The sequence below is a fragment of the Vitis riparia genome, chromosome 11 (genome assembly GCF_004353265.1).
Source record: "Vitis riparia cultivar Riparia Gloire de Montpellier isolate 1030 chromosome 11, EGFV_Vit.rip_1.0, whole genome shotgun sequence".
Taxonomy (NCBI): domain Eukaryota; kingdom Viridiplantae; phylum Streptophyta; class Magnoliopsida; order Vitales; family Vitaceae; genus Vitis; species Vitis riparia.
The window spans coordinates 1,239,175-1,309,848 of NC_048441.1; the positions used below are offsets into that span (position 1 = coordinate 1,239,175).

Here is a 70,674-nt window from a genome sequence, read left to right on the forward strand (position 1 = left end):
ATAATGTATTTGGCAATATTATATATATATAAATAATTTTTTAAATTTGTTAAAAGTAAAATTAAACCAGGTGGTACAAGTTGACATTAGGAAATTCTTACACATCCTTCACATTTCATGGGGGAAGAAATTATAAAAATGATAAACCCTATCAACTGAAGTCACAAATTCCACCCTAAGAACCAACCATATTTCAACTAGGCCTTAATAATATCAATTGTACTTGAATTATTAAATAATCATAGTAGGTAATAATATCACCACTCTCATGATTATCATAGAACTTTACATAAGATTTTGACTTCTACCATTCTTAAAGGGTATGTTAGTATTATTAATTTTTATGGATGTAGTTGTAGGATAAATAGTCAAAATTTGATGGAATATCACAAATTAAACCATTCAAATTTTGTCGAGAAATTCTTATATTGGGCCCACCTTGTCTCCAATAATTTTTTTTTTCAGGGAATGGAAATAAATTTAAATAATCTAGAATGGGTTAGGAAGAAGCGACTTTTTCCAAACCCGACCCATTGTCATCCTCATCGAGGCATAAGAATCAAGCTCTTAGGACTTTAATTAACATCAGGCTAACATCCATGGGAAAAAAGTTGAATACATAACCAGGGTAAACTCACAATGTACCGCCAATTCAACAAACAAAAAGTTCCAAAAGAAAACCCCAGAAGAGGGGACAAACAAATACTTAAAACCCAGTTCACAGCAGATGTGAAAGGTGGGGGAAACCATTATGCCCAGTTCCTCACGTAAACCAGACACATCTCAGAATTCCATTGTGCATATTGCACCCCACTGTTTGGTTTTACGTGAATGTGAATTCGTACTATGACACAGAGGGAGAGAGAGAGAGAGAGAGAGAGAAATATCATAGTAGGATTGTCTTCTATTGTGTTGTTGTTCTAAATCTAAACTGTGTTGTTGTGGGGTTACCTTTACTTACGGACTGAGCTTTACTTGCAAGTTGAGTAGTTTTGAGGGGCATGCAGACCATGATATGATGCGAAGTGCGAAGTGGGTCAGAGAGAGATAGACACAAACCCAAAAAGGATTCTCTCCAAAGATCAATTGTTTTTTTATTTTTTTATTTTTTTGTTTGCCAAGAGAGAAAAAGAAAGAAAAATATTTAGCGAAGATGGTGTTTTTTTTTTCCTTTGGGGAATGAGCCACGGGACGCAAGAAAACAAAACAAAATGGATGAGAGAATAGAGGTTGATTCTTATCACTTGTCAACACTATCTCTCTCCCTTTCTCTTTCTCCTTTCTCCTTTCTTTTGTTTTCTTTCCCTATTTTCCACGTCCTCCTCTCTCCGATGGACTGCTTCTTCCACTCTCTCTATTCCCACGCGCCTTGCACCACATTTTTTTTTTCAATTTTTTTTCTTTCTTTGGCCATGTTTTGATTTTTTGTTTTTTTTTTTAAGTTAATGTAAGGTTCGTTTGGTAGGTGAGAATCAAATGGAAATAGAAATGAAAATGAAATCAATTATTCATGTATAATATGACATACATGAGAAAAATCAAAATTTTTTAAATTAAAAATAGGTTTTCATTTAGAGGAGAAGGACTTCTCAATTGGGAAATTAAATAAAATTTTCATTCTTTTTTCATATTTGAGGATTCCAATTTAAAGTTTTTTTACTTTTTTTTTGGAAAAAAAAGTTATATTTTCCAAAAAAAAAAATCGTTTAAATAAGATATAATTTTTCTAAAGTGTTACCTTCTTTTAGATATTATTTTAAATATAAAAATATTGAACTACTATTTTTTAAAAAAATAAATAAATTTGAAGAATTTGGACTCAATATCCATATTGTACTCTTTAACATTCTTAACACCCTTTGACATGTATGACCTTATATCTGTACATAAAGAAATATTTTATAGGAGCAATATCAAAAAAATTTGATCAAATCAAATTCTGATATCATATTAAAATATCAATTTTTCTAAAAGTTTTAAGTTTATAAGATTTAAACTTTAACATGATATATGCAAAATACTTTTAGGAAAACTAAAACCAATAAAAATTGGATAACTTTACTTAAAAATAATTTTTAACAATAGAAATTACTTTTTTAAAAAACAAAATTATTGAATCATTTCTCGTTTAGGCTCCAACTTCTAGAACAAAAAAATTATTCCAACTTTACTTTAAATTAATTTTATTTTATATTTCACCTTTAGAAGATAAAGATGTTGCACGTGACCCACGTCTCAACTTCTTTTTTCTTACTCCCAATTTAGTTAAAAAAAAGTAATATATATTTCAAATAAACAACTAAAAAAGTGGAACATGGACCACCATGCTTCATTGCTAGTATCAAATATAATTTAATTTTTTATTTTATTTTTGAAGCCCCATGCCTAGTTTTTAATTTTTTTTTTCTTTTTTTTAATAATGAATAGACCATAATGGATTATGAAAGTTATTCTACTTTAAAATTTCTTATTGTGGTCAAAATTAGGTAGAATGTACATTTGGCTTGCTTGGACACAAGCTAAGTGGGTCCTCCTTATTCCAATTTTTTTTTTTTTTTTTCCTTTCGTATATTTTATTATTTACATATCTCATCTCTTGCCATGCTTCCAAATGGATCCACCTGCAAAATCCATTTGAAATAATGGGAATATAGGTAATGCATGAGTAGACGACCGGCTTTAGCTTCCATGCAACTTTGATAACCATTTTTTAAAATAAGCCCACATCAAGTACACAAAGAAAATATTTTTAAATTTTCCCAATTTATTAATAAATTATAAATTTATAGATTGGTTTGAGGATTGGGTTTTTTTTTTTCAATCCAATTCAAAATTTAACACTTGGGATTACTTTGGTGGAAGGATATGCTTTAATATTTTCCTTTTTGGCTATGGAATTTAAAATATTTCTATGTCATATCTCGTGTAGTATGTAACTAGGGGAATTGGTTTTAAAAAGAGTTGCACTATTTCAACTTTTTTTAAAAAAAAATTAGTGTAAATCATTTATGACCTATAAATGAAAATAAGTATTTATGGTATGCTAAGAAAATGTGATAAAATATTAGGATTTTTTTGATAATTACTTTTTAAAACAATTTTTTATTTTATAGAATAAAAAAATAAGAAAATAAAAAATTAGGAGTCTGTTTAAGAACTGTTTTTTAAAACAGCTTTTTATTCTCTATAATAAAAATCATGTTTAATAAGCAAAAACTGTTTTTTATTTTCAAATAACATCTTTTAGTTATTTTTTATTATTTTTATTTATTTTTTAAGGATTAATTTAAAAAATAATTATACAAATATGTAGAATGATTAAAAATAAAATATTACATATAAAAATTATTTTTAAAAAATACTTACAAATATTTTAAAAACCTGTTAAAACATTTTAAGCTTTTAATTAGATTTTTGTTTTATAAAAATCAAAAACAATTTTTAAAAATTGTTTTCAAAAACTATTTTTAAAAATTATTTTCGAAAACTATTTTTCAAAATCATTTTCGAAAACGGTCATCGAATAAATCTTAAAATACTGTTTTCTAATTTCCATTATTAAAAATGAAAAAAAATAAACCCTAAAAGATTATTTTCTATTTTTTATTCTTAAAAATAATAAATAGTATATTTTTAGATAATATTAGAAGAAGAAGAAGGTGAATGAGATTTTTGTTTATTTTTTAATTTTGAATTTTGAAGAATTAATTGGAGGCCATTGGAGAAGAAGTGGGCGTAGCAGCTCAATTAAAACTACTGTAGTAGTTGCAACGGTTTAATGGTAATCATAAATACCCACCCACTTAAAAAATAATGGGATTTTATTTAGTGGTTTAATTTAATATAAAAAGGGAAAAAATGAATCATAAAAAAAAAATGTAATTAAAGGGTCTGTCTGAGACGATTCAGACACGCAAAGAAGACAGGCGTTTCTGCACAGAGCCCATCATAACAAACCTATATTGATGGGGTTTGTACATGTAAATGAATAAAGGGTCAGCCCCATTATCCCATTAGGAGTAAGACACCTGGTTGTGGGGCTTAACACCCCTAGTTTTCAGCCTCTAAAATCTGCCCTAAATCCAAGAAATGTAGAGCTGAATCATCACCAAATCTTCCCTTATACTGCCCCATAAATCCCCATTTCAAATCTTCCCTTCTCTTCTCTTCTCTTACTCTCCTCCACTAAATATTTTCTATGCATTATTATTGGGTTTTTGTATAAAATGATAAATTCGGGGGTTGGGGCAATATTTAGAGGTCAGTACCCAGCAGTAAAAACCCTACTATCTTATTCCTTGTCCCTTTCCAAGATCTTGAAATATCATCACTCTCATTTCACAATCTCAGTCCTTCATGGCAGCCAGCAATCTTGTTCAAATCTTCCATAATAGTGTACAGACCCTTTTTTTTTTTTTTCATTTAAAAATAAAGAAAGGCAAAAACCCCCTGTAAATCACCAAGTCCAAAGTCCCCATCTCTTAAAACGCAAATAAAAGGGCCCCATATCTGATCTCTTCCCAACTCAAAACTCCAAAACCCTTTTTGTTTTTTCCCCACCCTTCCGTTCTTGGTTTTTCTTCTACTTATAAGTTATATCCCCACACCCCAATCAACCCACCACCCAAGCCTCCCATTCCCATCTCTCCCCATTTTCCATTTTTCTTTTGGGCTTTTTTGGCTTTGAATTCCTTTATTTTTCCCACTTCCCACAAGCTCTCCCTCTCTCTCTCCCACTGCTTTCTCTATTTTTTCTATCAAACAATCCAAGCCCATCTCCCTTGGATTGAAAGAGATGTGCTTGTTTCTTCATCTTTGGTGTTAATCTTTTTGCTTTTGTTGGAACTTTTTGTTTTTGAGGAAGGGAGAGAATGAAGGAGTTTTGGTCGTCTCTTGCGTCCCTTCTGGGGGTGCTGGCCTTCTGCCAGAGCATCCTCCACGCCGTGTTCCCGCCGGAGCTCCGGTTTGCAGCGCTGAAGCTCTTCAAACGCCTCTTCAACTGCTCCTCCTACTGTTACTTCGATATCACTGAAATCGATGGCGTCAACACCAACGAGCTCTACAACGCTGTCCAGCTCTACCTGAGCTCCTCCGCCTCCATCACCGGCAGCAGGCTGAGCCTCACCCGGGCCTTGAATTCCTCGTCCACCACCTTCGGCCTCTCCAACAACGACTCCCTAGTGGACACCTTCAACGGGGTCTCCGTCCTCTGGGAGCACGTCGTGACGCAGCGGCAGTCACAGACCTTCTCGTGGCGGCCGCTGCCGGAGGAGAAGCGGGGGTTCACTCTGCGAATCAAGAAGGGGGACAAGCACCTCATCCTCAACTCCTACCTCGACTACATCACTGAGAAGGCCAACGATATCAGGAGAAAAAACCAGGAGAGGTTCCTGTACACCAACTCCCGCGGCGGATCTCTGGATTCCAGGGGCCACCCGTGGGAGTCGGTGCCGTTCAAGCATCCGAGCACGTTCGACACCTTGGCTATGGATCCCACCACAAAAAAGGAGATCATGGACGATCTCAGAGACTTTTCAAACGGCCAGACATTCTACCAGAAGACCGGCCGCGCCTGGAAGAGAGGTTACCTCCTGTACGGACCTCCCGGCACCGGGAAATCCAGTATGATCGCCGCCATGGCCAATTTTCTCGGCTACGACGTGTACGATCTGGAATTGACGGAGGTGCACACCAATTCCGAGCTGCGGAAGCTCCTGATGAAAACCAGTTCCAAATCCATAATCGTGATCGAGGACATCGACTGCTCCATCAACCTCGGCAACAGGAAGAAGAGCAATTCGGGCGGGAGGCAGGGCTACGACGGCACCCCCCATGAAATGCGTGGTGGAGGCGGCGCCGGCACCGGCGAGGATGGTGTGAACTCGATCACGCTCTCCGGCCTCCTGAACTTCACTGATGGACTGTGGTCGTGCTGCGGGAGCGAGAGGATTTTCGTGTTCACCACCAACCACATTGAGAAGCTCGACCCGGCATTGCTCCGGAGCGGCCGGATGGACATGCACATATTCATGAGCTACTGCACCTTCCCGGCATTGAAGATTCTGCTCCAGAATTACCTGGGGTTCAGCGAACCCGACATGGGGTTGCAGATAATGGAGGAGATAGAAGCAGTAATAGACAAAGCCCAGATGACTCCGGCGGATATCAGTGAACTGCTGATAAAGAACCGGCGGCACAAAGACAAGGCCTTGAGCGAGCTGCTGGAGGCATTGAGGAACATGGCGGAGAGGCGGAAGAAGGAGAATTGGAGGAGTGCAAGGGAGAAGAATTCAACAGAAGTGGAAGAGGAAGAGCAGGAGAAGAGGGCTCTGGAGAATCCCAAACAAGGGTGTGATGAGGAGTTTGAGGAAAGCTGCAAGAAAGAAGAAGATGATGATGAAGAGAAGCTAAACTGATAATCTGATAATATCCATATCGATTGGTACTTAATTTTTTTTTCCTTTCTTTTTTTGGGTTTATGGGTCTTTGGTTTAATTTATTTTTGGTGAAGAGAGAGAGAGAGAGATAGAGATGAGAGAACACAGACAGGCATACTGCTGTTTGGAGTACCAAATCCCAAAGCTTTGCTGGTGAAAAAAATGAACTTTTTTTTTAAAGCGATACACTTTTCTCATTTCATTTTATTATGTGAGGGTATATGTATATGATATCTATGTTGGGTTTTGGTTCAATAATAAAATTAATACCATATGATGATATGAGAATGAGAGAGAGGTGAAATGCATGTGGGCTGTTTTGGCAATATGGGAGGGCCAATTTTTTTTCTTCCCCTTCAAATGGTATTTTTGGGGTCCAAAAATGAGGCATATAATGTTGGGTGTCACATGGTGGTGCCAAGAAGAGAGAGAGAGATCACCCGTATTAAAAGTAGTATGAATCCCTATGTAATTAAATGAAACCTGGTAACTGGATGGGGGAAGTGAGCAGTGGGAGCACCTGGGGTGCACATGCAGGAGTCCTTGTCTTGATGCGACTAATGGGAATTTACAACATAAGTTTGGGGCTTCCCCACTTTCCTGTTCAATGAAATGTTTAGTACATTGGGAAAACATGCCCATCCACCCTCCATTCTTTCATTCCTCTTTTCTCTTTGTTGGGAAAAAAATACCACCCCTTTTTGCCTTTCCTTTCGTAATGTTTTTTTTTAGGTTGAAATACTTGTTCCGTACACATTTTAAAAAGTACAAGTCAACATGAGATGTTATCTTAAATCAAATTTTATTATTTTTATATTTTAACCTTGTTATTTATTTTCTCACCTAACAATCTAAAATTTAGTGTACTTTCTATTGTCGGTATGAAAAGCTCCGTGGTTATTTTTTGTATTACAATTCATTTCTTGATTCTTCGTGATTTTAAAACACATTTATATGAGTAAGAGAAGTTTATATATGTATATTATCAAGAATTTGTTCACTTATTAGACGTTTTTTTCATTAGGTTCTATAAGATTGCGATGTTAAACAAACAAATAATTCTTGTCAGCCCAAATAAACTCTTCCACCGATGTCAACTGGTATTTCTAATACGGTTTTTGTAACTTGTTTTTAGTCATCTAGATATATGATAAAGTAGTAGACTTTTAGCTTGATTCTTCTAGGTGCAAACAACTTCATTAAGTAGATGCATTTTAAAATCATAATTATCCTTCGAATCTAAAGTGGATAACTTTTAAATCATGAGCATCTTTCGAATCTGAAGTGGACAATTGTTACACGATTGAGAATGGATTGATAATTTTAAATTTTTGCTAAAATGTTATTATATATCAAATAATAGGTCAATCTTTTCTTTGCCAATATCATCATCTAATTTCATTTGGGTATATGAGAAATAATAATACTTTCATTTGGGATTTTATTTTTATCACTTTTAACCTTAATTCTGACCCACATTCAGTCTTCTCTCATTCTTTTGGGTTTTAACAATCATTTATGTGATAAAATGGGCTAAAAAAAATTATGACATCAATGAACCTATCCAAAATACAAAATTTATTTTAATCAAGAATGGATTGCTTCTCTCTTGACATGTCATTTTCAGGCTACAAAATTCTTTGCAATGAATGATGGCCAACCTCAATCAAACTAGTGACCACATTTCTCTTTCCATTTTATTTTCCACTGAAAACAAACAGGGCCAAAAGTTTCTTGGGGGCATGTTACCATAGAAGGATGCGGTGGAAATTGAAAAAGAAAAAAACTTTCTCACTTTTTCTTGAGGGTGCCCAAGAAGTTCAAAAAACTTTTTGTAAGAAACTAAGGGCAGGGCTCAATGGATAGGGTTAAAGAGGCAATGGATAGAGAAAAGATACAATAAAGAAAAGGAAACAACTCAACAACCACACAGATTTTATGTTGGGAAAAGAAGGGATTGTGGGAAAAGCAAAGTTAGAATGTCTACTCTTATAATGAGAAAAAGTTGACATAATTTTTTGGTTGATTTTGGTCATGAGTTGTAAAGGCAAATTGCTATATAGACTTGGCCTACATGATGATAGCAACATCAACCATAAGAACAACTCCACCCTCTTAATTTTCTCATGGAAACCATGTGTTTGTGAGGAGCATGAAATTTTAGACCGACTTGGCTTGCTTGCATGAAACCAAATTTTTAAAATAGAAAATAGTGGGCTTTTAGGGATAAGGAATCAAGGTGAAAACTTTGACTATTCTTAACTATGTTTAAAGTCATGAATAGATAAGCCTACCAACCTTATGGTATCAAATTAGGTTGGTGAGAAAGTAATATTAGGGTCACTTTTGACTTATCACATTGAATGATTAGTTATTAGAAAATTTAAGAGAAAATGTGAGGGAAAAAAAGAAATAGAAAAAATAGAATGAAAGAAAAGTACAATAAAATAACAAACAAATTTAAAATTAATAAATTATATATTTTTTTCAGTGTAAAGATTAAACAATTTAAATATGTATAAATTTTAAATATATTTGATTTTATTTAATATTTTTCTCGATGAAACCAAATATGAGAAAATCATTTTCCTTCGTATTTTTTTTTCTTTTTTAAATATCTTCTAAGAACCAAACACTGTCTTTATGTTTAGGTTAGACTATAATACCAAAAAGAATTCTTTTTAATACTTATTGAAAAGACACTATCAATCCAATGATGTCACATATAATTTGGATTTCATTATGTTGTACCTTATATATGGTCTTATCATTTTATATCTTGATCTTATTTCTTTAGATCATATTCTCATTTTTTTTTATACTTTGATCGCATATATTTATACGTTCAGTTAATGATTCAGACTTTATCATTCATTTTGATTAATCCAAATTAAAAGTTTGGTACGTATCAACTCGCTATCTTAGATTTTTTTTTTATGTTTTAGTTATACATTAATTATGCATGATTAATTTAAACATAGTCCTGTTTCATGTCTCTAACAAAGTTTGTTATCTCTATTAAAATGAATGGTATATAAAAAAAATAACATTTCCTAAAATCGAAAATTTAGCACTTAATGATTTGATGTGACTTGATTGCATTTGGGTTTTGCTCAATTTGTTGTTTGAATTTTTCTACTTAATTTACTCCTTTAATTATTAAGGTGTTTGATAAAACTTGCCAAAATTTTTCAAAAGAAAAAGACAAGATTTTAGCAACATGGATAAAGATGAAATATTTGACTAATCTTTGGACATGGATATAAATATGTATGAATATGAATTTATGTGACCTTCTAGTATTAAATGAGGTTGATTAGAAGGTACTAAGAAAGTCTCTACTTGTGACATATTATGTCATATTTATCACATAGAATGATGATGTTGACACTTTATATGTTATATTTTTGCTCATACAATAGTACTATATTAATTATTATCTAGAACAATCTTTATGATGCAGCATAGAAAATAAAATATTCATGGAGTTTTGTGCATGATTAATTTAAGTATTATTGTGTTTCATAACTGATCTATTGCTATATTAAAAAAGTAAGGTTGATTAATTGGATACCAAAAAAGTGGGTTATAACTCACTAATTTGAAAAATTATAGAAAAAAAAAAAAAAAAAAAAAAAAAAAAAAAAGCTCCAATTTTATAAATAGGTTTTATTTTCAACAATTTTAGAATATTTTAAAATACATATATTTTTTCATAAGTCAAATAATTATCTCTTGAAATGACTCTTTTACTTATCATGTCATAAGTTAGATAATTAGTTCTGAGTTTTTTAACAATGAAACCTAATTTAGGATTTTTTTTTTCTTTCCAAAAACAAAGATCCTTAAGAATATTGAAAAATAATAAAATTGAAATTTTTAAAATTTAAAATACAATTAAAACTAAAATGCTTAAAAATTAAATATAACTGAAATATCTTTTTAAAAAATATTAAAAAATGACTCCCATTGTATTTCCTTTTTTTGATATCTATATTTTTAATTATAGTATTTAAAAGCAAAGTGAAAGTCAATATTTTATTTTTATATTTTCATATTTAAAATTTTTTAAAATTTCTTACTTTATTATTGATGTCAACCAATAAAATTTTTATTAAAAAAGATAAGAAATGAAGGGATTTATATAATATAAAATATAAAATTATTATTAACCAAACCATTAGAAAGGATTTTATTTATCACTTGATGATCCTCAAGAATTTTTCCATAATGATTTGTACCTTATATTATATAATAAAAATTTATAGAATTTTTTCACAATGATTTGTAACTTATATTATATAATAAAAATTCATATATACATATTTTAAAGATATTTTTATTAACTTAAAACAATAAATTAATTTTTTGATAATTTTATTTAATATTATCAAGTAAATGATCATTTTAGGAAATAATTATTCCAAAAAGTGCATATATTTAAAATATTGTTAAATTGATGAAGATAAAACTAATTTATAAAGTTTTGAGTTCTTTTTTCATATATATATATTTTCAAATTAGCAAGGCAAAATCTACTTTTTCCCATTTGGATATTACTCTTTGACTTAAAAAGCATTCTTTCACATTAGTAAATTGATTTAATAAAATTTACTTAAAATTTTTTAAAATTATTAAATTTAACCTATTTAAACTTGTTAATATTAATTAATACACTTATGACAAAGAAATTAATGAAAGCTAAAAGCTGATAATTGTAATAAAAAAATTTAGGAGAAGTTGAAGTAGAAAAAAACTAATAATTTTGAGAGAGGATTTATGAGAAAGTACCTTTGAGCAATGAAATCACTTATTATTTTCAATATGGATGTTTATTACTTTAAATTAATTTTATAAATATTAAAATTTGTGAAAATTATGAGGAAATCCAAAATGTACAACTATGTGGAGAGCTATGTTACAACTACAACTATGTTATAATGGTATCACAACGGTAATATAATTATATTTCAATTAATATAATTGTATTTTTTATTCTAATTTTATAAAAGATTTTTTCTCTTAAAATAAAAAATTAGATTTTTTTTAAGGCATACCATCTCAATCATACATATATATAAATATTAGTTTGAAAATAAGAGAAAAACATAGAAATTTTTTTTCTTAAATTTCTTCTATTTTGTTTTTCAAATATATTTATTATATTTGATAATTTAAATCAAATCATTAAGTTATTAAATCATGAAAAGCTATGAAGAATCAAAAAGTTCAAGAAAGGGAAAAAAAATTTTAAAAATTAAAAAATAAATTTAAATCTAATAATTTTATTGTACCACAAATTTTAAATTTTATTACTTTTTTATATTGACAAGGAAGAATTTAAAAATATACTCATTATGCACGGATAGTGGCCCAAGAAAAGGAAAATGTCCTCGTAAAACCCTTTGATGGGACCCAAATGGTTGGTAGCCGTTGATCGGAATCATCGACTGTCAAAAATAAGAATCTTATACTAAAATGGGAATCAACAAATGCTGGCCATTGATTCTGTGGACTTGTCAAGTGCAGCATCTTTGACCAATTTCACCTCATCGACCCATCAAATGTCATATTCTTGGTCTAATCAAATAAATAAGTAAAGGAAAAAGAAAATTCATTGCCCTTTTCTCTTTATTGCACAAACAGAAATTTGACTCTCATTCCACCATGCCGATGAATTTAATTTTGTATAATATTTTATTATTTTACATAGGGGTCGGAATTCACGTGGGTGTATGCCATACCTTACATATTTTACTATATAGCTGACTCTAAACCCGACACGAATAATAATTATATCAAAAATATAAATCTAAATATTATCTAATTATTAAATGGATAACCTATTTAATATATTTAATAATTAATTCCTTTTATTTAAGGGAGAATTATGTTTTAGGGGTAGATGGGCCCCCAAATTAACAAAAGGTCTGTGTAACTCTTCAAATTGAGCCCAAGACTCAATGAAAGTATGGAAATTGAGTTGAAGGATATTATCCTTCAGTATTTCCAAAAATGTCCTTTGTTGATTTTGAGAAAAAAATTAATATTTTTGAAAAATACTTTTATTTAATTTAATATTTTTTAAAAATATTTTTGATTTAATTTAATATTTTTAAAAAATACTTTTATGTAATTTAATATTTTTGAAAAATACTTTTATTTAATTTAATATTTTTTAAAAATATTTTTATTTAATTTAATATTTTAAAAAAATACTTTTATGTAATTTAATATTTTTAAAAAATACTTTTATTTAATTTAATATTTTTTAAAATAAATTTATTTAATTTAATATTTACAAAAATTATTTAATTTAATATTTTTTAAAATATTTTTATTTAATTTAATATTTTTGAAAAAAAAAAATTTAATTTAATATTTTTGAAAAAAAAATTTATTTTAATATTTTTGAAAACCACTTTTATTTAATTTAGTATTTTTGAAAAAAAAATTATTGAAAAAAATTATTTAACTTAATTTTATAAAATATTTTATATGTGTTCTTAAAGGGTATATTTGTCCGTTACTATTTCATATCCTTCAACTCAATTTGAAGAGTTATATGGACCTTTTGTTAATTTTTGGGCCCAGCTGGACCCAAAACACAATTCTCCCTTTATTTAATAATTAAATTGAATTAGACCTTATACATATTTATATGATTAATATTTTAACTCAGCATATTTATGACTTAATTAACCTATTTATTTAAAAATAACTTTAAAATGAGTTCAATATGGATTAGATAATTTAAAAATATAATTAAGTTAATAGTAAGATTATTAAATGGGTTCATTGGGTTAAGTTTGTATTATGCAGGTTACCAAAAATTACTTATTGATTAAATGAGTTATATAAGTTGACATAAATTTGACACAAATTCATTTATACTTATCTCAAACCGGTAAAAAGTATGTTGGGTTCATGTCGTATTTGCGAATGTATTAAACTTTGTTGCTCCTAATTTTACATAATATAGTTTTTGAAGTGTAAAAAATAATCTTTTTTTTAATTAGAAAAGACTTATAATATATTTGGTTATAATTAATGTGGCTTCAAATAAAAAATAGAAATAAAAATTGTATCATTAAAAGTTTTGAATTTTTTTTAATAAAAAAAAAAGTTAAAACTTAATAATTTGTACTATCCAAAACATTAAAAAATTAAAATTTAAAAATATATATTTATATAATTTTGATTATATTTTCTTTTAAAAAAAAAAAAAAAAACTTTCTTCACTAAATTAAATAAAAGAATTTGAAATTTATTAGAGTGAAATTACTAAAATAATCAAAATGAGATTCTTGGTATGATTATGTAAGAATGGGAGAAATTCAATGTGAAAATAGTGTTGCAATTCTCGCCGTAAATCTTGGACTTGGAGCATCTATGACCATTATTATTCCACCTCCAAGTTCAAAGATCTTTCAAAGAGTATATTTTCTTGCAAGAAAGTTTGGGAAAAAGAAAGTAAAAGACCAACTTTCCCACGAGAATCATAATACAACTTGTTTTGTTGGCCCAAAATAGTCACATTTTTAATGAATAATTTATATATATATATACTTTTTTTTTTTAAATGTCATTAAAAAATATTTTGTTGGCCCAAAATAAACTTTTTATTAAAAAAGATAAGAAATGAAGGGATTTATATAATATAAAATATAAAATTATTATTAACCAAACCATTAGAAAGGATTTTATTAATCACTTGATGATCCTATCGAATTTTTCTATAATGATTTGTACCTTATATTATATAATAAAAATTTATAGAATTTTTTCACAATGATTTGTAACTTATATTATATAATAAAAATTCATATATACATATTTTAAAGATATTTTTATTAACTTAAAACTATAAATTAATTTTTTGATAATTTTATTTAATATTATCAAGTAAATGATGATTTTAGGAAATAATTATTCCAAAAAGTGCATATATTAAAAATATTTTTAAATTGATGAAGATAAAACTAATTTATAAATATATATTTTCAAATTAGTGAGGCAAAATCTATTTTTTCCCATTTGAATATTATTCTTTGACTTAAAGAGCGTTCTTTTGTATTAGTAAACTGATTTAATAAAATTTACTTAAACTTTTTTAAAATTATTAAATTTAACCTATTTAAACTTGTTAATATTAATTAATACACTTATGACAAAGAAATTAATAAAAGCTAAAAAGCTTATAATTGTAATAAAAAAATTTAGGAGAAGTTGAAGTAGAAAAAAACTAATAATTTTGATAGAGGATTTATGAGAAGTACCTTTGTACAATGAAATCACTTGCTATTTTCAATATGAATATTTATTAATTTAAATTAATTTTATAAATATTAAAATTTGTGAAAATTATGAGGAAATCCGAAATGCACAACTATGTGGAGAGCTATGTTACAACTACAACTATGTTATAATATGGTATCACAACGGTAATATAATTATATTTCAATTAATCTAATTGTATTTTTTTTTTCTAATTGTATTCCTAATTTTATAAAATATTTTTCTCTTAAAATAAAAAAAAAATTAGATTTTTTTTTAGGCATACGGTCTCAATGATACATATATAAATATTAGTTTGAAAATAAGAGAAAAACATAGAATTTTTTTTTCTTAAATTTCTTCTATTTTGTTTTTCAAATATATCTTTGATAATTTAAATCAAATCATTAAGTTATTAAATCATAAGAAACTATGAAGAATCAAAAAGTTCAAGAAAGGGAAAAAAAGTTTTTAAAATTAAAAAATAAATATAAATCTAATAATTTTATTTTTTAAGTTATTAAAATGAGTTCAATATGAATTAGATAATTTAAAAATATAATTAAGTTAATAGTGATATTATTAGATGAGTTCATTTAGGTTAAGTTCGTATTATGCAGGTTACCAAAAATTTATACTTATCTCAAACCCGTAAAAAGTATCTTAGGTTCATATTGTATTTGCGAATGTATTAAACTTTATTGCTCCTAATTTACATAATATAGTTTTTGAAGTGTAAAAAATAATCTTTTTTTTTAATTAGAAAAGACTTATGATATATTTGGTTATAATTAATGTGGCTTCAAATAAAAATTGTATCATTAAAAGTTTTGAATAGTTTTTAATAAATAAATAAAAGTTAAAACTTAATAATTTGTACTATCCAAAACATTAAAAAATTAAAATTTAAAAATATATATTTATATAATTTTGATTATATTTTATTTAAAAAAACTTTCTTCACTAAATTAAATAAAAGAATTTGAAATTTATTAGAGTGAAATTACTAAAATAATCAAAATGAGATTCTTGGTATGATTATGTAAGAATGGGAGAAATTCAATGTGAAAATAGTGTTGCAATTCTCACCGTAAATCTTGGACTTCGAGCATCTGTGACCATTATTATTCCACCTCCAAGTTCAAAGATCTTTCAAAGAGTATATTTTCTTGCAAGAAAGTTTTGGAAAAAGAAAGTAAAAGACCAACTTTCGCACGAGAATCATAAGACAACTTGTTTTGTTGGCCCAAAATAGTCACATTTTTAATGAATAATTTATATATATATATATCTTTTGAAAAATGTCATTAAAAAATATTTTTTCTCACCGTGTACCTTGGAGTATCTATGACCATTCTTGATTCCCTCTCCAAATTCAAATGTCTTGCAAAGAATATATTTTCTTGCAAGAAAATCTGCCCAAAAGTGATCCAAAATGGACGTAATAGTTTAAAAATAATGCTAAATTTTATTCTATGGTTGAAGGTACAATTTAGGTTGTTTTTGGTGCAACATCATTTGATTTTTAGGTAGATTTGAAAAATAATGTTTAGCATTTGAATTCAAATTTATTTTATTTTATTTTTTTTAATTTGTACTCAATTTAGACTGAGCTCAAATTAGTGGTTTGATAAAATTGAACTCACTTAAACCCAATTTAATATTTTTAAAATATTTATAATTTTCATCATATATAAAAGAGAGGAGAGAAAAGAAGGAATATCGGTTATTTGGCCTAGTATGCACATAATTCAATTGTGATTTTTCCTCTTATTAGTGATTGTAAATCTCTAGTAATTATATTATGTATTATATAATTTTTCTAGAAAAAAAATTATTTTTATTTTTATTTTGATATATTATCTAATTTACTATTTAAATTTAGGTTTAAATTTATAGAAATGAAGATTAGAGAAATGCGCATAGATTTAATTAAACTTGAATTTGGTTCTTCGAACCCAATCAAAATCCAAGTTTGTAAAATTCATATCGGTTTGGGCTTTTGTTGAGCCCTTTTGGCTTGGGTTTGGATTGAATATCTTCTAATTTTGTTGAGCCCTTCTATGTGTTGGATTGGGCTTGGGCCAGAAACTTTAACAAACCTTGAATTCAGCTAAAGCCTAGATATGATTGGGCTTGTTGGAAATTTCTCGAACCTAGGCCCAATCATAGGCCTTAGAAGTTTGAATCTTGACATAATAATACTATAATGAACAATTAATTATAATAAATTCTAAGATTCAATGCAAATTTATCCAGCTCACTAGTAGATACATGGAGGATGAAGAAAGTAAGGAAGGAATGGGCTTTGGCCCAAAAAAATTATCAAGCCCTTTCACTGATTATTATGGCTTATATTTCCAAGATAGATGGACTTTGGGTCAACAATTATTCTATGTTATGGGCCTGAGGTTTGGACTAGCTAATTGAAGCCCAATAGCAGTTTGGGTCGTGTTCAAGCCCAACCCTACCTGAAGGTTAATAGGCCCAACCTCTTATCCATAACTGCAAGGAGGGCATGGCAATGTACTTATGGAGAGTATTGCAACAATTTTATTTAGGTTCTGTTGGATCTTGAGAATTTGAGGAAAGGTTTAAGAGAAAACAAAAATAAATGAGGAAAATGGGAAGAAAAAAAACGAAGAAAAATAAATAATATATTTAAGCTTGATAAAATTTTCTCCTTTTACTTTCCCTATTTCTCCCATTTATTTGCTTTCCATAGACCATGAAGAATTTTAAAATACATAAATTTGTACTTAAGTTTTGTTATATTTAAATTTTCTTTTTTTTTTTGCTATCCAAATATGTGAGTTATTATTCATTTCCTTTCCGAAAAAATCATCATTAACTTAATTTGGTGATCAATTTCATTTTCTTATTTATACTACACATAAGAAGACAATAAGTGAATATTTGGTAAATCAACTTAATAACTTAAAGTGACTTAATAACTTAATTTAAGTTATTAAATAAATTAAGTATGTTCAATAAAATAACTTAATGAAATAACTTAAAAGTAAAAAATAACTTTAAGTAATAAGTAAAAACAATTAACTTTTTTTTTAAATCTACATTTTCATTTTAATTTTTTATCCTCATTTATCCTAATTACATTTACAATCTTTTTGGATACTTCACGACCTCTATTATTGCTCGATTTTCTTTTTCCTAATTATAATTTATGATGATAAATATATCAATTTAATAATTTAGAATAAATTTAAGTTAATTTTATCAAACAACTTTAATGTTTAAAGTAAAAATTAAGTAATAAGTTTTAACTCAATAACTAAACTATAATTTAACTTAAAGTCAACTTAAATTATTAAGTAATAAAAATTAAGTTTTACCAATCAACCCCTAACTTTATATAAATAAGTCAAGAAAACTACTTTTTATATTTAAATTTTCAAATAATTTTGTTCCCAAAAACAATTAAATATATTTTTTAAACTTATTTTCATGAATTGTTTTTTGATAATGATTTTTGAAAACGTTTTCAAATAAATCTTTGCTTGGTTATTTTTAAAACATACATAGTGAAAAGCTTTATGGGAGATTTTCTTAAATGCTAGAATCTACATTTGAAGGTAATATATATTCCGCACGAAATATATATAACCTAAAACTCATCATATAAACATAATATTAAAATAATATTTGAATGAACAAATTAATTATAATTGTTTTATAATTAAGTGAAAAATTTTCATTTAATTGATTACCAAAAATATAAAAATTATCATGATAATTTTCTTCATAGTGTTTTTAATATCATTAATATATTAATTAAATATTAAAAAATTATACATATATTAAATGAATTATAATTTTAATATTAAATATATTTTTAAATTAGACAAAGTATAATCAAATATCACAATATTATTATCGAATAATATTCGATATAATTTAATAATAAATGTATATTTATGAAATTTATATTTTTTATCAACGTATATAATGTCATTATGAAATAAGATAAATTATATTATACATATATCAATTTTTTGAAGAAAATAACTTTAAAATATCTATTATACTTCTAATTTCATTTTTAAATTTGTTTTTACATTTTTATAAGTTATGATCAATTTTACGTCCATTGATATTTTGTGTTAAAATATATATCGATATATATTTGATATATCCATAAAATTGAAGTATCGATATATGCGTAATTACCGATATTTTTATTATTACTCAAAAGCAACCTATTATAAGTTAACATAAATTTAATTTCCAAATCCATTAAAAAAAAAAAAAAAAAAAAAAAATCTATGAAATTTGAATCATATTCACATCAAACTATCTCTTCTCATCGAAATTCGTATGGCAAGGGAAAGACCATTTTTTTCATTGTTTAAGCCATGAAAATGGCCTTTTGTAACTTCCACTAGTGAACAATGCATAGATTGAAGGATGTAGTAAGGTACCTTGGATCTATTTCAGCCATGGTGGAGGTTTTCTGCATTCTTTTTAATTTTTTTTTTTTTTTTATGTTTATTAAAAGTAGCATGGAGCATGGAACATAGAATATAATTTGCTTTTGAGTTGTCATTAGTTTCCCAGGCAATTTAATAGTACCTTCTTCATTAGTGACAACCTTTTCCACTTTGTTTTCAACAAAGTATAAATTAGTGGCCCTGAGAAAGGCATGCTCATTGCCTTTTTTTAATTGTTTGGTCAAAATATAAGTAATGGACCTGTGAATGTATTTTAAAGTCGTTAGGGTTTGGTTTTAGTGGAAACAATATCTATACTAAAGGAAATAATATCGGCATGATTACGTGGAAAGTAAATGAAAATTTTAATATAATGAAAAATTATAGAAAAGTTTATATATTTTCAAATTTTAATATAATGTTTTTATTTATTATTTAAAATTAAAATTATTTTTAAATCATTATTTTATCAAACATACTTAATTTACTTAATGTCTCAAATTAAACTATTAAGTTTTTTACTAAATACCCATTAAGCTTTTACTCTTTTTTTTCTCATTTTATTTCCTTTTATCTTCTTCCTCTTATACTTTTTCTTAAAAGAAAAAGAAAAAAAATCAGAAAATGCCAAGACATGAGCGTTACTTCTTATGGGCAAGTTTGGTTTCCCCATGCATATGACTTTTAGGTTTTCTTGCACATCTATGTCCATGTACGGGTATCAACCCAACACCCAATCCCCATCCCTAAAATATGATACACAAGCACATGCAAATAGGTGCTTTGCATATAAAACTTTGAAAAGAAACATGTCATGGTCATATAGAATTGATTTGGTACGTTGGGAAGAGATATCCTGCCAAAGGCAATTTCAAAGACTTTCTATACAAATTTAATCTCTTTTAGGAGTTGCAAATTAATTTTTAAAATTAATAAATTTTATGTATCAAGTATAATTTGATCTAGGATTTATTGTCTAATGAAAATTTTTAGACAAGTTAAAGTATAGCTACATCCCACTTCGTTTTCGAAAAAAGTCATCTCTCCTACAAAATATCCACAAAAACCCCTTAAAAGCGAGCATCCATAATATTATTGTGTACCTATTGCACTCTTACTAGCTTGAGCTATGTTTTGCTTTGAGAGAGTACTAAGGGAAAAGAAAAAAAAAATCTAAAAATGAAGGTAACTTTTTCATATTTAAATAAGAAGGAAAAATAGTTTTTTTTAAAAAAAAAAAAAAAAATCCTATATCTTGCTTTAAAAATTGAAAAAAAAATTTAAGAAAAAAAATGGAAATAATTTTTTTTTCCCACTTTTTTAAGAACCAAACATAGTCACCATCAAACACACTCAACCCATAATTCTTAATTATGTTACTACTTTTCATTCCTTATCAAGTGTAAATATTACTATTTTGAACCATCTCAACTTGTTTTTTGCTAGGATTAAAATTTTCAAAAATGATAATTTAAATCAAATCATTAAATTATTAAATCATAAGAAACTATGAAGAATCAAAAAGTTCAAGAAAGGGAAAAAAAGTTTTTAAAATTAAAAAATAAATATAATCTAATAATTTTATTTTTTAACTTATTAAAATGAGCTCAATATGGATTAGATAATTTAAAAATATAATTAAGTTAATAGTGAGATTATTAGATGGGTTCATTTAGGTTAAGTTCGTATTATGCAAGTTACAAAAAATTACCTATTGATTAAATGAGTTATATAAGTTGACATAAATTTGACACAAACTCATTTACACTTATCTCAAATCCGCAAAAAGTATGTTGGGTTCATGTCGTATTTACGAATCGTATTAAACTTTGTTGCTCCTAATTTTACATAATATAGTTTTTGAAGTGTAAAAAATAATCTTTTTTTTTATTAGAAAAGACTTATAATATATTTGGTTATAATTAATTAGAGTGAAATTACTAAAATAATCAAAATGAGATTCTTGTTATGATTATGTAAGAATGGGAGAAATTCAATGTGAAAATAGTGTTACAATTCTCACCGTAAATCTTGGACTTGGAGCATCTATGACCATTATTATTCCACCTCCGAGTTCAAATATCTTTCAAAGAGTATATTTTCTTGCAAGAAAGTTTGGGAAAAAGAAAGTAAAAGACCAACTTTCCCGCGAGAATCATAAGACAACTTGTTTTGTTGGCCCAAAATAGTCACATTTTTAGTGAATGATTTATATATATATATATATATATATATATATATATATATATACATATATATCTTTTGAAAAATGTCATTAAAAAATATTTTTTTCTCACCGTGTACCTTGGAGTATCTATGACCATTCTTGATTCCCTCTCCAAATTCAAATGTCTTGTAAAGAATATATTTTCTTGCAAGAAAATCTGCCCAAAAGTGATCCAGTAATAGTTTAAAAATAATGCTAAATTTTATTCTATGGTTGAAGGTACAATTTAGGTTGTCGGTGCAACATCGTTTGATTTTTAGGTAGGTTTGAAAAATAATGTTTAGCATTTGAATTCAAATTTATTTGATTTTTTATTTAACTTGTATTTAAATTAGACTGAGCTCAAATTAGTGGTTCGAGAAAATTGAACTCACCTAAACCTAATTTAATATTTTAAAAATATTTATAATTTTCATCATATATAAAAGAGAGGAGATAAAAGAAGAAATATAAGTTATTTGGCCTTGTATACACATAATTCAATTGTAATTTTTCCTCTTATTAGTGATTGTAAATCTCGAGTAATTATATTATGTATTATATCATTTTTCTAGAAAAAAAATTACTATTATTATTTTGTTATATTATCTAATTTACTATTTAAATTTAGGTTTAAATGTATAGAAAATGAAGATTAGAGAAATGAGCATAGATTTAATTAAACTTGAATTTGGTTTTTATAACCCAATCAAAATCCAAGTTTGTAAAAATCAAATCGGTTTGGGCTTTTGTTGAGCCCTTTTGGCTTGGGTTTGGATTGAATATCTTCTAATTTTGTTGAGCCCTTCTATCTGTTGGATTGGGCTTGGGCCAGAAACTTTAACAAACCTTGAGTTCAGCTAAAGCCTAGCTATGATTGGGCTTGTTGGAAATTTCTCGAACCTAGGCCCAATCATAGGCCTTAGAAGTTTGAATCTTGACATAATAATACTATAATGAACGATTAATTAATTATAATAAATTCTAATATTCAATGCAAATTTATCCAGCTCACTAGACTAGATACATGGAGGATGAAGAAACTAAGGAAGGAATGGGCTTTGGCCCAAAAAAATTATCAAGCCCATTCACTGATTATTGTGGCTTATATTTCCAAGATAGATGGACTTTGGGTTAACAATTATTCTATGTTATGGGCCTGAGGTTTGGACTCGCTAATTGAGGCCCAATATCAGTTTGGGTCGTGCTCAAGCCCAACCCAACCTCTCCATAACTGCAATGAAGGGCATGGCAATGTACTTATGGAGAGTATTGCAACAACTCTATTTAGGTTCTGTTTGGATCTTGAGAATTTGAGGAAAGGTTTAAGAGAAAACAAAAATAAAAGAGGAAAAATGGGAAGAAAAATAAATAATATATTTAAACTTATTAAAATTTTCTCCTTTGACTTTCCCTATTTCTCCCATTTATTTGTTTTCCATAGAACATGAAGAATTTAAAAATACATAAATTTGTAATTAAGTTTTATTATATTTAATTTTTCTTTTTTTGTGATCCAAATATATGAGTTATTATTCATTTCCTTTCCAAAAAAAATCATCATTAACTTAATTTGGTGATCAATTTCATTTTCTTATTTATACTACACATAAGAAAATAGTAAGTAAATGTTTGGTAAATCAATTTAATAACTAAAAGTGACTTAATAACTTAAATAAATTAAGTATGTTCAGTAAAATAACTTAAAGTAAAAAATAACTTTAAGTAATAAATAAAAATAATTAATTTTTTTTTAAATCTACATCTTCATTTTAACTTTTTATCCTCATTTACCCTAATTAACTTTATAATCTTTTTTGTTACTTCACGACCTCTACTGTTGCTCAATTTTCTTTTTTTCTAATTATAATTCATGAAGATAAATATATCAATTTGATAATTTAGAATAAATTTTAAGTTAATTTTATCAAACAACTTTAATGCTTAAAGTAAAAATTAAGTAATAAGTTTTAACTCAATAACTTAACTATAATTTAACTTAAAGTCAACTTAAATCATTAAGTAATAAAAATTAAGTTTTACCAATCAACCCCTAACTTTATATAAATAAGTCAAGAAAACTACTTTTTATATTTAAATTTTTAAATAATTTTGTCCCCAAAAACAATTAAAAATATTTTTTAAACTTATTTTCATGAATTGTTTTTTGATAATGATTTTTGAAAATGTTTTCAAATAAATCTTTGCTTGGTTATTTTTGAAACATATATAGTGAAAAGCTTTATGGGAGATTTTCTTAAATGCTAGAATCAACATTTGAAGGTAATATATATTCCGCACGAAACATATATAACCTAAAACTCATCATATAAACATAATATTAAAATAATATTTTAATAAAAAAAATTAATTATAATTATTTTATAATTAAATGAAAATTTTAATTTAATTGATTACCAAAAATATAAAAATTATCATGATAATTTTCTTCATAGTGTTTTTAATATTATTAATATATTAATTAAATATTAAAAATTATACACATATTAAATGAATTATAATTTTAATATTAAATATATTTTTAAATTAGACAAAGTATAATAAAATATCACAACATTATTATCTAATAATATTCGATATAATTTAATAATAAATGTATATTTATGAAATTTATATTTTTTTTATCAATATATATAATGTCATTATGAAATATGATAAATTATATTATACATATATCAATTTTTTAAACAAAATAACTTTAAAATATCTATTATACTTCTAATTTCATTTTTAAGATTTTTTTTACATTTTTATAAGTTATGATTAATTTTAGGTCCATTGATATTTTATGTTAAAATATACATTGATATATCTCTGATATATCCGTAAAATTAAAGTATCGATATATCCGTAATTACCGATATTTTTATTATTGCTCAAAAACAACCTATTATAAGTTAACATAAATTTAATTTCCAAATCCATAAAAATAAAAAAAAAAAATCTGTGAAATTTGAATCATATTCACATCAAACTATCTCTTCTCATCGAAATTTGTATGGCAAGGGAAAGACCATTTTTTTCATTGTTTAAGCCATGAAAATGGCCTTTTGTAACTTCCACTCTGAACAATGCATAGATTGAAGGATGTAGAAAGGTAGCTTGGATCTATTTCAGCCATGGTGGAGGTTTTTTGCATTTTTTTTTAAAAATTTATGTTTATTAAAAGTAGCATGGAGCATGGAACATAGAATATAATTTGCTTTTGAGTTGTCATTAGGTTCCCAGGCAATTTAATAGTACCTTCTTCATTAGTGACAACCTTTTCCACTTTGTTTTCAACAAAGTATAAATTAGTGGCCCTAAGAAAGGCATGCTCATTGCCTTTTTTTAATTATTTGGTCAAAATATAAGTAATGGACCTTTGTGAATGTATTTTAAAGTCGTTAGGGTTTGGTTTTAGTGGAAACAATATATGTACCGGAGGAAATAATATTGGCATAATTATGTGGAAAGTAAATGAAAATTTTAATATAATGAAAAATTGTATAAAAGTTTATATATTTTCAAATTTTAATATAATGTTTTTATTTATTATTTAATTTTTTTAATTTTAAATCATTTTATTAAATTATTTTATCATACATACTTAATTTACCTAATGACTCAAATTAAACTATCAATTTTTTACTAAATACCCATTAAGTTTTTTTTCCTCGTTTTATTTCTTTTTGTCCTCTTCCTCTTATACTTTTTCTTAAAAGAAGACAAAGAAAAAAAATCAGAAAATATAAAAAAGTAAAAAAAAAAAAAAAAATCTAGATTTGTACTAAAATATTCCCTTTTAGATATAAAATGAAACTTTTGAAATTACACAAAGCTTCTAAATAATGTGGGTAACATTTTAAATAACTTCTATTATTTTTTATAATAAACTAAATAAGAGAATTTCAAATTCCTCTCCCCCCCTTTTTTTTCCCTTTTTCAATATTTTCTATAATTTTAAGGTTTTGTTTGGCTCCTAGAAAATATTAAAAAAAGAAAAAAAAATATTAAGAAAAATGGTTTTCTTACATTTGGTTTCATTATATATAAAAAAAAAATCAAACATAATTAAAATTGGTTAAAATTTTATGTATTTTAAAATTATTTAATTTTTGTATAATAGAGAAAAATAAGTGAAATGAGTTTAAAAAAAACATATAAAACTAATTTATTAACTTTGAATTTTTTTTTCTTATACTTTTACTCTATGTTTTCTTCCCCTCACAAATTTTTCCTAAATTTTCCAAACTAAAAAGTTAATATTGGCCCATCTCTATAACATTTTTATTTAAGCATCACCCACCTCATCCAATCATGCTATCCTCTTGATTCAATCTTTATGATAATGTATGTGACTTTAACACATTAATTTTATAATTTTACTTGAATTATAAAATGAAATATAGTATAATTAAATGTAGTGGATGATGTCCACTGACTTGTATTTGATACATATACTTGGTTGATTTGTCTTTTCATTTGATTCTCCAATAAAGTAGTGGCCTTAAGGAAAGGCATACCTATTTCCTTTAAAGGAGTGGTCAAAATAATCTTTTAGTAAGCTTTTGAGATAAGGTATAGATACCAAAATTTGACCCCCAACTATCAATTAATTGCCTTAGTCTATTATGGAATTATGCTCTTGGCTTATTTATTTATTTATTTATTTTTAATTATTATTATTTTAATGGGATTCTACATTTTGACTGTAAGGCTACTGTCTCTACATGATCTTAAGAAGGTTTTAGCAGTTTTAAGTGTATGATTGGCGGTTGTTGACTTTTTAGTATCATCATCATCACACCCCATGTGCTATATGGACTTGAAAAATTAAAAATATAAAATAAAAAGGAAAAATGGGAAGTAGATTAAATCAAAAGTCATTGCCTAATCATTGGATGGACTAAATAGAATTAAATTTTTGGGATTAGGTGTCAAATGTTTATTGGTGAATGAGAAAATTGCATTAATTAGATGGTTTAAAAATTAAGTGATTCTCTACATCTTTTAAAAAAATTCAAATACCTAATTTTTAGGTGTATGGAAATAAAACTTCATGCCAAGGTTGTGATTGATTAAGTTTGGCCTCTATGCACTGAATGCATTGTCGCCCAAACACAACAAAGATGGGGCAAGCCAAACAGTCCTTCCCAAGGGCTAGCATATAAGCAAAGTAGTACCATAAAAATTGGTTGGCCTATGCCATCAAGAGAGGCCATGGCAGCTTCAAATGTCTCTTGGTGGAATGGTAGGCCATGGGCCAACTTGGAGGTCTTTTTCAAGACAAACCCATTTGTATTAATTATACCATCCACTCGAGGATTTATAAACCTACAAGTATATGACTAATGATCTTCTTGTAGATCAATTGAAATAACTCTAAACTTTAGTTAGGCTCTTTTATTTATTCTTTAATGTTATTATTATTATTTTTTGGGGTTTTATGAAAAAGTAAAGCTCTAATAGAAGTAATGATTTCAAAGAGGGAATCGTGTTCATAAAATTTTATTAAACATAAAACAATTTTTTATATAAGTCAAATAGAGTCGTCATGCCAAAGAATATTGTTGTTACTTTTATGTTAGCTTGTTTTTAAATTTAGAGACATTTTTAATAAAATCATTCATATAGAAAATTCAATGGTATATTAGAAATGTGTCATACCGAAATTTCGTTCATTCATCATATTCTTGTACATATTATGACCACTTTTTACTTTATCTATATTCTAATGAGATTAAATAAGAATATTAGATATGATACCAAAAAGTGGTTTTTCAATATCAAAGATTATTCTCGACGATGGCGAATTGCTTCTGCATTTTTTTCTATAAGATAAAGATTATCATAAACATTGAATCAAATAAACTCAAGATGGATAACTTAGTGTTGAAACAAAATAGAAATGTTGCATTTGTAAATCTAAGTGCATAGACAAAAAGGAAAAAAAATTAAAGAAAAAATCATTACAAGCAATGACTTTGATAGTTTGGGAACCCTAATATCAAGTTATGAAATCCTTCCAATTCTTTTTCATTATCATTAACTAGCCCTTTGAATTGAGTCCAACATAGAGTTGTCCTTAAATTCATTTGAAAAATAATAATTTTTTTTAAAAAATTATTTAATAAAATAGATAAAATAATAATATATTTGAAAAAATAATCTTTATATTCTAAAAATATCAAATATAATTTTTTTTCTTAAGAAAAATGCCCTTTATCAATTTTTTTAGCGTATTAAAAGAGACAAAAAAAAAAGGATAAAATTGCAAATCTAATCTTCCAATTTTTTTACCCAAAAAAATATCTATTTTGTATAAAAAATACTCTCATTTTTTCTTATAAAAATAACATTTTATTTTAAAACACACATATAAATAATAAAAATATTGAGAGTATTTATATAAAAAATAGATTACTTTTCCAATTCAAAAATAAGAGAAACTAATTTTACAAACTTGAGATATTTTTATCCATTTTAATCAATTAATCTTTTTTTTTAATTGAGAAAGCTCTATTTTTTCTTTGATTCATTACTTGGTAAGCAATGAAGAGATTTTTGTATTTTTTGTTTTTTTCTATTTTAAGAATCCTCCACTGCATCTATTGGAAGACAACAAAGGCAAAAAAACCAATTGGTTCCAACAGAAGCTATGTCTAGAAATGAAGAAGTAAAGTTGCAAAAAATGAAGCAACAACAATGGGTGATGGAGAAGGATTATACTTTCCAAAGGGGAAGAAACAACTAAAATTGATGAACAAGCAACCACTAGGTGACTGCAATGGGAGTCACGTAAGATTGGGAAAGGATGATATCACTGATGTTACATTTTTCCTTCCATGTTTTCAATTTTATAATCTATCTTCATATTATTATTTTATTCTTAGGGATTTAGCTACTCGGTTCTAGAAAAAAAGTAGTGTCAATTACGAGACATATTATATTCATAATTATTTTTTATTTTATTTTTAAAAATATTTCTATAATATTAAGAGAAACTTATACTTATATAGTGTCAAACATAAGGTCTTCATCGTGTGTTCATACAATTGTAAATACATATCTTCACACGATCAAACAAACTCCTACATTAGGGTTGATTGAAAATTAACTATAATATCATTTGTAACGACTCATACCCAATTATGTAAATATTGTATACTTATAAGAATAAGAAGAATTCATACTTATATAGTAATAAAAACTTTATCGTTCATCTTATATGAGATATCACAGTTGTACCCTTCAATGATTTTAATTTTATAATATATTCGAACGGTTTAGATCATGTATTTAATATGTTATTAAATCAGTATCATAATCTTATGAATAATTATGATAGTTTCTCAAACCTATATTTATTATATCGAAACGAATTTGACTGAAAATCTCAATTTTAAAAACAAAATGATACTTACAATAAAACGAATATCAATTTTAAACAGAGTCTCAAACTTATATTTAAAGTTACTTTTTTTGCATATTCGAAAGCCACTTGTTCTTATTTATTTTTTGATTAGATTGAAAATACATTTTTTTAAATGAGGTTTTTTAATTTAAATTGCAGTTGCATTTTGAAAATATGGCTTCATATTTTGCAATGAAGCCGCAATTTCAAATTATGAAACTACTTAAATTTGAAAGGTTAGCTACATTGGACATCATGTGACCAAAAAAACAAAATTGAGCTCAAAATACAAAATTCCATGTTAGACAGCCTTAATTTGGGAGCTTTTCAACCTTTTCGTACACGGTCCATGGCGAGGCCCTTCTCATTATGATTATTATAGTTTATAAAATTAGGCTGTTGGTACACGCATATCCCACCGAACTCGTGAAAATTTAAAAAGAAATAATAATTGGGTGGTGGTGGCTGATGAGACCCACAAAAAGTGGGTGGCTAGCTCAGCTTAATGTCCAACCCACCTTCTTTGTCGTCTTCTCTCTCTCTCTCTCTCTCTCTCTCTCTCTCTCTCTCTGAGACTCTGACTGCCGACGATTTTTGCCTTCTTTGTCCTTAATACTTTTTTGGGACTCATCGTCTCATGTGAATGCCTTCACTTCTTCCTACTTTACACACCCAATCAAACTCCCCTTCCCCCGTGACATCAAAACATTAGTTTTCTTTTTCTTTTTAATAGATTTAGTTAAATGGGAATATAGACCCTATTTAGTAATTGTCTTCCAAGATTTTTTTTTTCTTCAAAACAAAAAAATAATAATAATAAAACATGGTTGATATAAACAAAAAAATAATTTTTTGTTTTTAAAAATAAGAAATAAAGGTTGTGTTTGACAATTAATTTTTAAAATGGGTTTTTATTCTTAAAACAAAAAAAATATGATCTTTTTAAATAACATTTTTTAGTTATATTTAATTGTTTTCACTTATTTTCAAAAAATTATTTAAAAAAAATAATTATACAAATATGTAAAAGGATTAAAAATAAAAAAATTCTTATAAAAATTATTTTTAAAACATTAAAAATAAATTAAAAATATTTTAGATTTTTAAATAAATTTTTGTTTTACAAAACATCAAACAATAATTTTCAAAAGTTTTTCTCAAAAAGTATTTTTCGGAACTATTTTTAAAAACTGTTACCAAATAAGATCATAGTGTTTTCGAAGAACATTTTAAGTTATTTTTATTTATTTATTTATTGAAAATTGTTTTTAAAAATAATTATATAGATTTAAAAAATAATTAAAAATAAAATACTACATAAAAGTCATTTTTAAAACATATTTAAAAAATACAAAAAAAACATTTTAAGTTTACAAAATAATTTTTGAAAATGGTTCTAAAAACTGTTTTAAAAAATAATTACCAAATTGACCCATAAACTCTTATAAAATGTTCAAAAAAAAATTTTCATTTCTCTAAAAATAATTCAAATAAAACTTAGAGGATTAAATAATAATGCATACAAAATTCATATGTACTAAAAAAGAATTTTGTTGAACCCACATTAAGCAACACAAAGTAGTTCAAAACAAAATATTAGGTTTTAGTGCATGTTGATATGATATATTATTCGATGACTCACCCCAAAGCACTACCATTAAATTTACATACTAATTCATAGAAAAGTCATAGAAACTAATCATTCATTTCCTTAATCAATATTGATTTGACAAAATCATTATCTCACCCAAAAAGCCACTTAGATTTTGTATAACAATTTATAGAAAACTTCTAAAATCTAATTACTTATTTGCTAAGTTTTTGTATGGATGGAACAAAAACAAGATATTATATTTAAATTTATACCAATTATTGGGTAATTGTACTTTTATTTTACCAAAATAATCAATTTTAATTAATTACTAAATTTAATAATTAAAATTAATTTTCATACATTTAAAGGTGTAAGAAGATAAAGTTAAGTTGTTGTGATTACTTATTTTTAGAAATTTTGCAAAATATTTAAGAAAAATACTTTTATTTTATGATTTTTTTTAATATGGATGTATGAAAATATATTTTTCGCAAAAAATTTTATATTAAAAGTGACAATATGAAAAAAAAAAAAAAGGTAGTAGTAAATGTATAGATAATTTGAAATATACATTTTATTTATCAAATTTTGAGGAAAATAAATAATAAATTGATTAATTATGCTATATTACCATGTTAATATCATGATAAATTCTAAATTAAGAGAGTGACGACGTGGCAGAAATTCATTGCTTGAATCCGTGTGAATGTTTCACACGCAAGAGGCTTTAAGGCAAGCTTTATTTGATATAATACAGGGAAGGATAGCTAATACGTCTCTCTCTCTCTCCTTCTCTTTCCTTTCTCTCTCTTCCTTCTTTGCTTCTCCTTGGCAGAGAAGAGAAGAGGAGTGCGTAAGCTTATACAGAGGTTTTTGGAAAGGATTTGTTGTTCTATTTGCTGTGTTGGTGGTGGTGAAGATGATGGTTGCAAATAGTTTTGATCTATGGCAAAAAGATGCATTCTTTTCTGCAGCTGAGGAGGTTCAGGAATCTGCAGATATGTATGTTTGTTTGTCATGTTATGGGATTTTGGGACGAGGGTGTGGATTATTTTGCGTTGGTTTTCATCTAATTGGGGTGTTTGTGTTGAATTTACTTCAGTGGGGGTCTGTCTTGAGTAATTTTTTAGCGGTTTTTGTTCAACCTTTCTGTTGTTTATGCGTTGATTTTTCTGGGTCCATTTGGTTTTTGTACGTGTATGTTTTTTCAGCTTTCATTTTTCTGGTTTTGGGGCGATTGGATGGCTTAATTTTGGGTTGGTGTTCTTGTTGTTGAAGTGTTTCGGCTGAATTTGGTTCATTTCTGGTTCGGATTTTGCAACTTTCTGCCCTTTTTTTTTTGTTAATATTTTGTGCTATTTCAATAGATTTTTCTGGGTATTGGTGAGTTTTTCTTTTGGCCGTTGAATGAGTGATGGGATTTGAGGTTTTCTTTTATGCTTTCTTTTGGTTGCCCAGAAAAGGGAGGAAAACTCTGAGAAACTATGGAACTATACAACTGGTTAGGAAGGAATGGGTGGTTGCGGGATTTGAAAATCTGGAAAAGTAATTTGTGTGATATATAATTCAGAGGTTTAAGCGGTTCTTTGGATTTCCCTTTTTTCAGAATGGAATCAGCATATAGGACATGGGTAAGAGAGAGGAGAGAAGGACTAACACATGAGGATTTGGATGAACTCTATAGAGAGCTGAAAACTGCTTTGGGTACAGCAAAATGGCAGGTAGGTTACTGCTTTTGTTTCTCTTAATACTTCATGTGATAATTGGAAAACCTCAATTTTATTTATTTTTCTTAATTAAGGACTTACCTTTTTTTGACATAGTGGTTTTGTATTGTTGAAATTGGGTTGTTCAATCAGTTGGAAGAGTTCGAAAGAGCTGTTAGGTTGAGTCATAGGCAACGCTGTGATGATAATACAACAGCAAGGCATAGGCAATTCATTGCTGCCATAGAAAACCAAATTTCTCATGTTGAAGAGGCATTAAGGGAATCCTTTAATGAGGAAGGTAAGCAACCCCCTCAATGGGTAAATTTGGATCAAGAAGAACGGGATGATTTGGCATTGTTTCTCTCTGGCACTTCCGGGACCTTGCAAAATGCAAAGGAAGAGCATGTAGAGCTTGGACATTCCATGAAGGGCTCTCCTAGGGAGAATCATTACAAGAGAAAAGAGACGGATTTTAATCTTAATGCTGCCTGCAACAGAGATATGCCTGATGAAATCAAAGGTTTTAAAGATGTTGTTACAATTAATAAGGATGCTACATATATCATAGAACTAGAAGCAAAAGAAGCTCCTGGAACAAGGGATGATATAAACTGTCAAGCAGATAGAACAACTGGTACAAGGAGAACAGGGAACTCACCTCCTGGTTCTTGGAAGATTGTAATTGCTGATGAAGATGAACACAGCAAGAAACTGGTGCCAAGTATTGAGGCCACACCCAAGGGGAAGGGATCCAAAGCAGTCCTCTGGAAGCAAAGGTGGGGAGAACATCCTCAGGCGAAGAGAGGAATTAATTGGTTCAATCAGGTTTGATTATAATATTTTCAAAGGGAAAGCTCTTTTTCCTTCCTTTCATGTTGGTTTGTTGTGTTGGGGGGCTGGGCTGTAAATTCTCACAACATCTGACAAGTCCAATGTTCTGCAGATCTTTGGACGAGTTGGTGGGCTCCAGAGACAATTACAGAGTCCCTTACAGTTGCAGTTTAGTTGTTCAGTCCAACTTACAATTGCATTGATGCTAACTATCTTTTTGATCGGTAGGCTCCTGACCTGCTTCATGTTTTAGCATTAATAACTGCCTAGTCCTAATGTTTATGGAACCTTTGTCTTCTCTCCTCAGTGTTTTCTCGTCTTGTAGCCCATGGTAAAATTTGCTAATTTATAGATTGGAGATCAAGATAAAATGCAATGTAGAGGAAATGCTGTTATTTTCTTAGATATCGTATAAATAATACTATGCTATTTACAAGTGCTAAAATCATGACAAACCTAATTTTCATTTTGTTAATAGTGTTTTAAGCTTTAAAATTTAGAAGGATAGGAATCAGAATATATTGTTGATGTTAAAAAGTCACATTTTCTGTTTTTCTATTCCAAGTAAAATTTGTAAAATTTTAGGATTTTAGTTTCAATTTCATTCTTTTTAATTCTCAAAATATGTTGACTAGTCATCGAGATGGTTGGACTGTTTATCTATGTATGTCAAGTGATGTTGCATTATACGGGTGGTGCAAGTATCAAAACCTAACGAATTGTAAAAGTTGTAAATCTGGGAAACAATTTAACATTTGCATTGAGTAGGAACCTTTTTTTTTTTTTTTCATATATAGAATTTCTTCTATTGAACAACATTAGATCGTATAACTTGCCTCACTTTTGTGTCCTCAAAATCTCAGAGAGTTACTTAGAAACTTGCACAGGAAAAAGAGTCATGCCAAAGGGAAGGAAATAGGATCCCATGTCCAACACTGTGGATTGTTGGTGTTCACCACTCATTGGACACAAGGCTTGACTTGTTATAAGTATGCTCATAGCATGCATTTGAAGTTTTCATTCTTTAGATAACGGAGTTCCATTTTTCAGATGTAATATGTGTTGAATTATTTTCTTTTTTCTGTTTTCACATGTCATGCTGCTAAAATCTGTGCTTGGAATTCAAATTCAGAATGTCTTCTAATGGCCCAGCCCTTGGGGCTTAGATTAAGGGGCAAGGGAGTTGGATCAGGGATGGGCATGGTTCTAGGTTCAATTCCACTACACCCTCCAAAAATATTACTTTATGAGGGGGGAGGGAGAGGGAAAGGAAAGAATGCTTTCTAATGTGTCACTAGAATGATATCTTGTGGCTTATGTGTGTCACTTGTTCAGATATCTTTTACATGTTATCCGTATCTGATAGACATATCCATAAAGTACCATTCTTGATATGGGATTTATAAAGTCTGTATGAAACATTTCTGTTTACATAGGATGTCCTTTCAAGAAACCTCATATTTCCAAAATTTAGTGGAAACACGGAGTAGATTTTTATAAATCGAGTTTACTTTATCCTAGCCATATGCATGATGGATGTCCAGGTTTTAGAAGCAATCTTCAATATTCAAAGTTTAGGATCTCAGTAGTCATTCTCCACTTATGCTGCAGCATATGAAGAAGAACCATTATCATTTGCTGTTATTATCATTTTTAGCTTTGGACCATGTTGTATCATTAAGAGCAGATAGCCTTGACAGCGGCTCTCCTTCTTTTGTTTAAACAAGGAGTAATGAGCTTTCTAAATGTAGGATGAGTTGAAATTGAATTCAAACCTGTAAATCTTAGATATAGGGTGATATTTGGTTGTTAGTCAATAACCATGCTGAAGTTTTGTTAAATTTGTCTGCAGTGCCTTTTGTACTCTATTCAAACTGAGACTGAAATGGCTTCTATTGCTCGGAATCAGGATGTGAGGTATCTATTATTTCCTTCAAAACTTATTTTATTCCATAAATAATCACATCTAAATGGAGTGCTTATGCACACTAGGCTTTGAAGTCAAGACAAAATTGATTATTGGCTTAGTACCATTTCTGTTTTGCGCCACTGAACGTGAGCAGTATCTCACTGTAATCTTACATTTGGCTTTGAACCGGAAATAGATATTAAAAAATTATATATGTTATCTTCCATCCCTTTTCTCCTTTTCATATCCTTCTCCAGGACAAATTGGGCAAGTATTTGTGTGGAAATTTGGGTAACCAGTTTGACTTAAAGCATGTTCATTGGCCATGATTTTCTCATACCTTTCTTCATGCAGGCTACTGAAATCTAAAATGCCAACATATTTCTCTGAGTTCTAAAAACAGCAAGGAGTAATAAATACCTATGACCTAGAGTTATAATAATCTACAAGGTAGAAAATTTGTTAGTCATGTTCAATATTTCTCCTGCCTTTTAAAAAAAATTTATTCTACAAATTGGTGCAGGCAAGAGCTTCTGGCTGTGCTTGAAGACTTTTGGAACATCATTAATATTTCAATCTCATAAGCAATTCAGAGATGCCTTAAAAGTGTGAAAGATGATCTTTGATAACTTTAGGATTCACTATATGTGACACTAGTTTGGGCTTCTTAGTTGTACTTCCATTAGCCCATGTTCCCTTGTGATGGATTATTAAATTCAGCATTTAGAATCCCTAACAGTACCTTCTAATTGATGGTGAATGGGTGATCCGTGGTTTAATCTTCACAAGTTAGTCAATAAATTGAGGCACCCTCCTTGTCCGCATATTCAAATAGCTTTCCTCTTCTTATTCTAAATGGTGAAGTTAGGATTAAGGCCTCGGCCTCTTCTTGATTGAATTGAATCTACAGCCAGAAATCCAATTTCATTTTTTGTGCTAGATCCTGAAACTGGTAGATGAAGTATTTACATTATCCCAGGACTGAGAGAATGAAGTATTTAGTTGAAGATACTCAAGAATAAAGCGTTGCCTGGCTAGCTTTTGGGAAATATTTTTCTTGAATCTGAACTCAATAATTGCTGTTATTTTTGCTCCCAGAAGCACATAAACTTCTGTATAACTATCAAACTATGCCAAATTTCATATGCACAGTCTGGACAAAGAATTCCGTTTATAAATTAGAAAGCAACCATATTGTTAGTTTCACTGTTTATCTGTAGTAAAATAGAATTAAGAAGGCACTTCTTGACATTAAATCTTGTTTATTCACAGGTGTCAAAGCTGTGCTCAAGTCGAGGAAGATCTTTTCAGAATTTCCTGGTTCTACAAGCTGGGTAAACCGTCCTAAGGTTAAGGAGTATTACAGGCAACAGTAATAGTGTATTTTTTCTAGATTTGCCTTTCACACAAAATGCATATGTATCATCTGTCATCCATGTAGTCTTAACCAGAAGCTCCCAGAAATATGTGGTAGCATATCAATCTCATTTGAATGTGAACTCTAAATTTTAGAAGTGAAATCATAGTGGGATTGTCATTCCTGGTGTGTTTAGGAGCCAAAATCACGGTCAATGTTCTATCATACCACCTGCATTGTATCCAATAACTTGTAAAAAAAGGTTTTCTTTTTAACTATTTGTGCCGTAATTATGCTTTGATTTGTGTTTGTGCTTTTAAAAGTTTCTCATTGTAGAGATAAGAATACATGAAGAAGAAGAATATATAATTGTCTGCGTTAGAACATGATACATGTTATAAGATGCAAATCCTAACTGCTTAAACTTTTAGGAAAGTTGGTAACTCAACATGGTATCACAGCTCTGATCAACTGGAGGTGATGACAAAGTCATGATTGTTACATGTGCTTTCCATGTGTACATATGGGGGCACAAGGAGAGTGTTAAGAGTATAATACATATTGTGAGCTCAAATCCTAACAGTATAAGCTTATAAGAAAATTGGTTGGTTAACAGTTTGGATAACTGGGTCTCGTATCTTCCACAATTTGCTCTGTTTTCTACTTACGCGCGATACATGGATCTCATTTTGCAGATTGTATTATCAATTATGTCACCAATGGGATCTCTATCTATTTCCATTTGCTTTAAGAGTGTTGGGTGCATGAACCTCACATTTGCAACTTGCAAGTGCCACATTCATGCAGGGGCCACCATTCTTAATGCTGCACTTCACGATCTACATGATTTGCCAGGTTGGTCTTTGTTCTCCAGCAGGATGCCAACCTGGGCGGTGACCACTGGTCATGTTGAATGTGGATGACTAATCATATGAGAACTCCACTCTTTTACTGTTCTTTGTGATAACCCATCTGGAGTGCAAATCAGAGTTTGAAACCTAGCCAGCTAGGGTATGTGTCTCTTTCAGGGCACCAAAATTGTAGATGTTTTTGTTTAGAGGTCTTTGTAAGTTATTGACACGTGTTGAACATGGCTTTTCTAGTAGTTGGTGGGTTATTGGAGACAAGTGCAAGAGAGCCCCCACTACACATAAGTTTGGCTGTTGGCAAATAAGGGGGTTGTGAGTGGGGTTCAGAGATGGGTTGTGGTTGGGATGGAGGACCCTCTTTTTTTCTTCTTAACTTGTTCCTAAGACAAGGTTGTAGGCTTGTCGTTCACTTCTCCAACAGTGACCATGGAAGAAACAAAGACAGTAGAGCCCAGCTAAGGTGTTCTTTAAGCATCATTCCTTTTCAAAGTTCCTTACATTTTTGTTTTTTTCTAGCCTGGCTTGGTATGTAAATTGCCTCTATTTTGTCCATCTAGTACAAAGCCTATGAAATTATAATGAAGGTTTTCACCATGCATATTGGATTGTTTTAGGTTTCACTTAGGTTATGTGTTTAAGAGAGTGAAATCTAAAGAAAGAAAATAAAAGGAAAAAATAGAAGGAAAAAACAAGTGAAGAAAAATAAGAAAAAAGATTTAAAATAAATAAATTATTTTTATATTTTTTAAATTTATTTCACTTATTCTACCTCTTTAATATTAAGATTAAATCATTAAAAATATAAGTTTCTTATAAATTTTAATTATATTTATTTTATTTTATTTTTTACAACAGAAGATGAAAAAAAAATATTTTTCTTAATACGTTTTGAACACCAAACATTACCTTAATGGTCAACTCATCCTTATTCAATAAATCTTGCCCACCCATCATCCAAGAGGAATAGTTGTAACAAAAATATAAGGACTTATTTCACCATACTTTCAAAAGCAATTCTCAAAAATAATTTTTAAAAACAATTTTATTTTTTTATAAAAAATTTACTAGATGCATTTTCTAAATTTAAATAATTGTTTTGAAGAATAATTACCAAATAGTTCTTACAATTTCTATATGCTTTACAAAAAAAAACTCATCAAATGATGACTCAATCTCTAAGGAGATTGCTTAGCTAATTGCATACTCTTTTGAACAAGAATTGGCTTTATGCCAATTACATCTTAATTGTGGTGGAATCTTTGGCATTTTTCTTGTCACTTAGCCTAAAATACATACAATTTATCTACATGTAAGTTTAACAGTTCAGACCATGAGCGCAAAGAAGGTTCCAAAAATGTCATTCAGAACAATTTCTATAGACAATGATCTGATTTTCCTTCACTTTTTCCATTTCCTCCACCATTCAATATTTCACTTTTTTGCTCCTTTTGTGAACTCCCACCTTCCCCAAGAGCAGAGACCTTTCCTGAAAACAGCAAGGAGATACCAGACCATGTTAGCCATTTAATCAAAACAGATTAAACCAAGTATATTATAATATTGTGACCAATTATATTTTGCTTGAGGGCTTGTACTACATCAGGGATTAATCCAGATCAGATATTGCCGAATGTTCTGCGCTCAGCTGCTGAAGGTGTATTTGTGGTCAAATTAAACTACTGTCGAGGACATCAAAAAAGACAGAAAAAAAGAAAGAGATGATAACTGGTTAAATGCTCTGGATTACCCTGGTTGTGAAGGTTGTGGTCAACAGCCTGAGGTTTGGTTTCTCATGAAGAGTTCAAAGGGTTCAGTCATAGAAGATTCCTCAATTATAAAAATAAAGAAATAAATAAAAAACAACAAACCTTGTATGCACAATTTAGAGAGACCTGTGACATTGTTATCAACAACAAAGAAGGAACCCATATTACTAATTATATGAGTTAACCCTAAACCACAAACCCTGAGCCCCCAGCAATCTAACCTCTACATATATTCAAATTGCTAGTGAAGTGGTTCTGTCCAACCTATTATGAGATTGGGCAATCGCACAAGCTCATAAAAAAAAAAATACATACCAAGTAATCATCGCTTCTTCTGTGGGCAGACAGGGTCTAGTTTCTGAGATGTCATAGCATGCTGCTTGAAGTTCCTGGAGCAGTAGCTCTATGAAGTTAACAAAAATAGATCCAAAATCCATGGATTAATTTAAGGGCACCTACCAAAAAGGGAGCATAACCCTGATACAAGGAAAACAAATACATGGATTAATTTAGTGATGCTATCAACAGAAGGTTAGGGGATATTACCTGGGTAGGCAAACAACTTCAAGTTATACATTTACTGGGTTAACATACAGTCCATCAGTTACAAATTTGCTCAGACTCAACCAAGGTAGATAAAATCACTACTGAAGATAAACAATTAGCTATTGAAAGTTACATGCAACCAGAGGTGGCAAGGAACTATAACATTTAAGCATTTTGAGATCATTGATCCCATATATAACTGTCAACTCATGAATATTTCTAACCAACATCTCTCTGGCACCCCTTCACAAATGAAAAAGACCTCCACTGGAGTTCAAGACATCTATTTATAAGAGTACTGTAATCCACCGATTAAATTTATCTCAAAACGCTAGGATCCACTAGATCTCGTCTAAAACCCATGAAGTTGTTGGTATAAACCTTCCTTCATAGGTAAAGTATCTAAATATTTGATTTATGAGGTTTACAGAACTGAACAGACCAAACACCACAATGTGCCCTGGGAATAAGAATATTGTTGAATGTAACGAAAACAGTATGTCTTGTGAGCTGAGACAAACTACTATAAAACCTGGTGGTAGACAGTGGCACCACCAACAGATCAAAGATTAACATTATTTTTTCAATGCACAAATGTACAATACATCATATGAAGCTGTCTACAAAGAATAAGTGTGAAGACAACCATGATTGTTGCAAGCAAAGGTCTAGAAGGTTTGTATGAGAACAGCTGGTTTTTCACCACTGACAGGGAAGATATAGGCATCTGGATAAATTTCAAGCTTATGAAGCCTTAAGCTTCAGTATCTTTCCAACTTCTAAACGGGTGTCAGAATTTTTTTATTTTTAGTTATGCTTTATGTTTAAAAATAATAAACCACCAGGCAAATGGAATTTCAATTCAATATCAAAGATGAATCTGCACCTACTACTATTATGAGCCATCAGCTGCCTCTTTGTTGGAGCCAAAGGCAGTGATACCAGAGGCTAAGTTCACTTTCCTATGGCATCAGCAAGCAGGCATTAATAACAGAGTTTGTTTTCAACAAACAATTCCACTCCCTTGAAGCCAAATTTCGATCTACAGTTGTCATATCCCCAGTGAGGCAATCTGTTAAGGCCATAGTGAAGAGAGAGGGGAGGGTACTAAAGAACAAGTAAAGCTGAAGACAAAGAGCATTATGAGCAGCTACTGCAGTTGCAGAGGTGGCTTAGCAGACTCCTCTTACCTTCCTTTTTACATGTGTTAAAGATTAATCCAGTCCTCTCTAAACAAAAGCATTGAATGTGACCACATGATCAGCAAACAGCAATTTATAAACAGCAGCAGCAGAAGCAACAAAACAAACAGTGAGCAGCAGCAGAAACAACAGCAACAGTGACCAACAATGATCTTTACAACAAAAGGGACCAATATTACAACAAAAAAATGGGTAATCACGATTTTTATCCAGCAACATGATTAAATAAATAAATAAACATCTCTCCCTCCTGCACAAAAGATAAAAAGGGCAGATGAAGGCACAAAAATCAGAGTGGAAAAGGGAATATGGAGCAACACTACATAGTTCTTTTTTTGACAACATTACATATTGAAACTGCCACTGAAACACGCATTAGCCTTTTCATCCCATCTAGACCATATTAGTTTACAAGAAGCTAAAGATGAACTGTGACAAACTAACCACAAATCAAACAGCTCAGCTTGTTTATGAGCATCTCCATAGGGATGGTAAAAGGGGCTGCTATCCTCAAAAAATAGCATAACCTTTTAGCATTCCTCCCCCATTGGCAGCTGACATTATATGGTACTTTCTGATACCAATGCTATATTTGGCATGGCTTTGGCAAAACCACCTCAGCCAGCAAGCATCTCAATTATTTTTTAATTATTTTAATTGTGTTTTTTAAATTTTCTTTACTATAGTTTTTAGGAAAATAGTAGTTGATAAAAAAGTAAATGTAGTTTGAAAAAAAAAAATTAATTAAGCATAGCCCTCTTTAAGTATTTTCGCATTAAGGTGCTGTGCTAAAACTTAGTATTGTTATTTTAGCATGTGCTGTGGAGAGCAATTACCAAGTTAACATAAGTTTGGCACTATTGTCATAGCACTTTGAATTGGAGATTCTCTTACTACAAGGATGAAAGATATTAACTTGTTCTCAACTTTTAAAAAATAAATTCCTGAAAAAATAATAAGGATCTCGACAAATTGTTAAGCATATTAACATAGAACAGTTGCTTTCTGCTGGACAAATAGAACAGTTGCTTTCTACAGGATAAATCATCAAAATATGGATTTTCTGCTGAAACATGATTTCCATATAAAACAACATAATCAATGAAACAGCTATTCAAGCTAGCTGAGAATTTGGAAAGAAAAAAACTGTCTCAAAGTGACTCCAAGAAACAAAGGGACCTTAACATGTAAAAAGTTTACAGTAAGCACCATTCAATAGGCAAAATGGTCACACTGAAAAATGTTGTACATAGACAAATTGAATAATTTAATTTACAGCATCTTCTGTCATCCTCATCGTATTTTTCAGTTCCATCATCCAAGAAATAATCTATAAAGGCATTAAACCTAAACAAGACAGCCTTTGGTACTAAGATTATGAAGAAACTTACCTTAAGCACCAAAATGGAGGAAGGCTGTGTTGAAAAGGGAAAAAAAAACATACAATTCCCAATATTCTCCTCCTCCAGAACCCCGTTTAAATAATTGAAATGAAGTTAAAAAAACAAGTCCACGTCTTTTGTCTCTTCTGATACCATCCCTTTCAAAAAGTGATCACTATCTGTCAACTCCGAGAACCCCTTCTCTTGAGATCACAAACTCACAAGACGATTCGGGCAAATGAGGTGCAAAAATAACATGAAGGTGCCGCCTAGTTAGCCTACTAACCGTATCCCCAGCTCCCACACCCCCCAAACCAGTCACTTCTCCCACAATCTCCTCATTCCTCGACAAGAACAACCTCGAGTTCACACAATTGGCCCAAGCCAGCCCTAAAGCCGCACAAACCCTCCTCCCAGATGACCACAAACTCCCCAAATTCCCAATCCTGAGCCCATTCAAGCCCCCAGCTTGCCCCACAAAATCAACCACCTGATTCGTCACCACCACCGCCAACCCAAACCTCTCAGCCAGAGTCTTCAACTTCCCCGAAATCTTGAAAAACAGTGACGACCTCCGCTTTAGATCAAAAGGGGTGTTCTCAAATTCACCCCTGAACAGAGCCGCAATAGAATCAATCACAATCAGCCTAACAGGCAACTGGGTCGGCGGACGCAAAAGAACCGAATCCATCTTGAGCAAAACATCAAATAATTGGTCCGCAGACTGAACTCCGCGCACTAACACGAAATCAAGCGGATTATACTCGGAATCCAGAACGTGGGAGTAGGAAGAGCGAAAAGATTGAGAGAGCTGTTGAAGGCGGCGAGAGGGGAATGGGAACTCGGAGTGGATGTAGAGGGAGGAGGCGGCGAGGCCGCCGAGGGAGGTGGGGAGCTGGGCGGAAAGAACGAGCTGGAGACAGAGCTGGGTCTTGCCGGAGCCGCTCTCTGCGACTAGCTCAGTGATGGAGTTGCAGGGAACGCCACCGGCGAGGCAGCGATCGAGGATGGGGCAGCCGAGAGTGCACTTCTGGGTGGTGAGAGCGAGCGGGTTTTGAAGGAGGTTTTGTGGAATCATTCTCTCTTCTTCAACATTTTGGAATGTTGGAGGACTTTTGAAGGCGGAAGTGGCGCGAAAATCTTCTTCTTTTTGAATTAATTGATTAAAAGATGAAATAATCCCCATATGTTGTGAATTTAACTTCCCTTTTTAAAAATAAAAATAAATAAATAACTCATTTTTTACATAAACTCCTTAGTCATTTCAAATATTTATTTACATATATATTTTTTTTAAAAGACTATTTTATAAGAAAAAAATGAACACATTTTTATCAAAATGATACTAAAAAATAATGAAGGGTTAGTTTTTCAAAATTAAGTTTTTAATAACTTTTTTAATCAAATACTTTTTCTTTTTCTTATTTTAAGTTTTATTAATTTTGGTATTAATATAATATTTTAATTAGAAATGACAATGAGGTGATTATTTTTATCTGATAGTTGTTTATAGTTCGAGTCCCCTCAGAGCTATTTGAGGTTTACCCAATCATTAACTTCAGGGCCCTGTGGGATTAGTTGAGATACGCGTAAGCTAACCCGGACATCCACAATTATAAAAAATAAAAAAAATAAAAAAAGTTAATTTCATTCATCTTTCAGAGAGGAGATGAGAGAAAAAAAATAAAAAAATAAAAAGAATAAAGAAGGCATTTGATGTCAAACCAACAAGGGTTAGACTTATTTAGGCAAAACCTAGGAAAGGTGAATGAAATTAACCTTTGTTTATATATATTAAAAAGAAAATGATGAAAGTTATAATAAGTTTGAAAAAACATAATTCAAATAAGGGTTTTATTTTAAATCTAGTTTAATTTATTTTATGTCACCTTTATATATAAAATGAAATTAAAATTTAGTTTAATTTCTTTTTTTTTAAATACAAAAATTAAAACAAAAGTTAATTTCCCCTTTTTAAAAATATAATATAAAATTTATTTAACCATAATTGAATTATTTAGGAATTATATTTATTCTATTGTAAATGATAATTTTCTTTGTTGTTGTGGGCTTGAGAGAAGATTGAGGGCATACTTAGATTACAAAGATCAAGTTTAAGAAAGTATGACTTAAATTGATTCATTATGTTTGGGTTTGGGGCTTGATTAATATTCCTTATTTTGATTCAAATTGACATAAATTGAATTTATTTATTTGTAATTAAATGTAATTTTAAGAAAAATAAATAAATAAATAACTCCCTTTTTTATTTGGTAGTTAATGTCTACAATATTTTAAATATATAAAAATAAACATTAAACATTGTGGATTTTCTCACTTTTTTTAATATAGTTTTGCTATGAGGAAATTTTTTTAAAATTAATAAATAATTTTCCTTATCAAGTATAGTGTCATAGGCATTGTTGATTTTCTCAACTTGTACATGATTTTGCTCTGCCACTTTGAAAAGAACAATTTAGTGAGTAAGGTGCTTTGGAAGGGATCCTGGGCCCCAAATCCCCCTACCTCAACTGATCATTTCTGTTCTTCAAGGTTGAGAGAAATGAGTCCAAAAGCAAAAATTTAACGCATCAAAAAAAAAAAAAAAAAAAAAAAAATCAATGCATATCACACAGAATGATAATCTCCCTCTTCTCGTGTATGACCTTTCAGAAAACAAAGTTTTGATATCAGTTGAGTTGGGGCCTCAAGATGCAATAAGGGAAGAAGAAACTCCATGGTTGGATCACTGTCATCTTCAATAGGGTGTACTGAAACTGCAATATGCAGTTGAAACACATTTGAATCTGTATATGACCTTCTTGCATTGGGAAGACGATGTCCCGGTTTTGAAACAGAGGTAGCATGGCCATGGGTTGCAGTCAGCCCATCTACCCACTGCTGGTCACGGCCGCACATCTGCACATTTCATTTTCTATGGTCTTGAGACCAGAGTGACATGATGTTAAAATAGAGGAGATGATCCTCCTTTGTATAGCCTTATACTCCATGGCTAGCTTCACATCCCAACTGGAGTTTCTCCTGCAAAAGAAGAAAATTACTTCTTGAGATTTTAAGCAGTTTCAGGTACAAATCAAGCAAGAAAATCAAGTGCTAATTGTTTCCAATGACTTGTTTACCGGTTATCTTCTTCTGTGTCATCAATACATTCCATCAATGTTTCATAGGTGGAAAGGATGTCTCCTAAAACTTTCTTTTCAACTTCCAAGTTGGCCAGCGTCTGAAAAATAAACAAAATTTTGAAAATTCTATATAAGAAAATACTCGAACAGATTGATGGATTAAAATACCAAAACTTAAGCAAACTGAAGAAGAAGCAGAGACCAGACAGGCTGCCCTTAAACATAAAGAGTAATAGAAGAATGGATTACAGGGGTCTTGAAAGGTGGCACAGTACTCCAAGCACTCCGTAGATGATCTAAGAGAGGGGGTGGCAAGCCATAATGGAAGATCTCATGATTGTTTGAGAGCCAAGTACCCCGCACCATGTGAGTAGCTGAATCAGACATGGGGTGAAACTCCTCAGGACAATCACCCTGAGGATTATCGATCTCTGCATTAGAGCAAGGAATAATAAGTGGGAGCACCAAAGAAGAGTGCAGAAAATAAAAATCTTGATTTGGGATAGGACGGTTACAATCCCTATGTAAATATGTGTACAGAGGGAATGTAAAAGAGTAAGATAATACCCAATGGAATCGTATCATAGAGGTTGTCTCCCTGTGGTATGAAACCATAGAAGGTAACTAAATGACTGCTGGAGAAATTCCCGTAGCTAAGATAGCATTGCTCCCCCATGTTGCATGGTTTGGACACACAGAATTTCAGGGAATTTGTCTTAGAATCCACTTTGCCATAGTGCATTATGTGGGGATATAGCTGTAAGGGTGACAAAATGAGAATATGAGCAAAAATATACTTCACCAAACAGTTAAAAATACAAGAAGATATCGACCATTTGGCAGCAGGAAAACGTCGCCAACAATTCACAAAAGCATATCAAACAGATGATTCTGATCAAGTGATTGTGTTGTTTTCCTTTTTGTCAATATAAGCGATAGTGTTTATTTTTTTAAGAACAGGATACTAAGGAGAAGTGCTCTGCAGAGTGTGGTGTCTAGTCCAGGATGTATGTAGATGTGTGGGGCTAGAGCTGGACTGTCTTCAAGCACCCTAGGTTTCCTCTTTAAAAACTCAGCACCTCAGTTAAATGTCACCATATTTTAGAATCTTAAGGTCAAGCTTTATCAGTTTAACAGCATGAGGGGCACAAAATTCAAAAGGAGAGAAGGATGGCGTACTGAATGATTAAGAAAGCCTGCAATAGGAATCAAACATGTCCTTAATTTTCCATCAGTGAACATAACCTGCATGCCATTAGAGTACCAGAGCTCACAAGCCCATAAGAACTGCTCCTGTGTGTAGAACTCTGATGGAAATATATCAGGGTGATCTTTGCATAGGGCAGGAACTAACTCCTCATATTGGGCATTCAAGTGCTGCGGCAAACAAAAAAATCACAGCCTTATCAGGAGAGTAATATGAATTTTTTTTATCAGGAAATGTCTACATAAATGTTTGATGTTACATGTGAAAACCTCCTTCTAATAACTTACTATTTCAAAAAATAATATGCAAAAAGAAAATCCCGAACCCATCTCCAAGCTTGTGCAATTTTTAACAAATACTTCATCCTTTTATTCTCTTTCTTCTCAATTTTTTTAGGTTTCATTCAGTGCTAGGGAGGAACTACTTATAGGAAGGGATAGACTTGTAGTACAGCAACTACAAGTATGCATCACAAACAGGTTGACACCTCATCAAAAACAAATTCTATATCCCCGAACTTTAAGGAAGTGAATTCAGAAATGGAGCACAAAAATGTCAACAGGTTAAATTGGTATGAGCAATAAACTGAAAAATGGATTACCTTTTTCGCTTCAATTATCTCTTCCAACAGCAAGGTTCCAGCTAAAACCATGATTGCATCAAATTCAAAGCTCAGTCCTGTAGCAAGAAATAATAAAACCATTAGGACAAGGAAAAACCAACCTTACTGTCAGTAGAAAAATGATATAGAATGCTGATCCTCTTTATGCATAACCACCTGTATTGAATGCCTCAGGTAATGCATTGAAGTAGGTCTTAAATTTTGAATTCGAGTTGTGCTTCTCCTTCATGCTCCACAACAGTAACATCGTCTCAGAGGAAATGCCATCAATTTTTTCCAATATAGGAAACTGCAATCAAGAGAAAATGGTTGCTCATATCTGAACCAAAATTTGATTCGTAAGATATTTCATACTAAAATACTAATTGAGAAGCAGGTATGTTTGTGCCTCCTTTCAAGAATGTGAGTGACACAAGTACAGTGCGTATGAAGGGAAGCAGGCATTAACATATACTCCACTACTGTACATGACATAGCATGACTAGGGAGGTGGACCATATAGGTTATACCGCAACACCAGCTTCATATCACGGAATGGTCGTCAGGAACCTCAAGTATCAACACTGTTGAAAGAGAGAGAGAGAGAAAACCTTAATTCTCATTCATATTGTTAACTTCTTACAATAGAGAAATATATATACAAGGTTAGGTTGAACTAACTACCATATATGTGACTTATATTAAGAAAGGAAAGAAAGATTATATATTATAAATACATTATATTCAACACTCCCCCTCGAGCTGGAGCATATATGTCATATGCACCAAACTTGTTACAAATGTATTTAATTCTAGGACCTCTGAGAGATTTAGTGAAGATGTCTGCTAGTTGATCATTTGAATTAACAAAACTTGTAGCAACACACCCTGATGCGATCTTCTCTCTAATGAAGTGACAGTCAACTTCAATATGTTTGGTCCTTTCATGAAAGACTGGATTTGATGCAATATGTAATGCGGCCCGATTGTCACAGACTAGCTTTATCTGTTCATCTTTTCCAAATCTCAATTCCTGAAGGAGTTGCCTCAACCATTTGAGTTCACATGTTGCTAAAGCCATAACTCGATACTCAGCTTCGGCGCTTGATCTGGCCACTACATCTTGTTTCTTACATTTCCAGGATATTAAGTTACCTCTAATAAAAACACAATACCCTGAGGTGGAACACCTATCTGAGGGTGAACCAGCCCAATTTGCATCCGTGTAACCAACAATTTGGGTATAACCCCTGTCTTCATACAACATACCTTGGTCTGGTGTTCCTTTAATATATCAAAGAATGCGGATCACAGCATCCCAATGGTTGTCACATGGTGATTGTAGAAATTGACTAACCACACTCACAGGAAAAGAGATGTCTGGCCGAGTGATGGTGAGGTAGTTCAGTTTGCCTACAAGTCGTCGATATCTCCCAGGATTTCTTAGAGGCTCCCCCTGTCCTAGTACAAGTTTGACATTTAGATCCATAGGAGTGTCGACAGGTTTACATTCTAACATACTTGTTTCTTCCAAGATGTCTAAAGCATACTTCCTTTGTGGCATAACCACACCTGAACTGGATTAAGCTATTTCAAGTCCCAAAAAGTACTTGAGTTTGCCCAAGTCTTTGGTTTGAAAGTGGTTGAAAAGGTGTTGCTTTAGTCTTTGGATACCCTCCTGATCACTGCCTGTAATGACAATGTCATCCACATAAACTACCAAATAGATGCACTAGCTCGAAGAGTTATGATGATAGAAAACTGAATGATCTGCTTCACTCCGAAGCATTCCAAACTTTTGAACAACTGAACTAAAACGCCTAAACCATGCCCAAGGAGACTGTTTTAAGCCATATAGAGAGCGGCATAACTTGCACACTAAACCAGACTCCCCCTGAGCAACAAAACTAGGTGGTTGCTCCATATACACTTCCTCAAGAAGTTCACCATGAAGGAAAGCATTCTTAATATCCAACTGATAAAGAGGTCAATGACACATAGCTGCCATGGAGAGAAATAAGCGAACAGAAGCAATCTTGGCAACAGGAGAGAAGGTGTCACCATAGTCACAACCATAAATATGAGTATAACCTTTAGCAACCAAGCGGGCCTTAAGGCGATCAACCTGACCATCAGGACCAACTTTAATAGTGTAGACCCAACAACATCCAACTGTAGATTTACCAGGAGGTAAAGAAACAAGATCCCATGTGCCATTGGAGTGCAGAGCAGCCATTTCATCAACCATTGTCTGTCGCCACCCAGGATGAGAAAGTGTCTCACTAGTGCTCTTAGAAAGAGAAACAGAGGATAAAGTAGAGACAAATGCATAATAAGATGAAGATAATTGATGGTAGCTCAAAAAATTATAAATAGGATGAGGATTACGAGTAGATCGATTATCTTTCCGAAGAGCAATAGGCAAATGGTCAGTAGATGACAAGGTCGAGGTAGGAGAAATCGGTGGGACAGGAAGTGAGTCATCAGGTACCTCAGCTGAAGAGAGAGGAGGAGCAACAGCACGATGTCGACGATGATAAACCCGAAGAGGACGAGAGAGCGCATCTGAAGGGGGGGATATATAGGGAAGTGGCAATACTTCAGAAATGGGAAGAGATTCAGAGGATGAGAAGAATGGAGAGTCCTCAAAGAAGGTGACATCAGCGGAGAGAAAATAACGATGAGTGTTAGGGGAATAACAACGATAGCCCTTCTGAAGTCGAGAGTATCCCAAGAAGATGCATTTCGTAGCCTTGGCGAAGAGCTTGTCCTATCCAGGTGTGAGAGTATGAACAAAACAAGTACAACCAAAGATACGAGGAGGAAGGAAATAAAGAGGTTGGGTAGGAAAAATGAAGGAATGAGGGATTTGATCATGTAATATAGATGAGGGCATACAATTAATCAAGTAACAGGCTGTAAGAACAGCATTCCCCCAAAAACGAAAAGGAACATGACTATGGAGAAGGAGGGTACGAGCTGTCTCAACAAGATGTCGATTTTTACGTTCAACAACCCCATTTTGTTGAGGAGTATGAGCACAAGATGACTGATGGAGGATCTCATGTTAGGACATAAAAGAAGTAAAGAGTGTAGAAAAAAATTCCCGAGCATTGTCACTGCGTAACACTCGAATAGAAACATTGAATTGTGTTTGGATTTCAACATAAAATTTTTGGAAAATAGAGAATAACTCAGCTCAATTTTTCATTAAAAATAACCAAGTACATCTTGAATAGTCATCAATGAAAGTGACAAAATACTGAAATCCTAAAGTAGACGCAGTCCGACACGGACCCCAAACATCAGTGTGGACAAGTTCAAAAGGAGACTTTGCCCGATTATTCAAACGCTTTGGGAACGAGACACGAGCATATTTCCCAAGTTGACACGACTCACACGCAAGCGACAACAAAGTGGAAAAACGAGGGACCATCTTCTGGAATTTGGAGAGACTAGGATGACCCAGACGACTGTGAATGAGAAGAAGAGCATTGGTGGAAATGCAAGCTGTAGGAGATGAAGGTGATGTGAGGTGATAGAGGCCTTGAGACTCACGCCCTATGCCAATCGTCTTCCCTGTACTCCGGTCCTGCAAGATCACAGATTTATCAGAAAAAGTGATAAAACAATTAAGAGTGCGAGTTATTTTGCTGATGGAAATAAGATTAAAAGGACACTCAGGGGCATAAAGGACATAATGGAGAGATAGGGAAGGGAGAGGATGAGCCAAACCAATACCTTTAGCCATAGTTTGGGAACCATTAGCTAAAGTAACAGTAGGTAAGGCAGAGGTAGTAGTAATAGAGGAGAAAAGGTGTTTATTACCAGAGATATGATCAGATGCTCCAGAATCTAAAGTCCACGGGCCAAGAAAAGGAGACTGAGTAAAGCAGACAGAGACATTACCGGTCTGGGCAATAGAAGCAACAGAAGCTGATGTGGCTGCCTGATATCGGAGATAGGCATCATAATCAATACCAGTAAGGGTGATACTCTGAGATGTGGAGCTCGCAGCGGAGTCAGGTCGAGATAGCAGAGGATCAGATGACTGAGCAATGTGGGCAGTGCAAGGAGGCCGTCCATGTAACTGATAGCAACGATCTCGAGTGTGACCAAGCTTATTACAATAGGTGCACTGAGGACGTTGTCCTCGACCCCGATTGCCACTACGTCCTCCTCGAGAGTTAGTCTGAGAGGCTAACATAGATGAATCTGAAGGACCATCAGTCGACAAGGTCTGAGTAGAGGAGAGGCGTAAGAGACGAGCGAACACATCATCCAATGATGGTACTGATGGACTAGCGAGAATCTGATCTCGGACAGACTCAAGATCTGGACGAAGGCCAATGAGGGTTAACACCATAAAGAACTTGTCAGTTTGTATTTGTTGAGCTTCAGCACCATTAGTGAAGGGCATCAAAGTTAAGAACTCCTCTTTAAGAGACGCAATCCGGCCAATATAAGTAGACAGATCCATGTCCTACTGTCTCACATGAACAATATCAGAAACCACCTTATAAAATCGTTGAATATCATTCGTGTATAATCCTTTAGCTTGAGTCCAAAATTTAAAGCAGGTTTTGTAGGCACGAAGATAATGTAAAATTTTGAGATCAACAGATTGCCATAATACGCTGCATAATTGTGCATCGATTCTCTTCCATTGCACTTTGTCAGCATCAGGTATAGCATCCTCAGGTGTAACAAGATGATCCTCATAACCTTGTCCCATAAACCAGAGTTCCACGGACGCTGACCAGGAGAGATAATTCTCACTACCAATCAATTTTTCCGATGTGATAGTAGGAGATCTAGAGATGACGGATGTAAAAATAGGATTTTTAGTCGTCATATCCACTTCACCTGAGATTGAATCACGTTTGGATCGAAGAGAGCCCTAAAGAAAGAGAAAATCTTAATTCTCATTCATATTGTTAACTTCTTACAATAGAGAAATATATATACAAAGCTAGGTTGAACTAACTACCATATATGTGACCTATATTAAGAAAGGAAAGAAAGATTGTACACTATAAATATATTATATTCAACAAACACCATAGATTTCTCCTGTATACTTCTATTGTACTTGGGTTACCTTTCTGCCAGGGCTTACTAGTATATCTATTTTTTGCCCTTAAAAAAAATTCAATATCATAGATTTGTGCATGAGTTTTCTCCAAAGTCCCTATAGAGGGCTACATAGTAATATAAGGCCACTTCTATTTCTGTAACATTGTAGGTTTTGAAGGTCACCATGTCATAGACACATCACAAAATCTGGTCTACACCAGAAACCTTGTCCTTGAGATATAGGGTAAGTGATGCTGTTCAGAAAAGTGGTACCATTGCCAAAAAACTAACTTTTATTCTTCCTAGTGTTGTGACAACTAAATTTAGCTCCCATTCACTTCTAAGCATCTTCACAAAGAGAAGAACTAACTCCCTCGACCTTGGGAGTATAGCCACCTCTAAATGAAGAAATTGAGAAACTCTTCTCCCCTGTAAGCAAATAGATCGTATTGACTGTCTTCTATGTTCTATGAGTTCTTTAGAACTGTGGTGCACTTTTTGTCCGAAGGAAAGTTCACTCACTTTCTGAAAACCACACAATCCTCCATTCAATTTAATTAATTCTTTTCAAATGAAATTAAAGAGGCTGAAGTTTGAAAAAAAGGTAAAACTTTAAAGCCAACTACTAATATTAGCCTTTTCAATAAACGAAATACCATGTCAGATTCATGCACAAGCTCCTCAGAAATGACTATGGACATTGGGATCTCTAAAGCAACATCTCCAACTTTAAGGTCTTCTGTGGCAATAGCACCTCGTCCAGCTCCTTCAACATCTATGTGATGAATTAAGCATGAGAAACACAATACACACACACACGCACACACACACACACACACACATATATATATATATGTATATGTATATGTTTGTATGTCTATATTTGATAGGCAAGAAACACAAAATACTGAAAATAAAAAATTTAAATATCAGAAACTACAGAAATATCTGTAGTTGAATCTTATGGAAATTCGGACAAAAAATATACGTGAGACAGAAATTGATCAAAACTCATAAAAATAACGAAAAAAAAACTTTAAAAAATGATAAAACAAGCAATAAGACATATTGAAGTTGTTTTATCAAAGAAAATAATATATGAATGATAAGACAATAATATGCGGGACTTGAGAATACATTTAATAATAAAATAATGATTCATGTGGTCCAGATGTATTTAATAGTATAAAAGAAATGATAATATTCGAATAACTATTTCTTGTTCGATTTTTTTTTTATAATTTTATATATTAGTATATGTTTCTCTATTTAATTATAAAAGAAAACGTTCAAAAATTCGATTAAGAAGTTCAAAACATAGTTTAATGGAATTAAAAAAAAAGATAATTAAAATTTATTTACTTATTCAAGTTTGTTTTTAATTTTTTATTTTTAAGATGGTTTTAAGGGAGAAAATTACATTATATATTTCATGTAACAATGTAAACAATTGGAAACTTGGTTTGTTGGTTAAGCCTTTAGACCGCCACCTTTGCATGCCCAAGTTCAAGCCTTCTACAATTATGCATTTTTTTAATTTCAAAATGGGTCATGAAGTGCTACTGCAAGGGGCAACTTGCAGACTTTCCATTGTGATTTTCGATTCGACACTAGCCAACAGACGTTCAATTAATTGGTTCGAAAGTCGGTGATAGTATCTGAAATTTTAATCCTTACCGAAAACTAGCTTCCTTTATCCTGTTTTTTGATATCTTGGATATTTCAAAGAGCGATTAAGATTTTTCTAGAAGATGCTTGAGAAGAAAGACAGTAGACCAATAATCATAAAGGTGAAGACTTACAGGCTATCTTCAGCTTTGTTCTAACATTGTTTCTTTCACCCCACTGTAATATACACTCCTCTTTTTCAATGCTCAAGTCTTCAACAATTCTAGTCTCCAGTCTGTTCTTGTCACCAAATTCTTGAATCCTATCAAGAGTTGCATTGCATAATTCTTGCAAGACATCCATTCTCGTGTGTTGACAACTTGAGCAAGAGATATCAATGAGGGAGAGGATTGAATTGAGAGCCTCCAGCTCATTCCTGTGACTGTAAAATTCTACAGATGGAGATACAGGAACTTCACCAAAGTAAAGTTCTACCTGCAACTCAGCCCCATTTTCATCATTAGTGACTTTATAATGTAGGGACTGTCTGGATATAGCCTAATTTTGCATGCCTGTGTGTTAGAACAGGCCAGAGAGAAATTGAAACTACCAGATTCACAGAGCTAAATTAGAAACTTTGGGTAGACCATGTGCCAAACAGCTTGGCCCGTATGCTGACCAAAAAGGATGTAGGGCAAATACCAGCATCTTCCTTCAATATTCAATAAGCCTTAATGACCTACTTAGAACATTACTTATCAAAAAAAAAAAAATGACCTACTTAGAACATACTCTAGGATCAAGACTATACAGTTTAGAAAGCAGAAATGCAGTTACCTCATCCAAATGAATGATTCTCGCTCTCTTAAGCATTTTTTCCAATGTAGTATTTGTCCAACCAGAACATGAGATGCTATTGAAGTATACACGTTCCTTGGTATCAAAACCCTTAGCTTGTAGTACTTTCTGGCAAAGAAGGCAACATTAGAAGCATGTTCAAAACAATGTTAACACATTAACAAGTCTTAGATCAATCGAAGCAATCATTTTCTGTTCATCAGGCACCAAACAATCCAAAACATCAGCAACATAAGCCACAACATTTATAAAAATATATGGTTAATTTACTCAAACTCCCTATGGTTTGATGTAAATATACATAACCACCATTGATTTCAAATTTCATCAATTAGCACCCTTATTTCATTTATTTTTAAAGAATAAGTGTTAACTGACAAAGTTTGAAACCAATAGTGGCTTAGTGTATTTGCACTAAACTCAGAGGGTGTAAATGAATTAAACCCTAAAAACATATTACAAAGTGTTTAAAAAGAAAAATATAGATGAATAGGGTGATGTGTTGTCACACTGGTTAGTATACACTTTTTATCCTCTCTCTTAACCTATTTAACCAATCACTAAGAGTATCTAATGAAGATACATTTTGAATAAAGATTGCAGCATTTCTTAATTACTAAACAGTGTGCCTTTCAAGTTCTGGGCTATATAGTACATAGAAACACAATAGAAGCAGGACACTGTTATCCATAATATCTACTTCCCTTTGTTTTTTCAGGACCAGCTATATTCTATACTTTCCCTCAGCTACGTACTTTATGGTTCTCAAATTTCTTATAAACCGGTTAAAGTTAGGATTTTAATAAAAAGATTTGTAACCCAACAAAATGGATGAAGAAAACAAAAACAGAACCAAAAGATTGTGTCTATTTTTACCTTCTTTTTCTCAAAGAGAGGATCATTTTCAGGGAGTTCAAATACTAATGAACAGTCCCCATCAGCCTCTGTCATCTTAATGGATGAATATAACTGCAACAAGCAAAAGGGAAATTGTCATTATGATTAAGGTTATTGTTCATTTGAAAAATAATATGCAGGAAAATATAACCAACCACATCAAAATAAAATAAAAGCAACGAGTTACAATTAAACTGTAGAGGAGTCTCCTCACTCTCCTTGTAGTCAAAACACAAAGAATTCTTTATATGACCGTTAGCAAATATCGTATCATATGCAGTGTATTTTACAAATCTCATGAACAGAAGCCATTAGTACTTTCATACCTCTTTCATCAATCCAAATAAGAATTCCAATTGGTGTCATTTAATATCATGTTTTACCATGGACCAGTTGATATTTACAAAAGGTTGAAGGGGAGTGGAGTTTATAGGGAAAAAGGAAGTTGGAAGAGGATATGGGAACTGAGCTCCCAATTATCAGTTCTGAACAATAAACACTGCAGAAATCACTAAAATCAAGAGATATAAACAGATCAAAATGGATTGACCTAAAAAAGTAAAGTGCTTTTTCTTTTTTCTTTCATTTTCCTTTTCATCAGAAATGTATAATAAATCATCCAAGTCAAGATGTTTCAGTGCTTAGCTCAACAAAACGAGCCACAAGACTCATAGCAAGAAACACAAAACGGGGCAACTTTAATAATAATATATTTGTATCAAATTCTTAAACTAATACACCAGTCGCAATGCACACCCCCGTTTGGTTAGCAGGAAAATTAACTAAAATTGACGCATGGAACCTTTTTCTGCTTTTTATAACCTAAAAAAAAAAAAAAAAACTGCAATGCAACTGAACTAAGTTAGTTACATATATGAAGCTCAGTCCAGTCCATTCTTTCATTCCTTGGAAAACCAAAGCAACGGAAAAAGGAGTTCCAAAATTTTCTCTTCTTTTCCATCGGTTTCGCAGCAACCAAACAGAACATAAGAATCCAAAAACAAACAGACTAAATTGACAACAACAGGTAAAAAGGACAGAAACTGAAATAATAAACAGTTACATCGACAACCAAAGCTCTGTTTGGTTGCTGAGAAAATTAGAAAAAAATAAAAATGAATAAAGGAAAAGAGAAAAAGAATGAAAAGAAGTTGAGAGCCTAGGGCTGACCTTGTCATTGTCCATGAGGTCCTTCATTCCACGGCTTCAACAACGCAAGGCAGAGACAGAAGAGAAGAGGAAGGGAGCGTTCGTAAATTTTTGTGGGCTTTGGTTACTTGGATTGAGATGGAAGGCCAGGCCAAACCCTAGGCCCAATAACTACTTTTTGGGCCGGGCTTTGTTGGTAGATTCGAGCATAAATTTTGCTTGTAGGATCATGTGAGAATGACGGGTAAGGACCACTAAATTAGTCAAAGAGTAGTTAGTATTTTTAGAGAGAGTTTGGAAAATATTTCAACCCTTTTTTATATTTAAAAGATAAAAAATTTTAAGTGTAAAAAAATATTAAAAATACTTTTTATAATTACTTCTAAATATACTCTAATTGTCAAGCTTCTAGAATCACTAACTCAAAGTCCGTCAGTATTGTCTTGTTCTAACACTTTAAGTTAGTCGAAAGTCCTTCTCAATCAAGTCGTGTCATTGTTTGGAAATTACTCATTCATTGCTCTTTTTCACACATTAGGTTGGATTTCATTTTGCTCAATCAAAACCGCATATGTCAATGAAGCAAACCAAAGCCTCTCTAGGGCTTGAACCAAAGAGTTGGCTTGTCTTTTTGTTTTCACTAAGCAAACTCCCGTCTTATACTATAATTGAATCCAAATATATAAGCAAATTATACTAGACATGTTTATGATATCCCCCAGAGGGGTTATAAGGGAAAGTGGTCTTATTGATTAAAGTAAAGGACCAAAGGTTTAACACTTTTGTAAATAAAAATGAGAAAGCATAATTCACATATTTTCAAAATCACTTTCAAACGAATTCGAAAAATAATAATTTTAAAAGAAAAAAAAATTATGAATTTATTGTACCCTGAATGGTTTAAGGCTACAAGAACCTCAAGCATTAAATATTGAAATATTAAACTCAATTATTAAGTATATATAAAAACATTTTCTTAATCATATAGGTACATTTTTACATCGTAATCACTTTATTTCCACAATTCATAAAATCTATAGGAGGAACTAATCATACAAGCACTCGCCAATGTTTCTGGCCCACGAACCCAAGTGGTAAAGTTTGGGCGGGTCCTTCCTAAAGTCCGAGCCCAAAATTTCTTTTCCTCATCCTTCCTCGTCTCTCTTCGAACGACTTCTCATCTCTGCAACGCTTTTATCGTTCACTTCAAATATTATCTCAGAAACAAACCTTAGATCCAGATCCAGATCTGAAGAGTTCCGATTCATCGGGAGGGAAAACGATGTCATGTCTAGCGCTTTCTCTCCAACCCACCAACGGACCTGACATATTGCTCCAGACCCGGGAATGGTTCCCGCCGGCGAGAGCTCTCGTCGCCCTCTCTGCATTCCGTCAAACTCGACAAGCCTTCGCGGCTGGAAAACACCAATCCGCCGAGGATGGCGATTCCTCCCTTGGCGACGATCCCCTCGCAGCCTCCAGCGGCCAATTAATCGTGGGCGTTGAGAGCCGCTATCGCGTTGTGTACCGTCTCGTCAACGGCATCTACGTGCTCGGGATCACCACCGTGGACTACGACCTCGGCGTCAACAACGTGTTCGAGTGCATCGGGATCGTCAACCAGGCCGTCAGCGTGGTCGTCGCAGCGTGCCGCGGCGTCGATGTGACGCCGGATAAGCTGAATCGGAAGTACGCCGAGATCTACATGGCGTTGGATATTGTTTTGAGAGGCGTTAGCAGTATCAGGCTCGCGGCGATGCTGGCGTCGATGCACAGTGATTCGATAGCGAAGATGGTGCATTCGGCGATTGACACCGAGAGCAAGATTCGCGGTGCTGAAAATTGGAGCAATGTGGAGATAAACTCGGTTGAGCATTTGGCGAGTGTGGACGCGTTTTCGAATACTAGATTCGAATTGCCGGCGGATGTATTGGCCGCTGGCGATGAGGTGGTGGCGAGTATTGCCCCGGTGCAGAGCGTTGCGGAGCAGCAGGATCAGCCGGAGAAGAAGGCGGAGGAGGAGGTGGAGAAAGATCCTTTTGCGGCGAGCGATGCCCTAACCAAGCCTGAATCACTGGTTGGGGATTTCAAGAAAAATAAGGATCAGGCGGCAGTGTCTGATCTCACGGTGGCTTTGGCGGGGCTGGAGGTTACTACATTGCCGCCGGCAGCGGCCACAGACTCCACTCATATCGGCGTGGAAGGTTTTGAGGGTAATTATGGTGGCATAGAGTTTGGTAACGAGGAGGCCTCTTTGGGGGAGACTTTTGAAGGTTTTAATGATGCTTTTGGTGGTGGTTTGGATGCTTCAGAGTTTGTTGGACCGAAGAAAGTTCCCAAGTCCCAAGGGCTTGGTGGGCTTGAACTGTTACAGACAGGGAGTGATGCGACAACTGCTGCCACCACAGCCCCTGCTGCTAGTGGAGCTGCCACTCCTCTTGAGGATCTTTTGGTGAAGAAGAGTGAAATGAAGGGTCCTGAGATGTATATTGGTGAAGTGATCAGCGTGGAGTTTAGGGAATCTTTGCTGGCTAGAGTGGGATTAATGGGTGTGGTGTATTTGAAAACCTTGCCTCCCAAAACTTCTGATAAAGAAACTGAGTTTTCTTTTAGGATTGATGGTACTAGTGGGGTTAAGAGATTTGTTATGCAAAGTTCTCGGGTTAGCAGTCTCGGCAATGGGATGTTTCATGTGAGGACTGCACCTTCGGAGGAGCCTATACCTATTTTGAAGTATAGCTTGCTACCCCGTTTAACTCCATTGCCTTTGAGGGTTCGTCTCATAAAACGTCACAGTGGGACTTTACTTTCAGTCATGATACAGTATGTTTCAAATCCGGATTTGCCAGCACCCTTGACTGATGTAACTTTTGTTTTAAAATTGCCGGTTGACCCATCATTGTTGAAGGTTTCGCCAAAAGCAGTCTTGAACAGGTCTGAGAGAGAATTGAGATGGCATGTACCAGAGATTCCTCAAAAGGGTGCTCCTGGTCGACTGAGGGTAAGGATGCCTGTGGATTCTAATGAGGAAGATGGTGGAGAAGAAATTGAAGTTGTTGGTTATGTGAAATTTTCTGCACAGGGAATGAGGTCATTGTCTGGTGTCTCATTACGGCCTGCTTCTGAGGGTAAGACAGACTTTTATGAGGTTAATCACAGGTATGAGAGCGGTGTTTATATGTGCAATTGACCATGGATGAGATGGTTGTTTACTTACATACTGTGTACTGTTCATTTTATCTTCCATATTTGTCCATGCAGCTTGTGGTTTTGGTGTGTTTGTAGCATTCTTTAAAATGGAGCTTGTAACTTAGATTCATTGTTCTTAAATGAAAGCCTTGTGTCTATGTCATAGGCCAGTATTCTTTCTTTTTTAAGTAGAAAGTAGACAATCTTTATACGTTTGTTTCTCTCTTTTCCTTTCCATTTCCATTGTCGTTTCATAGTCTTAAATTCATTTGAAACTGTAAAATTTCACACAGCTTATTTGTTGTGGTAAGGATTACCAAATTAGCTGTCTGCCAATTATTTGACAAGAAAGCAAAAGTGTTGTAGAATGGTATGTTCTGGGATATTGGTTTTTCATTAGTGGAAGTCCTGTGCTTGCAGCAACTTTGCACCTCAGTTTTCTTAAGGTCAGTCAGTGAAAAGCTCTGCAAGTGCACTCTAGTTGGTAAGTTCAGTGAAGGTCATACTCTTTAATGAACATCTTAAAGCTCAGGATTCTTGTTCTCATATTGATAAATTAAGAATAGAGTATTTGGAGGACTTATTATTAAAAAAACTACCAAAGTTGAGAATCTTTCTTCTTCTTTTTTTAGTGCAACCAGTGCACAAGAGTACACAGGAGACAGGACGTACACAATGAGCACCAAAAGGCAAAACAAAAAAGAGGGGAAACAAAAAATACTGCAAAACAAAAAATACTCTCTCCCTCAACAAGAACCAATCCAATCTATAAAATCAACAAAAGGCATAGTACCTCCACCTATATTCACCTTAACCCATAGAGATAGATTGTTAAGGAAACTGCTTTCAATGTCAGTGAAGGCTGAACCAAATAAGTTGAAAAATGAATGAAGCTATTTGTGTGGATATTCTAATCCCAGTTTTGTGAGGCTTCTGTCACTATGATTTTGTGGTTATTTTACATAAAATCAAACAAAAAAAGGAAAGAACCGATAAATGGCTTTTCTACAACTGAACTGCAAGCTGCCATCATACAACACAATCACTTAAGTAGAATTTTTTTTTTGGATAGGCTAAAATAGGTGGGAAATTGATATAGGTTAATTAAAATGTCATTAATTTGTGATGCACAAAACTAGTGATAAAAAAAGTCAATGATAGGGGAAAACATAAATTAGAAACAATGTGATGTGAAGTGTGTAAAATGTATACTTTGTTAGATATTTATATGTAAAAATGAACAAAATTAGTTGTTAGTCCTATATGATCTTTTTTTTTGATAGATATTAGTCCTATATGATCTTGTAATTTGTTGTGTAGGTTTTGAACTTATATATACCCATAGATACACATATATCATTGTAGAATGATGCATACAGATCATCATGCAATTATAGCATACAAATCATCATGGAATTATAACGTACTAATATGCAAAGCTAAATGCTATATTCTATCACTATTAAAAGTTTCACACAAGAATTATTCAATCATTTAGCTTATAATTCAAGATGAGAGAATGATAATAGTTGTGTTTTAAAAGGCTATTCATCTTGACGCTTGCCTCAAGGTGAGGTGCAACAAATTAGCCTTGAGGTTATAGCCTCAGTACAATGTAACCGAGGCTTAGGCATCACCTTGTGGAGTCTTACAACCTCAAGCTTATTGAGGTTAAGCTTCAAATATTCAAGGGATTTTAATGGGTGTTAGCCTTTTGGCCTTTTTGGAATATATTTTATAACAGCCTTAAATCTCAACATTCAATGGGTTTTAAATCTCAATAAGGGCTTAGCTAGCTTCCATTAACACCTTCAAAGAAAAGAAAGATTAAGACCTTCTAAGAAAAACCGAAAGATTAAGAAGAAGAAACAACAGAGTTTTTGACTGTTGTAGTGACTTAACTCATATATGATTATTAACTTGCTATTGATAAATAAATGAGAAAGACTATTGTTTATGTTTTAAATGGTTAATGGCAGTTTTGAGGTGTCCTGCCCAAATAAGGCAAGGAAAAATTATTGTTTATCATTTTCAATAGTTTCTAGCTCATTTTTCTCTCTCCAGAATTCTAACTGATGACTCTATCAAATAGTTCTTCAACATCGTCATTACAATCACTAGTAGGATCATCTCAGTGATCATTGTTGTATTTAATTTGTCTATCATCCTCCCCATAAATATTTGGTGTCCACCCATTCTTCTTTTTCATCGGTCAACTTGATGCAAGATTTTTAGATTTTCAACCCCATTGAAGTTTCTTGAGTTATAGAATAAGATGAAAGAGTCAAAAGATGACTAAGAAGAAGAAAAGAAATACATAACAATCACAACAAGGTTCCTTAGTAAGAAGGTTTCTTAAGCCATTACACTTAAGAACAGGGCAATCAAACGCTCAAAGGAAGCAGAATAAATATTGAAAATTATGATAAAAATTTATTTATATTGACTCTTATGCCCTCTTACCTGATAGGTCAACTTTCATAATTTCCTTTCTTTCCTTACAAGAATAAGGACAAACATAAAAATGGGAATATTATTTAGAGACTAAAAGAAAAAACTTTTCCTAACATAACAAGTAGACTAAATTAAATAGGAACTTGACAAAATAAAAACTTTTCCTAACATAACAAGAAGACTAAATTAAATGGGAACTTGACAAAAATTAACCCGTTAACTAAAATAGAAACTTAACAAAATACTCATGCTCTTAGCTAACTATTTTCTAAGAGAAACTTTAATAATTATTGTTGCCATAGAGAAACTTAAATTATTTGTGTTCCAAATTGACACTTTAATATCGGAACTAATCTTTCCCCTTCTCGTGTAAGTCTTCAAAGGATATTTTCAACATTGTTCCCCATCACAATTGCAATTTTGTTTTCTTTATTATTAATAATAAGATAATAATTATATATGAGCCTAGCCATTACAAGGTTAAATGGAAGTTGGGTAAGCCCTTAATTTGTAAAAGATTTAATTCAAATCTTGGAGCCAAGACCCAACACTTATAAATTCCCAAAGTCCAAACCCATTAAAGTCCATGAATAATGAGGCTTAAGCCTTTTATAAATATATAGCAAAAACCCACATAAGCTTAAAGCCCTTTAAAACCAGTCAAACATTTGAGGCTTAAGCTTTAAATACCCTATATTGATGCTATATAATCTCAAGGCTAATTCACGACTCCTCAACTTTGATACAAGCCTCAGTATGTAAACCTCAATAGCCTTTCAAAATGTTGGCCTCTACTTCAATGAAAGCTAGCTTCTACTTCTCTTCCTTCATCTTTGTTAGTCCTTCGTGCTTAATGATCATCATATAGTGAGAAAGTTCACCCTTGCCTTTAGATGATAAAGCACCTTTTTAAGGCATTAGATGAATGAATAATAAATGCTACAACCCAAACAGCAATACAGAAAACAACAACAAAAAGCCAACTAATCCCATCTTAAACTATCAACGAAGTCTAGTCATGAGTAGTTTGGTGTCCCCAATGAAGCCCTTAACCACTCCATGAAAAACCTCCTTAAAATTTTGATCCAAAAGCTCTAAGTCCTTGATGATTTGGCTACTGTACTCTTTTCAAATGTACCAAAACAAATGGAGGGAGTTATATGCCAAACTTCCCTTTGTTGCTTTTCCCTTTCCATCCCATAAGAAGCTCCTTAAATAACTCTAGAAAAACCCATTGAATTCTAAATCTAGCCAATAAATATTCTCTCAATAGTAAGGTGGAAGAATGCTTGGACTGCTGCCCCCTCATGTTTGTTTTAAATTTTGTGGAAGGAGAGAAATAGGAAGGCTTTTGAGGATGTGGAGGATTGTAATCAAGCTATCAAAAACTCTTTGGTCTGTTTATTGGGTTGGGTCAAGTTGTACATAGATTGGATGTGCTTAATGTAAGGAGAGAGATGTTATTTTTTGTTGTCTCTTTCCTTTTCTTATTGGCACTCTTTGCATACTTCGTGTGTATGCTTGTGTGCTTTTTTGGTACTTTTAATATATTCTCTCCATTACTGATAGTAGGGTTTTATTGTTGTGAATGAGAATGTGGTTTACTAATTCATTGTTTAGACTTGCAAAGAATATATCTTTTCATCAATGATGCCCTTGAGGCTTGGCTCAAGTGGTAAAGGGATGAGGAGGGTTTGTGGGAGGTTCTAGGTTCAAGTCCCAATGGAGATAAAAATTTATCTATTAAAAAAAAAAGGCTTTTCATCAAATGACTTCCTCCTCACCAAGTTGTGTAGGGTTAAAATCTTACCATATACCGCTTCCCAAGCAAAGGAGCACACTCAAGGAGCACAAGTGCCCCAAATCTCTCATAGGAAGGGTTCTGAGTTCATTTTTTTTAATAGGTAAATGCATGGAAAAAAATTTATATATAAAAAGGAGAAAAGGGCATCCAAAGGCAAACCCAAAGCATACAGGGAGTATACAAGAGGTACCTAAAGGCAAGAACAAAAAAGAAAGAGGGGATACAAAAAATCTCACTAGCCTTCATCTAGAACCAATAAAAAAAGTTGATCAAAGGTAAAGGTCCTTCATCAATAAAGAACTTAGTCCTAAGACCAAAAAATAAAAATAAAAGAATTTTTCATCATTTGAATCAACAACTACTCATTTTAAAAAACAATCCTGTTACTTTCCTTCCAAATCAACCAAAAGAGGCATAAGGAAGCTGTCATCCAAACCTTTCTATGCTTCTTGCCCACAAAGGAATCATGCCAATCAAGGAGGGTCTCTCTAACCGAAAAAGGGAGGACCCACATCACATCGAAAAGAGCAAATAATAATTTCCACAAAACCCTAGCATTGGTGCATTGGATTACAATATGATCAATAGACTCTTCTTCAACACAAAGGAAACATCTGTTGGCTATGGACGACCCCCTCTTTTTTAGTTAATACAAGGTTAAAACCTTACCCCACGAAGCTTCCCAAGCAAAAAAAACCCACCTTAGTAGGAACACAAGGGGTCCAAATGATGCTCTTCGGAAACGATACTGCACTTCTAGGCTCAAGAGCACTATAAAGGGACTTAGAAATTTCCCATCTTTAGTCTCTTTCCATAGCACCCTATCCTCCATATTGATAACTATCCTCTTTCCTTGTAATGTCAAAAGGAACCTCTCCACCACCTCACCTCCCAAACATTGAAAGGCCTAGAGAATCGAGGATTCCAACCCCCCCTCCTCACTCATAGAGTCCCAAAGCTCTGCTACCCACACCTCTTTTGAAGCCACTAAGACATACAAAGAGGGGAAAGAATTGCATATCGTTCCCACACCACTTGTCCTTTCAAAATCTCACTCTTTTATCAAAGATTGAAAAAGTCTTTTGTATGTAACCTGTGGTCTTGGTATAGGGCATCTATAGATATAAGCCCTATTTCTCTTGTAAGTTTCATTGTTAAGGCTCCAAGTAAGGGCAGGTGATGTTTTTTGCTTCTCTCTCTCCCCCTTTTGGTTTGAGCCTTTAGGCTTTTTTTTTTGTATACTTCCTGCATACTTTGAGGGCACTGCCTTTGGTGTCTCCTCTTTACTTTTTATACGACTTTTCTTTACTTATAAAAAAAAAAAAATAAAAAAATCTCACTCTTCTACCATCCCCCCACGAAAAACACAGTTTGTTAGTTCAATAAAGACTCTTCCTTCTTGATTTCCTTCCATAACCCCACACAATACTCCTTCCTCATTTCTCGGGTACACCACCCCCTTCTTCCTCTGCAAACTTCCTACTAATAATTTGCTTCCAAAGAGTCTGTCTTTCTACTACAAAGCACCGACCCCATTTATACAAAAGGGCCCTATTAAGTGTAGATGGACTTTTAACACTCAAGTCACCCTTCCTTTTATCTGAACAGACAATCGCCCACTTCACAAGATGAGACTTCCTCTTCAAAGCTCCCCCACCCCAAGGAAAGTCCCTTTGTATTTGCTCTGATCTCAATCTAACCTCTTTTGGCATACGCATCAAAGGCATGAAGTAAATGTGTATGCTAGACAAACTACTTCGAATGAGAGTGATTCTTCCTCCTTTAGAAATAAATTGCATTTTCCACATGGCTAAGCTCTTCTGAAACCTCTCTTCCACCCCATCCCAAACTGCCACAGGTTTGTCTAGAACCTTCCCCCCCTCCTTTCCTTTACCCAATAAAAATTCTCTCATGGAAAAAAGGTTAAGAGTCATCTGGAACCTCCCCCCTTCCTCTTCTTTAGCCAAAGGTTATCCTTCCCTTCTACATTTTAAAGAGTTTTGGAAAAGCCTGTTTCAAAGAGCACTCCCTTATTTACCTGTCCAAGTAGAACTTGGTCCCCAAACCATTTTTTAATAGGATGGAGGTTCTAAGACTGAAATCATCCCACCATATTCTGATGTCTTTCCACAATCCCACCCCCAAAGCCATCCTCACCTCTCATATATACCATCCCTCATCTGTTTCTCCAAACTTGCCTTGAATTACCCTCTTTCATATGCTATTCTGCTCATTGCAAATCTCGAAAGCCATTTACCAAGAAAAACACAATTTTAGAATCCACCTTTCTAATTCCTAATTTCTCCTCCCTTGATTTTTATGTGATTTTGTTAGTAATTTTCTTTATCTCAACTTTTATCTTATTTTATTGTTTAAGTTGAGGCTTATCCATTGTTCCAGCCCTAGACTTACACTCCAACTTGAGGCTTACACTTCACCTCATTTGGACAGAAGATCTCAAGGCCACCTCTAACCTTTTAAAACATTGGATAATAGAAGGAAATCACTCTGACTAATGATCTAATCTTACCAGTGTTCTATAAAAATAAATGTTGACCATATTTACCAATATAGATACAAGGTAGCATCATGTATCACTGATGGATTGGTGTTATTCATCCGTTCTTGATGTCTTGAGGTATCTTCCCCCGTATGAGACAACTCCTTTAAGATGTTGATATGTAAGATAATTCATCCATAACTTTGCCAACTGTGTGATAATTGAGCTATAAGCTGGATTAGACTCAACCAAACTGATAGATCCAGCAATATTTATTCATCAAAAAAAAAAAAAAAAAGATCCAGCAATACAACTAGTTCTCAGCCTGCACTTAGATCATGGCTGATTGATGTGGATTGGGAGCTGGTAATCGACCTAGGTTTCCTCCAATCCTGGATACTGCACATTCTATTCTATTCTTGATGAATGAATCAACATTTTGGGGTTTGACCCCTTTTATTACTCTTATCAACTTTTTTTTTTTTTTTTTGTGTTTTTGTGAAAATTGTTGGTTTTTATTTATTGATTTATTTTTAATTTTAATTTTTATTTTATTTATGGGTGCTTAGAAGGGTGACTTTGTGGTTCAAATGGTTACATGTGATTGTCCTTTTAAGAGTGCCGTCTAAGAATCTTCTCTCTGCTATTGGATTAGGAACTGGGGCTAACTTTGGATTTTGGTCCATGGTGTTGATTTATGCATATCTAGAAGTGGTCTCACATGATTTGCAGCTATCTAAACTATTAAGATCCCTTTGTGTGCCTGAAACCCATTTTCTTGCCACACCAACTATGAGTTTCTTTGGTGGTTGAAGACTTGGTCCCAGCTCAGTTAAGAAATTTGTTCCCCACTATGGTGAATTTGGATTTTGATTTCTCTACCACAGAAAGATGTGAAATTAGATGATAAATGTGTGACAAAATTTGACAAAAGTGTGGGTGGAGTGGCTTTTGAGCTTTTTAGCCTTCTGCCTGACATCTATTGTTTGGATTTTTGTGAATCAAACATGCAACCGTGATGCCAATTATTTAGCTCTCATGAAGAAAGCTGTGGCACTAGTGAAAAAGAGTAATTAAAACTGTAGCTTGCAATAGGGATGAGAGCTTAAGTTTCTGGTAGTTGGTGGATGGTATGGGTATTTGAGTGCTTAGAGATATCATTACTTAAAAATTATGTTGAATGAGGAGACAGGTATACACATTTCATTTTGAGATGTTAAAATTCGAACTTGTTAGTTTTCTTGCATTTAACTTCTAAGTTTATTCTAACTAATAATCTGTTATGATTGACACACAAGCAGGGGCAATGCATATTTAAACTGTAACTATATGCTTTTGCACTTTTTGACAAATACACAACAGTGTGGGTGCTCATTGTCTAAATGGTGACTAGGTCATTGGTATTGAAGTTTCGGAACATGAATTAGGTGGGTTAATGTGGTTGGTAATTTTATAGATTTCTGGATTGCTGCAAATTGAATTTTTTGGCGATTTTTGCTACTATTGGTTCTATTAAAGCTGAGTGTATTGAGATAATAGATTATTTTACATGTTCACTTCTGTTATTTTTCAATAGATTGCCCTTGTTGTTACTGGCTTTGATTCTCATGTCAATCAAAGCACTCTGGTTGTGAATTATCTTTGGTATTAAGATGTCACTTATTTGAATCCATGTGATTATTCCTTACACCTTGCATTTACTGGAAATGGACAATTGACACTCAAACATGGTACAATATGTGTGGCTAATTGTCTTTGAGGTTCAGCAAACTATAGGTGATATAGTTTCTTTATCCCACTTCTAGATTAAAGGTCATTCAGCTTGTAATCTGAAAAAAGGGTGGACTTCAATTAGGTTAGCCTGTTAAGAGGCTGAAAAATGGTGGACATCAGATTGAGAGCCTTAGTCTATGTTTGGTTCCCTGAAAATTCAAGGAAAATGCAAGGGCAAGAAAATAGTGAGGAAAAGTAAAAGGAAAGAAAAAGTAAAGGAAAATAAAAAATAGATTTAAAGTCAATAAATTATTTTTATATATTACTTTAAATTTATTTTACTTATTTTAACTCTTTGATGTTAAGATTAAATCATTCGAAAATACATAAGTTTTTAACCAGTTTTAATTATATTTGATTTTTTATGGTATTTTTCATAGGACAACCAAACATGAGAAAATTATTTTTTTTCTTTCCTTCGTATTTTCCGGAAACAAAATATAACCTTAAAAAGTTTGTCATATTGGTATATGATAACCATGTGAGAATAATGACTTTTTTCAAACAGCACGATTTAGATGCAGCATTGGACTACTGCTGTGTATGCTTTAGTTATCGCTTGATTGTACCATCAATGTTCCTAAGAATGACTGAGGAATTCTTGTAGTTAGGTGTGGATCTTTCTTTACCGAATTTCTGAAATGTACCCTCTTAACTTTTGCTTATTCTGAAGTCATTTCTCTTCCTGGAATTTCTCAAAGTGATTGGGTGAGTATATGGATTTCTTCTAATTGGAAGCAGGATGCTAGCCTGTGCCTATCAGGGTAAAAAAGAGGGAAAGGAAGAGGATGGGGGGGATTGATGTGGGGTCAGACTTGAGGTAGAGAATGGAAATCTGTATAAAGTTTCATATTGGCACCATTAATTTTCTGGCTGGCAAACTGTTTGCCATCTAAATTGACCTCTTGATGAACAATTTGTTGAACAGTTCCCAACGGTTATGATTATAATTGTTGCTTGAAAATTATTTAGCTATATTCATGCAAAACCTAGGTCTGTGTAATCAAGGTGTCTCCCAGCTGCAGTTCAAGCATTGGATGAGGGCTCATTGCTTCTTCTTGCCTCTCTGTTTTTCAATCTTACCAAGTAATTATAAACCACTGCTTCTCTCCCACACATTTTGTGTGTTTAAACTTCTTCCAGAATGACAGATTTGGTCGGGAGGAGAATAATACTCTACGGTTCTTGCATGTAAACATTCTACCGGAGCTTGACATTCAGCATTTGCAATTCTGTATGCTTAGTCTTCTGAGTTAATTCTGCAGTTTTAGAAATTCACCTGCGGTCCAAATACTCTTGGAAATGAAAGTAAAATCACTAGATCAGGATACAAACCACCATTCACACCTTCAGCTTCAGATTTTTCTGAGGCCATTTGTGTCAACCGCCAAGTACAGAACTAATTCAGAGTCATCTTGACAGTTCTTTCTTTTCTTTTGCTAATAATGCTGAAGCATATACAGAAGATTGGTTCCACCAGATAGTTCCCGTCAGCACACCGTCCGTCCGTTTAGATCAGGTGCGTCCCAATTTTTATTAGGTCCCTTTTGTGGATTTACCTTTTGCCTAATAAAAGATTGGTATTTAGGTTTAAATTTGTATGACTATGCTTTATATTTACACATGTTTGCTGAGCTTGCTTTCTTACAACTCGTGGCTCCAAGTTTTCAACTGAAGTATGACGCCTTTTTTTTTTTTCTATCATAAAAGGGTGGAGAAAAGAAAATTTGAAGGAAAATAGACAACAAGCATATACCATTTGTGTAAAAAGTTAAAAAACTTTCAAATGAATGCAGAGCCCTCTATGTATAATTCTTGTCAAATATCTTATACAAATGAACAATTGTTAGAAGTTGTAAAATATTTTACGGAACGTGCAAGTAGGATCAAAATTTCGGTGAAATTTCAGCATCCGATTATCAGCAAAATCGGTGAAATGTTGTCAATATTTCCTTTTCAAAGAAGATACGATATCTTTTCACGAGTTTTGACTTTTTAATCTTGGTTTTGGGAAAATATTAAGCAAAGATGATTAAAAAATGTTAAAATGTGGAGGAAAATTAAATATAATTAGAATTAATTAAGGATTTATATATTTTAGATTTTTTAAAATTAATATGTAAAAATAATTTATTATTCTTTCTTTTGCTCATCTCATAAAAGAATTATAGTGAAGGATGCACGATATAAAATTCTTAAAAGTATTTTTCATATTTTTAAGTGTTGTTCAACATAAAGTTAAAAAAAAAAAAAACTTGCTTTTAAAATTAACTATCAAAAAATTATTTTCTGTTATAAATTTGTTAAAGTTGATTTTGAGTTAGAAAATCATTTTTTTTTTAAATAGCAAAAAAAATATTTTCAAGAAACAGGCCTTATCAGTTCTTTTACTTCTTCCTAGGCCCCATCACATTTCATATCATCATCATTATTAGTGTTTTCTTAGTAGGATTGGCCTTCACTAA

At 32.1% G+C, this 70,674-nt stretch overlaps 6 protein-coding genes across 11 annotated transcripts; 3 read left to right on the forward strand and 3 right to left on the reverse strand.

The window, feature by feature from the left end:
* Positions 1–4,589: 4,589 nt before the first annotated feature.
* LOC117925628 (AAA-ATPase At5g57480-like) lies at positions 4,590–6,719 on the forward strand. The gene has a single exon (XM_034844693.1). The coding sequence runs from the start codon at positions 4,872–4,874 to the stop codon at positions 6,414–6,416; it is 1,545 nt and encodes a 514-aa protein (XP_034700584.1). The 5' UTR covers positions 4,590–4,871; the 3' UTR covers positions 6,417–6,719.
* Positions 6,720–31,156: 24,437 nt separating this feature from the next.
* LOC117925226 lies at positions 31,157–36,484 on the forward strand. Its single transcript, XM_034844179.1, has 6 exons — positions 31,157–31,381; positions 31,986–32,100; positions 32,239–32,913; positions 33,032–33,143; positions 34,772–34,836; positions 36,101–36,484. The coding sequence occupies exons 1-5, from the start codon at positions 31,299–31,301 to the stop codon at positions 34,795–34,797; spliced, it is 1,011 nt and encodes a 336-aa protein (XP_034700070.1). The 5' UTR covers positions 31,157–31,298; the 3' UTR covers positions 34,798–34,836; positions 36,101–36,484.
* Positions 36,485–38,215: 1,731 nt separating this feature from the next.
* Positions 38,216–43,037, reverse strand: LOC117924931 (DNA repair protein XRCC3 homolog). 2 transcript variants are annotated; one of them, XM_034843673.1, is made up of 3 exons: positions 41,960–43,037; positions 39,136–39,297; positions 38,216–38,540 (listed from the first exon to the last, which is right to left on the reverse strand). In XM_034843673.1, exon 1 carries the CDS (start codon positions 43,026–43,028, stop codon positions 42,126–42,128), a length of 903 nt encoding a protein of 300 aa, XP_034699564.1. In that variant the 5' UTR covers positions 43,029–43,037; the 3' UTR covers positions 38,216–38,540; positions 39,136–39,297; positions 41,960–42,125. The 2 variants fall into 2 exon arrangements, with proteins under 2 accessions (XP_034699564.1, XP_034699563.1); XM_034843672.1 differs by having other exon boundaries at positions 39,136–39,209; positions 41,960–43,028.
* A 1,388-nt stretch (positions 43,038–44,425) lies between these two features.
* On the reverse strand, positions 44,426–56,587 carry LOC117925576. 4 transcript variants are annotated; one of them, XM_034844627.1, is made up of 12 exons: positions 56,511–56,587; positions 55,320–55,412; positions 54,423–54,551; positions 53,780–54,080; positions 52,634–52,752; positions 47,079–47,211; positions 46,902–46,978; positions 46,273–46,470; positions 45,661–45,850; positions 45,343–45,524; positions 45,091–45,191; positions 44,426–44,992 (listed from the first exon to the last, which is right to left on the reverse strand). In XM_034844627.1, the coding sequence occupies exons 1-12, from the start codon at positions 56,535–56,537 to the stop codon at positions 44,842–44,844; spliced, it is 1,701 nt and encodes a 566-aa protein (XP_034700518.1). In that variant the 5' UTR covers positions 56,538–56,587; the 3' UTR covers positions 44,426–44,841. The 4 variants fall into 4 exon arrangements, with proteins under 4 accessions (XP_034700518.1, XP_034700519.1, XP_034700516.1 ...); XM_034844628.1 differs by lacking the exon at positions 56,511–56,587 and adding an exon at positions 56,211–56,413 and having other exon boundaries at positions 46,339–46,470; XM_034844625.1 differs by lacking the exon at positions 56,511–56,587 and adding an exon at positions 56,211–56,412.
* Positions 50,198–51,755, reverse strand: LOC117925577. Of its 2 annotated transcripts, none has more exons than XM_034844631.1 (2): positions 50,811–51,755; positions 50,198–50,493 (listed from the first exon to the last, which is right to left on the reverse strand). In XM_034844631.1, exons 1-2 carry the CDS (start codon positions 51,379–51,381, stop codon positions 50,456–50,458), a joined length of 609 nt encoding a protein of 202 aa, XP_034700522.1. In that variant the 5' UTR covers positions 51,382–51,755; the 3' UTR covers positions 50,198–50,455. The 2 variants fall into 2 exon arrangements, with proteins under 2 accessions (XP_034700522.1, XP_034700521.1); XM_034844630.1 differs by having other exon boundaries at positions 50,730–51,755.
* A 1,021-nt stretch (positions 56,588–57,608) lies between the features above and the next one.
* LOC117925510 lies at positions 57,609–59,866 on the forward strand. Its single transcript, XM_034844531.1, has one exon. It carries the CDS (start codon positions 57,772–57,774, stop codon positions 59,677–59,679), a length of 1,908 nt encoding a protein of 635 aa, XP_034700422.1. The 5' UTR covers positions 57,609–57,771; the 3' UTR covers positions 59,680–59,866.
* Positions 59,867–70,674: the final 10,808 nt, after the last annotated feature.

Excerpts from the sequence above, each read along its gene's own strand:
- LOC117925576 (XM_034844625.1), bottom strand. The coding sequence starts at position 56,243 with ATGAAAGAATGGACTGGACTGAGCTTCATATAT. Across the intron at positions 54,552-55,319 it reads CTCTCTTTGAGAAAAAGAAG|AAAGTACTACAAGCTAAGGG; the intron begins GTAAAAATAGAC and ends CTTCTTTGCCAG. Across the intron at positions 45,851-46,272 it reads CAGGCTTTCTTAATCATTCA|CTATATCCCCACATAATGCA; the intron begins GTACGCCATCCT and ends TCACCCTTACAG.
- LOC117925628 (XM_034844693.1), top strand. The coding sequence starts at position 4,872 with ATGAAGGAGTTTTGGTCGTCTCTTGCGTCCCTTCTGGGGGTGCTGGCC.
- LOC117925510 (XM_034844531.1), top strand. The coding sequence starts at position 57,772 with ATGTCATGTCTAGCGCTTTCTCTCCAACCCACCAACGGACCTGACATA.
- LOC117924931 (XM_034843673.1), bottom strand. The coding sequence starts at position 43,028 with ATGATTCCACAAAACCTCCTTCAAAACCCGCTCGCTCTCACCACCCAG.
- LOC117925226 (XM_034844179.1), top strand. The coding sequence starts at position 31,299 with ATGATGGTTGCAAATAGTTTTGATCTATGGCAAAAAGATGCATTCTTT. Across the intron at positions 32,101-32,238 it reads TGGGTACAGCAAAATGGCAG|TTGGAAGAGTTCGAAAGAGC; the intron begins GTAGGTTACTGC and ends TTGTTCAATCAG. Across the intron at positions 33,144-34,771 it reads GCTAACTATCTTTTTGATCG|TGCCTTTTGTACTCTATTCA; the intron begins GTAGGCTCCTGA and ends ATTTGTCTGCAG.
- LOC117925577 (XM_034844630.1), bottom strand. The coding sequence starts at position 51,381 with ATGGATCTGTCTACTTATATTGGCCGGATTGCGTCTCTTAAAGAGGAG. Across the intron at positions 50,494-50,729 it reads AGCATCTGATCATATCTCTG|GACCGGAGTACAGGGAAGAC; the intron begins GTAATAAACACC and ends GTGATCTTGCAG.